This window comes from Physcomitrium patens, chromosome 16, assembly GCF_059467195.1.
Source record: "Physcomitrium patens ecotype Gransden chromosome 16, ASM5946719v1, whole genome shotgun sequence".
Lineage (NCBI taxonomy): Eukaryota > Viridiplantae > Streptophyta > Bryopsida > Funariales > Funariaceae > Physcomitrium > Physcomitrium patens.
This window is the reverse complement of record NC_143425.1, coordinates 3,736,342-3,808,267: the sequence shown is the minus strand read 5'-3', so window position 1 is coordinate 3,808,267 and position 71,926 is coordinate 3,736,342. Positions and strand designations below refer to the sequence as shown.

The window sequence follows — 71,926 nt, the reverse complement described above, 5'->3', positions numbered from 1 at the left end:
AATAATATTTTTCTCAAAAAATATTACTTCTAAATTATTTACAAAATCATAGATAATTGACAAGACTTGTATTTCTTCCATGGAAGATGTTTCAGATTTATGAAGACATTCTTTCAAATTGGTGAGTAAAATCAATGTTTTTAATGCTGATAATATATCCTTATAGACACAAAGACAACCTATGAATTTCAAAATGATATCTTTTGTATTTGGTCTAGTAGGCAAATCTAAAACTAGTTGCTCATCCATGAGTAAAGGTTTCATATATATTTTTCTAGATATGTTGTTCATGAAGATAAAATAAATAAATAAATCATGTTCAAGGTCATGGAAATGTTGTTGCAAATACACACATCAAGTGAGACATTATATAAAATAAAGTCCTTAAGATAGAGGGTTTACTAGCATAAAAACTAATTGGGAAGGATGTATATAAAAGTAAATAAATTTCATATATATATATATATATATATATATATATGTGGGAATGATAAAGTAATCCAAATTTTTACTAAAAAGACCCACTCTTTTTCAAGAATCATTGCATCCTTGGAGCCCCCATTCCTATTCAAAGTCATTGGAGAATGGCTGGGACTAGGGAACAGTTGGGAATAGGGCATGTGGGTTGATTTAGTAAAACTTTGGGTTGCTTTATCATTTTCCTATATATATATATATATATATCTATACATATATTTTCACATAAAATTTAAATGGAGAAAAATAAAAGAGTGGAGGATTGTAAATAATATCCCTACAGTCTTGCATTGGAAAAACAATCCTCAAACTTGTTCCTTTTGATGAATGTAGCTTTATGGATGATCATTCAAGAATGAAATTTAGAAAACAAGCATGGAAAAAATTCCTCTATGAATATAATTTTTAATTTTTTAGAAGGAAGGGATTCATAGAGTCTTAGAGAAATATTTTAAAGACTCTATGAATCTCTATAATATTCTTATTATTATAAATTTTGTAAGCTTTTATGATTAAATTCAAAACAAAACAAAACAAAACAAAACTCCTTCTAAAAATTTAGATCTTAATTATAATAAATTATTATTATTATTATTATTAATGGAAAAAATAAAATAAAAAAATTCTAGTCTAAATTGGAGTAAAGAAAATAAAAGTTATATAAAGATATTTTAGTAATAATTAAATAAAGATTGTAATAAAGCTAGATTTATGAGCAAATATTTGTATATAATGTGATTTTTATTTTTATTTTTTTCCATTCAAAAAAAATGTGGAATATTAATTGAAAGCTTTATAACATGCTTGTGAAATTTTGTTACTTCATACATTATAATCAACTATAGTTAATTATGTAAAACTTATGATATAAACCAGTTTTTTTTCTACTTTGACTTTGTAAATTTTTTTAGAATGCTAATTGGTCAATTTACACAAAATATAGCTTAATATAATATAATGATATATAATTTTGAAAAACAACACTTGTTTTATAATCCAAATTAGTAATCTACTTTTAGCTCTAAAATGCAACTCTATATCTACCGAAAATGATATTTTCCAAATTACTATACATTAAGTTAAATAAATTATTTGCCAAATGAAGTCTTGTATTTTTTTAATCTTACTTATTATTTTAAAAGCATTAACTTTACTAGTGGTTCTAAAAATTGAGATTGATAAAAATCCCATATTTATTCTCAAAGTGAATAATATCAATAAAGCCCTAATCTATTGACAAAGAGATTAGTTTCAATCAAAATATTGCATATAGATTTACAAGGTAGCTTAGAAGGTTTTAAATATTGCATATAGATTTACTTGGAGGTAGCTTAGAAGGTTTTAAAAGGCCTCAATAATATTTGTTTTAATAGTTTTCTCTAAATCCATCACTTGAGTGTAGATTGCACAGGTTGATGATTTGATTAATTTATTTCAAGTAAAAATCATTGATTCTAGTTCTATAAAGGAGACTGGACTTAATAATGCTACATGTGTCTTTTAAGTTTTAGTTGTTTTGTATTTTTAAAGAAATATATATTTATATATATATATATATATATATATATGTATTTATATATACATATATTAAGATTTTAATATTTAATTTTAGATTATTTATTACATATTTATTTCTAATATTATATATATTATTAAAAAATTAATAGTTAATTACTATTGGGTATTTAAATTTGATTTAGTTAAGATTTTTGTAATATAAAAATATTTTACTGCAATTTAATTAGTCTATAAGAAATGATACCAAAGATATAGCATTATAGTAACATATTTAAAAAATATTAACTTAAAAACTTTTGCATAATTTTATTTGTAAAATTTTTAATCAAAAACATTTAAACGTAATTTTCATTGTAAAAGTTATAGTATCATGTTTTAATCTAGACATTGATTTTATTAGCACGTAGATTAAATCATTGTTCGATTTAATGTGGCCGAAGTTTACAGCCCAGATTATGTTTTGTACTAGTTGATATTGAGAAACTACAACAGTTTCTTGAATAAGCAGTACAATAATAATATACAATTCATTTATCTTGCATTGCAAAAGCTATTTTGCTCTGACAAATTTAACAATTAAAACTATTGTAACATCGAAAGAAGTTGTGGAATGTATCTTCTTAGGCATGTGCCATTTGGTTACTAGTGTTACACAAGCCTTTCATTTCTTGAAAAAAATCAAAAACATTATAAAAAGTAGAATATTTCCAAAGTGGCATTAGTGATTTGTGGTGCCTTGGTTGAATCGTTCGCAAAAGAGGGGCAGTTTGTGCTTGAACTGCTCCAAAACATTAGAAGTAGGAAGTGGAAATAACATTACATACATCACCAAAGAAGGTGGTGAACGAGAACAAATCAAGAGAGCCTGAATTGTTCCAGGAGGATTTTTTTAAAAAATAAAATAAAAAAAATCATTCCTATAATAAACATCACCACCCGACGTGCTCCACTTGATTGGCTAGAATTAAACCGAAGCTTGAATTGCTGTTAAGAAAAACAAGAACATCAAAGAGACTAAGTGCAATCGCACATGCACCACATGCACAAAATGACCCAATTCAAGTGGATCGTCGTGTGGTAGAGGATACCAGATTAGAAAATACAGCATCGTGATAGATTACGAATCACTGCTCTGCACAAGCAGCAACCGCTCAACAGCTGGTTAGCATGCCAGAAATCTAGTGTACAACTTCAATTACAAATGTTTCACTATCATCTGCTGGAAGGGACAGTAAAGGACAACAGGTGAGATCCACGACTACTGGGGAAGAGTTGAGCGAAGGAAAACTCGAAGCACATCGATCAGTGAGCTTTGACGTAATGTCAAACGAAGAGCACAATTGCATAAAAAACCTACACTACCTCAAAATTGGGCCTGAATTAGGAATATATCTTTACAGAACAGGATATATGACCGAAAGCTAATATATATACCGATATATAGTTGTACATTTTTAGTTCGCATGAGGTAAAGGTGCAGCAACTCAAAGGAAGTAAGCCTGGATGGCAGTGAAAATGCAGTGCCAGTATGCACTGGAGGATTAGAAGCTTCCACCACTAGGTAATCCTTCCGCAATGTCCCCAACGAAAAGAAAAGTAATGAGAAAAAGCTATTTTGAAGAAGGCCCTGAAGGTAGTGAAGGTGCCAAAGGCAAAGCCTTCGCACTGAGGTTTTTCAATGGCTTCCGTAACTTAAGGGATGAAGGTCTCTGTATAAAGCACCATTTTCAGTTGCAAATCTTCTGCGTCTAGAAGTACATACTTCTGTTCAATGACGTAGTCCGGCATGTCGGGTGCGAGAATTGTTCAGCCTCTCGAAACAACTGGCTCCACCTATCAACAAACGTTCTAATATTTGCCATGCCTTGCAAAACGCCACCATCAATATAACCGTAATGTACCCAGTTTCAGTTCCAACAAGCCTAGTTGCAGACGTTCATGTATTTCCTTCCGGCTGTTAATGAACTGGATTAACATGGGTCTCTAAGTAGGAGACTCATGTCCTAGGTGTCCAGAATTCCCGGTTGCACAGGAATGCCCCCAACTTCCAAAACTTGTCAGTAGTGATTCAACAATCTTAGACCTTTCTGAACTAGAATGGGTTCTTGCTAACATCTGGTATATCTGCTCACATCTGGGGCAATAGGGAGCTAGATGAGGCTGTAGAAAGGGGTGCTCGAGAAGTTCTGGAATTCGTAGCCGCTTTCTACGATCCCAAGTTAGGCACCTTTTCATGATATCCAGTAACCAGGGATTCGGTACATCAGGATAATGAATTTTGTGATGCGGATTTGTAATAGCTTGAATTTTGGAGTAAAATCCAAGCTCAGCAAACGGAGTGTGCCCGTAAACCATCTGATAGAGGATGCAACCCAAAGACCAGATATCTGACGCTCGGCCTTGCTTGATTTCCAGACCTTCCTCATCTGTTTGATTCTGTAGACAGGCTTCTGGAGCCATGTAATTCAATGTGCCTCCCTGGAAAAGAAAGAAAATGAGAAGTGAAAACAAAGTAAAAAAATTTAAAAAAAATGAAAACCAAGGTTTAGAGGACAAATAATTAAGGTCATAAGACACATCTTGAGTTCAAGTTGATGGATGTAGGAGTATAATCTAAGTACAAGGTGCATGAGTGGGAATATTAAAAATACTAACTTATAGACGTCAATGATGAACGTGAACTGTAGCATACCAGAGAATCTCGCACAATGTTAGTGGTATCATTTTGAATAGCTTTTGCTATTCCAAAATCGATGAGCTTTAGTTCTCCCCTGACTAGCATAAAGTTTGCTGGTTTCAAATCAGAGTGCACAATACGCTCATCATGGATAGTCCTAACAGCTTCCAGTATTTGCTGCCATCCAAGTGAAGAAATGAATATCAGAATCGTGTTTGACTAATGATAGATCAAGGATATTGGAACAGAATCTTATGATGCACGCATGGTAAGTAAGAGATACGATTGAATAATCATTTCTGCTCTAGTAGACCCGTTTTTTCAGAAGTATGTATAAATAACTAAGGAAGATCGATTGGAATTTATAAAGCACAAAAAAGGTGGTACTGAAATGCACGGCGACATTCTGACCCTTTTCAGAAGTGCGGGCAACTGACGTTATAAAGCGACGGGAGAGAGGAATACCTGCCAGTAGAATCGAAGCCAATTCTCGTCAATTTTCGTTTCGTGACTACTTTGCATTTCCTTACGCTTTGCAACAAGCATGCCAGCCAAATCAATCTCTCCATACTCCAGCACCATGTAAATAAAAGCCTCTTCCGAAATTTCTTGACCTTCCCATCTTTTCTCCAAAACTTTCTGGTTGGTGACCTGGATCAGGCAACTCCCTTCTAAGTCAGCTGAACATCGTATACTAGTAACGGCGGACGAGATTCCTGGTGATAAATCTACACTAACATGGTAAAAAGTAGGGCTTTATGAGATGATCAAAACAATCATCAAATAACTTCAACTGAGATCACAAAGTTACCTCAGAATCAACAAGCTGGATAATATGACGTTTGCCACGCAACGCCTTAAGGTACTTAATTTCTTGATAAAACTCTTGTGCAGTTGACCAATCCCGACCTTTCAAATTGATACGTTTTAGAGCGTAAATAGAGCAGTTAGACGCAATAACCTTAAAGACCTCACTGCTGCCTCCTTTTCCAATCTGTCCTAACTTCTGATACCGTATTCCATTGACGTAAACAAAGTGATCATTCTCAATTTCCGTGCGTGATTTTCGAGGTGGCGGTTGAGTGGTAGAGGGATCCTTGTGATTCTTTTCTCCCCTTTCCTTAGGTGGGTCACTAGCTTTCGCAGGATTACCTTCATGACCTCCATGAACCGGATATTCTGAAACGGCTACTGCCGATCTAGCTGTAGGCTTCAACGATCCATTACCGTCAGCCATCTCAATTCCACAATCTCCCTCTTTTGCAGTTTGCTGACTGTGAGGCCTTTGTTGCGCCTCGACACCATGCGAAGAAGTCGTAGCAGTCTTATAAGGAATCCCAACACTTTGAGATGTCAAACCAGTTAACCCAGTCGCTCCTGTTACTCCACTAGAAGACCTACATTCTGTGGCAACGAAATTCATGTGGTGCCCAGAAATTTGCGTTACAGTTCTTGCCTCCATTGAAGACTTCGTAACCAAATTAGACCGCGGACTTCTGTCTTCTATGCTGACGGAGCTGAAAGTGCTAGAGAGATGATTAGCATCACTGTTATCTGTAATGGCAGGTTTCACATTAAGATTTGAGTGAAAAGAGAACCCATTGTTCGGTTCCCTTTTCTCTGCTTCATTCATCTGCTTGAGAACATCACAATGATGCTTGAGACCTTCCGATGAAGGTGAATCATTCGCTTCAGCTTTGCGCTCTCGAGATTCAAAATTCTGTTCGACACAACCATGACCGACCAGTAAGAAAAGACACACCGAAAAAAACAGCCACGGAGTTTTCAAAAATAACCGCAACAAATAAGGACGTTACCATAATTCTGAAGCCCTTACAGAACTGCAACTTTCACACCGGCTTACACAGATTTGAAGCATAAGAGGATAATAACAAGCAAAGAACGAGAAAGTAGCTGACTCTACGAAGTAATGCCTCGTGCTTGTTTAAGGAATCCACTCAAGATAAATCCTTCGACCTAAAAGTAAGTCAAGAGGCTCTTACTGGGGGAACATAGCGAGGTGGTATTCCTCCAGTCAATTTCGCAGACTTCGTACAATCCAGCACGGTCGGTGATGGAAGAACCAATGATCGTGTATCTCTGGATGTTTTCCACGCCCAAGGCTCCCTCTCATATCGCGGAGTACCTTTGGTGCAGGAGCCTGTGAGAGGATGACCGGCGACATCTTCAGCCCATCTTTCGCCACTTTGCTCCAAGGAAGTCAAGTCTGTCCTTATTTCTTTATTGATAATTTGCTGATGTCTTTCCCGCTCCCTTTGAGTTAGACTACCCCCTTTATGAACTCCCTCATTATCTTCTATGGAAACTGGTCTAACACTGCCTACTCCCGAAAGAAGAAGAGACGAATCTGTGATAGAAGGATCAGCTTCAGCTTTCCGCTTTCTTGCGTAGTCTTCATCCGCCGGCATTAGAGTATCTTGTTTCATTCTCTGATTGCTGCTGTTAAACGCCTCCAGTGCTGCAGGTGCGACTGGTGGGTCGTTTCCATGATTGTCATTCGTCTTTAATAAATGCAGTTTCTCCGCACTCTTCTGTTCATCGTCAGATGATTTCTCAGAACTAGGACTGTGATCAACCTTGGGTCCTTGAGTTCTTGGATACGCCCGAGGGTCATCTCTCCGAACTCTCAGTGCTGGACCTGCTCATTATGCACAAGACAATTGAGAATCGTCTGTTGAGGGCGAAACGAGTGATTCAGAAATTTATTCATGTTGCAGCAACCTAATTAGATGCAAACAACATCAATCAGCAATGTATTGCCTCGAGATTAAGGGATAAAGCCTGTGTACCAGATCTGGAGCATTTTGCACGCTTGATGATTTTATCAATCGTACTAGGTATTGGAAGACGCTCTACAGAATTCTCACGGCTGCCTCTAGCCACTTCCTCTTGAGGACTAGTATTCCGTGCAGTTTCGCCAGCAGTCAAGTTTTCCCCCCGCTGGTTTTGGTTCACAATGCTCTTCATATCATGTTCGAATGATGATTGTTTTTCGCTAGTGATTTGCCCTCCTCTGTCCGCCTTGTTCTGAAATAACTGACCTGTTAAAAGTTGAATAAGAGTTATGAGGCACCATACGGACAATCAGTTATCCGAAAATTCTTTCCTTTGAAAGGCATTCCTACAAAACCATCCTCATGGTGCAATGAAAAGGCAGCTTCGAAGTAAACACACCGAGACTCGATCTACAACTTTGCAGAAATGGAACAGACTTGTATCCTTTAAATTCGGAACCAAATTCTCTGAAAATGAGTTGATACAGAGTCAGCTAGGAGAAAACACAAAAAAATGAAGAAAAACATAAAACAAAAATCCCAGCACAAACTTGAAATGTCAATATGATCAAAAGCAGAAATTCTTGTTCCGCGAAGTTCCACTCCTGACGTGATATATAGCTCTGCAATGACGACCCGTTACCTTTTCCAGTGAAAGATATGGACGGCGTCGAAAAAGAGACTGGAGATTCACGATCATCGTAATTCTGCTCTATTGAATTTTTTTCGTACTCAAGAAAAGGTGGTGAAATGTTCCTGGAATACACCTCATCCTTCCGTGTGTGACTCTCTGGTTTCATCTTTTCTTTCAGGGTACCTCCTGAATTCAAAACCTTCTCATCCCTGTAGACATGAACAGACGATTCGAAAATACTCGGTGTATGACCTCGAGAATGTGATTCACCGACCGAATGATGATCAAGTGTCGACGCTGTTTTTGGAGATGACTGCTTTAGAGCACCACCATTTCTCAGCTGCCCTATTTTTTCCCTCAGGAGTTCGAGCGACTTCGCAGGTTGCTTCCCACTGAAATAATCAGCAGAGGAGTTCTTCAGCCAATCCTTATCAGAAGATGCGAGATTCGTCTTGCACAAGTTCACGGCAGCAGGACACTGAAAGGAAGCAAAATAACATTATTAATTGGAAGGCTAAGATGAGTAGCACTTAGTCAGGATTGACGATGTAGTTGAGATGCCTCATCACACTAAGTTCGAACACAAGCGTGGAGATAAACGCTCAATAGGCTAGTCATTCATTCTTCCAGTAACTTTCCTCTCTGCTATTCATTGTTGAGAAAAAGCTGAATGTTTTTTATTTTCTTTTTTTAAAAAAAAACACACATTTTAAAATGAAAATGGTCTTCATGGAAGGAGCATATTCCAAGGCAAAGCACGTCAATGATACCTGATTTTGTAACGACGACTCTTTCAAGACGGCGTGTGATCTGTGTTCGCTGGCTGCCAATCCCCGAGTTCGAACTGAGCTTAATCCACTTGATGCCATTTCAGACCTGTGCACTCGGGGAACCATATTTTCCTTCTCCGAGCTTGGGTCACGTCTCGCCATAGCGCTCTCCGGGTAAACCATCCTACATACTTCCGCACTGTCCAATCTCGCTGTGCGTCAGTGTCATCGCGGCGTCACTGGACATTCAAATACGTTTTCAAGGTTGTAAGACATCGGTTCCTACTGGACAATTTCACGATCTTAAGGCTTAGAGAAACAAACACGTGCACTCCACATTGCGAAAAAGTCGTGAAAGACATGACCGTTGGAACCATCTGAGCGTAATCGAGCGAAGTGCCAAGTATCGTACCATCTTCCGACAATTGGGGCAAGTCATCGCTGGAACCTTCAGCAACAGAGGCTCCCCACACACCTGCCATTGTCGACCTCACCTCGGAGGTAACAACGCCGACACTCAACCCCTTACAACCTTACACAACATCAAAGCTTCCAAAAAAATTACCCACTCTCCGCACCTACAATATATATAGTGTCACTAGTTACAAAGTCTAAGCCACCATCACAGCTCTAAGCAACAACCTCTCAAATTCTACAAAAACCCATCACGTCCCTCAACAAAAACCCGGCAAGTAATCGATTCACCGACACATCCTCGCATCCTCAAAGGCACCCACAACCTCCAAAACTGTACAGAAAGCTCAGAATGGTTTCCTACACCAACAAAAAGTTTCAGAGAACACCTGCAACACCAAATGCTAAACCCTAACCAGCTCAAACTACCGCCATTTCCCACCAAGTGAGCTAAGCATGAGCGTAGAATGAGGAAATGGGACTAGAGACGCGGGAGAGTCGATCGCCATGACAACGAGATGAATGCGGTGACCGAAGTGGTCCGAGAACTCTCTGCCGAGCTCAAGCATCATCATCATCGTCGCAAGCGAAAATCTGCGCAGCTTTGGATCAAACGGAACTTGGCAGAATTTCTGACCGTTACAATTTGTATGAGCTCCGCGGGGACCAGGAAAGGGGCTGGCTGGGTCGAGGAACCGCTGCGGTGTGAATAGGTCCCCCACGTTGACGAAGAGGAGGAAATTGCGTGTGGCTTTCGCTCGGGACGACGACGGACGGACAGACGGAACGGGGTCCCAAGCTGCCTGGCCAGTGGCTGGAGTTTGTGGAAAAGTGAACATCAAATCCTAAACCTTACAACACAATTGTGTTGTAAGGTAGCCAACCCATTATCAACCACCTTCCATTTCCAACATATAGGCCTACCTAATTCCATTAGTTCAACAATTAGATCTGATATTTTATTGATCAGAAATAGGTTGGGAAATAGTTAAAATGATGTTATGTGAACAATAAATAAAATTTGTTGTATTTGAAATAGGATTGAATAAACTATCAATAGTTGGCAATTTTTGATTGGATGGGGTAGAATAATAGTATAATTAGGTGCCACACTTCTCTTGATAGCATTAATAGATGCCACACATCATGGTTTTGTAAAGGTTGGATTCTTCATTTTGTAATCCACCACCGGTCAAAATTAGGTGGCCCAACATGTCCAAAATGGGTCAAAGAGAATCTTTAGCTAAAATATTTATATTAATTCTATTTTTAAGCCAAATCATGTAAAAATACTTAAAATCCTCCTTATTTCTATTTCCATACATGGAGGTAATTTTCTATTTTTAAATCTACTAGATATATAGAAATGCTTAAATTATCAAAAATGAGTTGTATACATAATATCCTAATTTTTGAACTCTAAGTTTTAAATCCTCAAACTTAATACTTTAAATCTTATAAGTTTATTACATTGGATTCTCAAAATTACCACATTGGATGTTGAAGTTGCTACATGATGCCAATAACCTTTCTTTTCTCTTCATAAGTTAATGAATCATTAATTGTTTCTTAATTTTCCTTGATTTCTAATATTCTACTATTTTTTAACATTGATTCAATCATTATTGTTAACATGTGTGTGTATGTGGTATTAAATTCAAACTACACTTATATTTTATGCAAGCACATTGGATTCCAATGTTAGTGCCAAAAACATGCTCTATTTAGCCACTTGGAACCAATACAATTGCAAAGAAAAGAAAATAAATAAATAAATAAAAATCAAAAATTAAGATATTAGGACATAAGAGCAAGAAAAATACAAAAATATCACCTTCAACTAAATTGGCAGAGAGGCTGAGTATTGTAGGAAGGTCGCAAAAGTCACTTAAAAGTGGAGTAGGAAGGAAGGTTGCAAAAAGTCACCTATGAATATAAGCTATCCAATTTGGCTAAGTGTTGGAGAGATAGACACTACATTATTTGAAGTCACTTGAGAGTTGGGAGTTGAAAGTAGAAAAGGAGATAATAAATTGTTGAGATAGTGATTTCTATAAACTCTAATGAGCACAAAAAAAATCTAGTTTTTCCTCATTGCTTGGCCCATGGCTAGAGTTTTTAGAGATTTAGAATATTAGTCAAGCTACATGTTTTGGTTTCATATGGAGTTGATTTTTTTTATTACCAAGCTTAGCGTTTGATTTTTCTATTTTTATAATATTAATAGGATTTTTTTATAGTTTTTTTTTAATATATTTTTATTTTTAGATTTTTGAAAAAAAAAAATGTATCAATACAAAGATACTCTAATCCTTTATTATGTGAAGATTAAATTTAATCTTCACAAAAAATATTTAACAAAAATCAAAAAAAAAATGAATACATGCTAATAACTTCAAAAAACCATATAGCTAGTTTTTTGAAAATGTATCTAATTTTAATTCTTTAAATAGTTCTATAAATAGGTATTATAATATTTTACATCACATAAATATTTTTATTCTTTAAAAAATACTTAATCAAAGGACTTTAATATATTTTATCTATTTTAATTTAAATAATGAGAATACAAATAAATATTTCATATTTATTTTTATTCTAAATTTTTATTTAAATATTAAAGAAAAAATTAGATAAATAAATAAATAAAAAGATATTTAGCTTGAATAACTATATTTAATATAAATATATATATATATAAAGATTTGAGTTTCTTTTTATATAGGTTATATAACCACTATACATTTGTAATATAGGAAAGTATTTGAATATTGTAAAAAACATCAAATGACTTTTAAAAGAATAGTTGTATTAAATTCTACTATTCTATGATTGTATAATTTCAAAATCCTCTTTATTGTAAAAAGAGATATTTGTTTGTATCCTTAGACAAAAGACACAACATTAGATTAAATTATAAAATAACTAAATAATTTTCTATTTTTATATTAAGATCATCACTAGTATCATAACCTCAAAAAAATATTTTTTTGATGAAGTAATTTTGGTTCATTTTGTGCCAATATTATTTGCATCCAATGTGTGTGTTTATCTACATCCACCAATTATATTGGTCTATAGCCAAAACTTGTATTTATCTCTATTTTTTGTCAATATATATATATATATATATATATATATATATATATATTATAAAATGTTCATTTTTTTCTTAATATGAGATGTTTTTTATAATTTTTGTTATTCTTTTTTTTTTTTTTTTTTTTTAAATCTTGTATCTTAAACACATCTATTAACCTTTAAAGTTTTAACAAGCAAATGTTTTTAAAAGACAATATATTTTCTTGATGGTAGTGTAACAATAGTAAGTTTGTCTAATAAAACTCTTAGATAAGTGGATTCCTAATGTAAAGTATCTTGCAATGATTCACATATCTTGAATGGCAATCTATTGTTATATTCTAGTTAGTGTACATATTAACAATATTTTTAATTCTAATTTAGTTTCTCAACAAAATTTGTGTTTTAACATTTGAGGATCTATTAGTATTGAAACATAATTCTTTAAAGTTGCACAAATTAAAGGACTATTGAACTAATGTTCTTCTCTATTTGTCTTCTATGCTAAAAACATATTGTATACTCTTGAAACTTTTTAATGAAGGTTTTAAAAACAATTGAAGTAATTGAAAGCATAACAAAAAATTTTACAAAGCTTTGTTTTGCCTCTCAATCTTGCAAATACAAAAAAACCATTTCCTAAGGATACATGTAGATATACTTCATATTTTATTTTATTTTTATTTTATGCCTATATATATATTTCTTCTTTTCAATTTTATACACAATGTTTTGTTTTTTTATTTTTATTTTTATTATTATTATCATTTATACATAGTGTTAAAGAAATATGCTTGTGTAATTTGTGGCTACATTGTATGCATTGTGATTCATTACTTTGTTATAAATTATTGTACATCAATAATTACTTTCAATACATTCCTACCATAACAAAACAAGTGACTTCAATACTAGTATTTTTTTAATAACAATTTTAATGTATTGAAACCAGATACAAATAAAAAAAAATTTAGTAGTTGTAAGAAGTTTTCAATAGAGTGAAATATCAATTGTTTACAAAATAACGATTCATTACTCTTTCTATCAAGATATTTTGACCAATTTATAAAAGTCAAAATGTAATCAAAATCAGATTTTCAAAGACTTTTTTTTTTTTTTTTTTTTTTTTTTTTTTGTCAAGCTTGAATTTTGATATAATATTAAGTTAAGTTTATTGTTAACCAACAAGTTCTTTTATACAATTAATGTATTGCAACAACGTTGAAAAGAAACATTTATTTTAAATATTTAGCTAATACTTTGATTTAAACGATAATCCTTTCAGAAAGTCTAAAAAATATGTTTTTCTAATCAATTTACAAATAGACTGCAATGTGAATTAAGCAACAAAAAAAAAAAATTTAAAAATTTAAAAAAAATGATAAAATTAAGTAAAAAAGTATTAATTACTTCATGATATAGTCGTCCTTGTTACAGAATAGGGCAAGCATTGGTTCGCCAAAGTAATTCGACACTGCTCAACCAGACAATAGTAACTCATTGCAAACTTAGCTAACGCTTAAAAATGTACTCAATGGATCTAGGGTCTACACTACACTATATTGAATAAATTGAAACATACCCAAGTGAACTTCATGGCCTCAAAGCCTCAGGTTCCAAGGAACGCCTCATAATTGTGTCGATATCCAACAATGTGTTGAGATGAACTGGAGCATGACGACGGTGGTGACGCTGCATATCAAGCCCTTGCTTGAAAAACTTCAAAGTGGCAGCTCAACCACACGAAGTGCAAGCTTAACACTCCAGATGATAGTCTCGGTTAAGTCTAGAAATGTTGATGTCATCTATCTGTGAGAAAAGAATGATGTCAAGAAGCAGGTTATTGTCCCCGAGATTGCCACATTTAAGCTTGGATACTAGGTTGGGAAGCATGGTAACATAATAGAGATTCTGATCGACGCCCTATCCATAAAAAATATAAACGCATCTGGATTAATGCGGGGTGTAGGGTGCGAGGGGGAAAATAATATAAGGGTTCGCTGATTTTCTTGTCTTAACTTGCGTCCAGAAGCAGCTTGTCGATGGGGTTCAAAGGGTCCAGAGTACTAAGTAGTGCCCCCATTGCTCCAGCATGCCCCTCATGACGCAAAAACACGGCCTGCAAAACATTGTGACAAGATTTGAAACCAGCAAGCGAGCCTAGAATGCAACAAGCACGCCTAGTAAACATGAATGTATTGACACGTTGAGAGCAAGGATAGCTCGTAAATGCCCTGTAATATTTTTGACAAAAAAAAAAAAAAAAAAAAAAAAAAGAACAATTTAGAGCCAACAGATCCTACTCATGCACTACCCTGAGAAAAGATGCGTAATAACAATACAGTTATACGTGCAACTTTCATATAAGTCAGTGGAAAACTGATCACCTTGATGTTGCCCTTCGACCAAAATTCCATGGCCACTGCCAGCAGCCGCATTGCAAGCTGAATCACACAATAAAATCAACTTAGCTTATTACTTAGCAATTCGAGGCAACAGCATCACGACACCTTATCTCATCAAATCTGACGATCGTTCCAATGGAAGATTCTGGTGTATAAGAGAACGACCTCATTCTCATGCAAAAAACTGCCAGTAAACATGATCTGGTGAACCCCAGCAGCTCGGGCATGTAGCATGGCAATGGAGCCAATATTATTGGTGACCATAAGTAAAACAGCTTTAGATAGGTGCTGCGGTGTTTGCATTGCTGCTTCCCGCCTTCCAGGCTGCACCAACTACAACCACCAAGCCCCCCTTCACCTGTCAAAGATATGGAAACCTATATATGTTGTGTGTGTGTGTGTGTACAAGTTGTGGAGATACTGAAATAAAGCCCACGTCAAATGAGTCAAGCTCACGCTGAAGTGCAGTAAAATAACAGAAAACCAGCTTCTGTGCAACATTTACTCAAGATAATAATGAAGTACCTTGCCAAAGGAGCTCGCAACCGTTGTTGCAGCTAGCCCCATTTCGGTATAATCACCACCTGGGAGGACCACCCGTATCATGCACTTAAGAGTGAAAAATACTGCTTGCAGTACTCACGATCTTCACAGATGATTATCTTGCTAAATTTTTGCCCTCATACAACTGGTTCAAGTTTCTCTCAAATAATGTCATAACCCTGGTTTTTTTCACATATCACAATTGAAGAGATAGAAAAATCTTTTCAATAAGAAGTTTCGCAAACAGATGGACGCTATTACAACACTTGAATTACCATAAATGTCTCCAACCAGCATATCAATCTGAGTGGAGTCTCCCTCCCTTGCTAAATTGATTGCCTCCTCAAAACTGCATTACTCACCTCAACATCAAGATACACTCAAAAAGCACCATGTAGCACTTTCGTTGATAGGAATATGAAACTTCAAAAGCATGTTCTATTCTTTACTTTGATGTGAATACAAATCTAGCCAAAAACCCCACATGATTTTTGCGTTTTTGATAAGGAAGCTAAAAGAAGACTTACGTTGTGCAATTAGTAAGGGCCGAGGTCAATCCAAGAAATGTGCTGTAGAATACATGCCCAACGAGTCATATTAGAACCATCACTAGAGAGGTAACTGAGTATCGAATGGAACTAACTGGAGACAAGTTACAATTTAGTACACAATGCACAAACATTCCACATGACTGATGACAATTAAGAAAAGCGTTTCAAAACAACAGTGTTTACAAACTCCAGTTTATCAACAAGAAACATAACAAAAGTTCCTAATTTAAACGTCGTTTCCTATCTATAAAGAGTGGTTAAAGGAGGGAGTATAACCTTCCCCCAAGACTGGTTCCTCCAACACGTTCGAATCTTTCAGCAGCGTCGACTCGTAATATGCTTACGCCTGAACCAATATTCACCTGAAATCGACCGAAAAAAGTTGTTGGCTAATGGTAAGCAAACCGTCAATAAATAAGAAAAACAAGTGAGTCTACATTGCAGAGCGAAGTACAAGGAGGAAGATGTAAGTGCGCTTTCCCCTAGAAGAAGAACCACTATACTGGCTTCACATAGGTCTGACAAGTACACTTCTATTAAAAACATGGACGATGATGGTGTGTTTCAGATTGGAGTCTTGAACTCCTGAGAAGAAAAGAATTTTCCACGAAACTTTGGCACAGCTGATAAAAACCTTAAGGAGAATTTCAAACTTAATTATCTGGAAAATTTAAGCTTAAAATTAAAGTGTGGAATAGTATGCTATAAAATACATTTATTATGCTTATTAAATCGTCAGATGATAGGTTAATATCTTTGAAAAATTTCTCTTGTGACCGTTGCGAGCTACAGACGCCTTCTAAGATCCAAGTTTAAATATAGATAAAAAGTTACGAATCAAATACCACGAGATATGGATACAAATCTTGAGGTCCACCCAATCGTTCAATATCCGAAGTTGCAAGGACTGGGCCTTTCACGACGCGCCTTAGTGCTTCCGTTCCATTCATATCTTCGTTTGATTTTGAACGGTCCTGAGAACTTGTTGAACTGGAGGCTCTTCTCTCTGCTTGTAGCTCATATTCATCATCACTGATCTCCTTCAGCGGTCTTTGTATAGCGCCTCCTCGGAATGAACCCGCGGGATATTCAAAACTCTCTTGATGCGCATGCCTTGCCAAAAAATCAATACCTCGCACCAGACTTTACAAGCCTACTGTTAATATTGATAGATGACATGAGAATCAAAAACAGATGCAGTGAAACCTATCAAGACGAAGTCCGAATTCCTAAATCATGCCTAGCACACAATGCTAAGTTTCTGGATGCAAATTAAAGAGAGCTGTGAACCGGACTGTTAGTTTACGTTGAAACTATCCAATCAGTTTAGTGAATACAGAATAAAGTATCCCGAATGCAATCAGCCATTCTAATTATTAGGCAGTTGACCTGGGGATGAAGTGTAACGTACGAGTAAAGTTCATCGGCACGCTCCAGCTGGAGCCCAGCTATCTGTTCAAAATGATCTTTAAATTTTCTTGCCCCACCTCTATCCATTCACAATCACAACAATCATTATAAATAGTAAATACAGACAAGTAAGGTTATGTATTTCGCGCGTCAAACTTCAGCAAAGCGGAAGATCTACATCATTATAAAAACGAAAACAATCAAACCCTATACGCGCTCGACGTCTACATGTTCGTATCCAAAGCCTCACTTGGGTTTACACTTAACTTGTCAGATCCATCCAAAAGATGCCCGAACTCATTGACAAGAGAATGAGACGAAAAACCGGGGAAAAAAAATTAAAAATTAAAACACACACACACACACAAATAAATTAGTTACATTCTACGTAAATTGATAGTGAATTACTAGCACACACCCAGTGGCACCAAGAGCACGCCCTTTTTTAACCAAGGAATGTTCCTTAGTGAGCGCCAGAAATTCCTCCATTTTCCAGGTTTCTGAAACAGCCACAAAAGTCTTACTAAACGAAACATGCTACGTTGATGATGAGATACAATAACCATGTGTATCCACAGCATTCTATCATATCCTTCGTCTTGCGTTCGTACACGAGAGATATGTTCAGGGCCCATGTGCACTACAAGAATTAGACTAAAGAATCCGTTGAAATGATCAACTCGTTATTTACGTGCATATACCGAGCAGCCCTATAGATGGTGGTATTAAATTGGGATTGGAAGCCATTCTGTACGACGAAAACAAAGACGGCACAAGCAAGCAAACAGGTTGAAATCTGAGACACACCGAAACACTTGAAATACAGTGTGCCTCGTCCTGGAATGTGAACAGGATCGTGGCTGGAGTTCCACATCTTGCGATCTAGCTGTCTGCTGTGCTCCCTCTTGCTTCTTTCTCCACCCTTGTTGACGCCCTTGGGCGTTGGCTTGCTACTTTTAAACATGGAAAAATCCTTCTTCCCGTCAGACCATATTTCATTTTCATGCGAACCGTTAGAATTAGACGCGTCGTCAGGCTCGACAGACGGTGCCACCACATTGTCATCCTCAAAACTTTCTCGAGAAAACCTACTCTTGGGCGTCTCTGAAGGAGCTGGTGCTTGAATTTCGGCAGTAATAATTGGCTCAAAAAACACCACTTTGCATAGAGTGCCCCCAATGTCGAGACCAAACCTGGCCAGAGATGATGCCCCTTCTAGAAAGCTAGAGTCCACAGGAGAAACCAGACTGTCCGGTGGTGGGGTCATGTGAAGGGGTAAGGAGTCCCCGAGGCTGTTTGGTACAACCAATGCTGCTGGCACTCGAGCTTTCCACGATGTCATCTTGAATGATCCTGTAACAGTCCAGAGAACTAAGATGCCAGGACATACGTTACATGAAAAACCTAACGATGAAGTCTCATTACTCCTAGTCTTCTCCAATTGTCTACAAAAAGAGCAATAGACACCCGATAATAACGAAATTAATTAAGTCCTCAATACTAGACATCTTCACATCGCTGGGTGATTGAACTAGATAAGTTCAACAGCCACATGTGTTAACATCTTGAACAATGTGCCCAATGGGAAAAAATTGTACTGCAACCGCACACAGAACACATGTACTGTGCGCATGAATTCCGTTGCGGGCTTTTTGCGACTCGTAATTTCCTCGTCGCCTGGACACTCCCTTTGAAGAAGACAGATTATGATAACGCGAAGAATTAAGAGCAGATCAACCGAACCTGCAAGTGAAAGGACCTGAAGGAATTCTTCGTTCCAGTCAGAAAACGAGGCTCACATTCCCGAACTCGTTGTTCATGTACTTGCTACGGCTGAAAATGCTGCATTCAGAAGGTGTCAGCCCGTTAGCAAGGAGAGAAGGCACTTGTACCCTCGATTAAATTGCATTCATGCTCACCATCCCAATTTCAACCAAATCATAACACCACCCCCCTCCCCCCTCCTCCTCCGCCCACTAACATTATTGAAGAGGGAATGAGTGTATCGAGAATACGAGTATAGCAGAGACACTAACCCACACTAAAAAACCTAATTCTAAAGCACCAACTCCCACCAAACAACCGTCACACAACAAGAGAAATATACATCTTAAGCGAAACCCCGAGCTCATTCAATCCCGCAGACCTCGAATCCGTTCAAAACCCAATTCTCTCCGTCTCTTTCGACTGCTAGCCTCTCCCACGACACTCCCACGAATCAACAACAGTCCGATTAGACAAAAGACGACGATCCACAGCGCACCCAAAATCCTCACACCTGGGGGGGCACCCGAACCTGCACACAACAACTTGCTTGCTTGCTTGCTTCTGAGCATCCCCCCCATAAAAAGCGAACGAGGAGTTGCAAACACGGGCAAGGCAGAAAAACAAAACTGGATCCACAAGCAGAGTGTGAGAAAGCTGACCAGAGACGAGCGAGACGAGAGAGAGAGAGAGACGAGAATCTCCCCTTCGCCATGGCCACAACGACGACGACGAAGAAGTCAGAAGAAGAAGAAGCTCCTCCTTCCTTCCTGCTTCCGCAGCTAGCGCGCTTTCCCACGCCCCTCCCGCCTTTCTTTGACTTTCCCGCCCTCGTTGACTTCCTCCTCCCAATCCCCGCGCTCTGACGTGGCCCTGAGCTCACGGCACGTCATCGACGCGGGGTCGAACCCCGACCAGGGGGGCCACTCCGTGTAGTATTACTGTAGTTGTTGGTTTTGTAGGGGAATCAGTTTTCTGTGGATTCTCTGGATACATTAAGTTGGTGTACAATATGTGCATCTACTCTTTCTTCCAAAGAATAGAATGAGATTGAAGCGAGACGAGACGAGATTGAAGGGAATGTTGTTATAAATAGAGATTGAGATCAAAACTAAAGTCAAGTGTATGGTCAAGCTCAATGAGGAGACATGAGTAAAAAATGGCGGCAACGTGACAAGTCTTTAGGTTTTAGAGAAGACGATAAGAGATTACAACTTTTTAAAGTTGTGATTGGTTGACATCAAAAAGCTTTCCTTAGTTGACTTTGTACCTTGGAAAATGAGCCAAGGGCCATGAGAAGGAAAAATAAATACGTGGTTTTCTAATATAACATTGTAATGAGGTGGTTTTTACAACACCAAAAATAAATAAATAAATAAATAAATAAGTGTTAAAATTAAAAAGAATATCTTACAAAGTTTAAAATAATCAATTAAAAATATGTTTTTTTACAAATAGCTATCAATAAATATCAATAAAAATTATAGTTATAGTTGTTTATATCTAATTATATCTCTCTTTTTTTTACGTTTTTTAATTATGATTTCATTTTTTTGCATAAAAAATATATAATTAATAATTAAATTATTTATATTAAATTATTTATATTTTTTTGCTTTTTGTATCTTAGAATTTACACTACTTTATTTCTTTCTACAACTTATATAAAATTAATTAACACAAAATTGTTAGCTGGTATGCCAATGTTAAATTCAAATTACAATGTAAACAATAGTATCACAAGTTAATATACGAAAAAAAAATATATATATATATATATATATATATATATACTTACAAGAATAGTGTTATAAAGAAATTATTTCGGTTAGTAAGGTGATTAAAAATTATATTACATTATGTTATATTTACATAAAAAGAAAAATAAAAATTTAATTCTTTTCCCAAATAAAAGCAAAATCAAGGCAACTGGTCAATAGAAAATTAGAAAATTGCATCATATTTTTATAGAAGAGCCTTTGGAACCAACTTTATGAGACAATTGGTGGATGGTAAAGGCACAAAGCTTTTTAAAAAGTCTCCTGCTTGTACAAAATGAATAATATTCTTATTATTTATACATGTTATATTTTAAAACATTACAAATGATATAATATTTTTAAATATTTAATGAGAGTTTTACAATATTTCTTAAATGATTGTCAAAAAGTGCAATGTATGAATATTGTGGAACATACCACAATATAATAAATGGAGGTCAAACATTCGAGTATAATTATTTCTTGTAATGATTTATATGTTTATTAAAAAAAATACTATTATAAGCTCAATATAATTTAAAATCATATATAAATACATTTACTACAAACTTAAAATAAAAGAGTGTATACTTAATTATAAATTATATATATATATATATATATATATATATAGACATAGGGTGTTGCTAATTCCACCATAGTTTTGGCTACTACCACCACAATTTATTCTTATTAATATTTAAACTATTAATAGAAATATTAAAATACTTTTTTATTGGAATAATAAAATAAAAAACTATTGAAAATTGTGATGAGGGTAGCAATAGTAGTGAAAATTGTGGTGACATTAGCAATAACAAATATATATATATATATATATATATATATATATATATATATATGTATACATGGATGTAATCAATATATTATTTATTATATTTTTTAATAAAAAATTATAGGTTATACTAATAAAATATTTGTAAAATATTTAATAGTATAAATATATTTATTATTAAAATTATATATTTATAATATGGTATTATTATCAATACTACTATTAAGTTATAATTTATTATTTAAACTAATAAAAATATTATAAGTAACATAATTTTGATTAGTTGTTTTATCATTCAAATATAAAGTTGCAATTTATGTAGCCAATAGTTGTTCTTGTGAGTAAAAGTCGGCAAGCAAGAAGCTCATTGATCCAATTGGTCTTGATAAAAGGATTATGGTTATTTATCTTAGCATGAAGAGAATGTAAGAAATGTTCTGCTTCCTCAATGAAAATTTCATTTTTGGCCTCACACAAATTAAAGATTTTTATCACAACTTTATAAAAATAAGAAATAATATGAATATATATAAATTAAATATGTATTTATATATAAATACCAAAATTAAATATATATTTATATTTATTTATATATATATATATATATATATATATATATATATATTTACATACATAGTTATTTTAAGTATACATTTAGATTTACTACAAACACCAAAAACAAGTATAATAAAACCCTCAAAAGGTTTTAAAAGCTATATAAATATTAAATTAAAAAATATAACATCTTACATATATATATATATATATATATATATATATATATATATATATAATTACATTATATTCATGACAAGAAAAACATATTTATGAGTTTGAATACGTAAAACTCAGTGCTTAAGATGGTATTGAAATACGTGTTTATATAATTTCATGCCTAAGATTCTCTTGTTACATTGTAAAGTGAATGGATACGTACAAAATATATAAATAAAACCATATATTGTAGATATATTATTACAATTTTAAATGCCAAATACTCTATTGTTTCTCAATTTTATTTTGTTTTTATTACCATCCTTGGCTTTAAACTAGAGCTTTTCACGCGTAATAAATTGTGCTTATTGTTTTCTTTTTTTCAGTTCAGTCTTAACATTACAATTATGCAGAAAGAATTCTAGCAAAAATGAACTTATACACAGTCTACCCAAAAAATTCGACAGAATGTAAGATCAAGTTTAGACTAAATATGAATAATAAAATTAAAAGAAAGAAAGAAAGAAAAATTAACAATATATATAAGCAAAATTAGAGGTATAGATATAAAATCCTCTGTCATTTCATGAATTCTGTGCCACTTCTTATACTGTTTAAAAAGAAGCGAAAGCAAATATTCCTGTGTAATAAAGACAATCTCAGTAGCTCATGCAGATACTATAAGGAAACAACAACAGTGGGATTTAATAATTTTTGAGATAGATTCTTGTACTCAAATCCAAATCCCTCAAACACTTACACTCATTTATATATATATATATATATATGTATTCTAAAAGAAACCACCAAAAAGTTGGTTGTTTATGTGAGAATAATAGCAATAATACGTGTCATTCCATTAAACATTAAAAATAATATTAATAATAATACGTGTCATTCCATTAAACATTGAACATTTTTTACATGAAACATTAAGGCATTGTTGCATGGTAATTATTTCTTAAAACTCAGTAATAAACACTACATACATCAATAACAATGTCAAATTATTACATTTTTCTTTTTTGAATTGAAATAAAAATAAAAAAATGTTATACATGTAAATTTTCTCAATTTTTTTAAACAAAGATACTAAATAATCCATAAAAACTATTTGAATTACAAGCAATCTTGTAAAATATTTCACTAAATAAAGTTAATGATTTGTATTCAAACGAGTATTGTATATACACCAAATTAACCTCAGAATTGACATTGCATTAAATATTTGAGAAACTTTATTAACAAAAAGACACATCTTCTCTTAAAACTAAACAACTTACCTACCCATTTAATTTATCTGTCACGGACACAGAAATACAAACTCGAGATCTAATAAGAAGTTCAGGAAGAACTGGCAAGAACTAGATTAATCAGATGAGAACAACACCAGAGAGGTGAGCTAGAGCTCCAAGAGATGTGTTGTCGAGACTGAAGAACTCTTCAGCCTCGATTCCAATATATACTTCTATTTAGGAAGCTTCTCAAGCAACTTCTACCAACTATGAAGCTTCTAAAAGGTTCCAGAGACTTACTTCTAGAAGGTTCTAGAAACTTATTTCTAGAAAGTTCTAAGGACTATGTCTCTAATATCTTCTACCAACTAAGAAGCTTCTAGAAGGTTTCAGAGACTTGCTTCTAGAAGGTTCTAGAAACTTGTCTCTAGGAGGTTCTAAGGATTATGTCCCTAACATAACCCCCTCCTTTAGCTTTGAGGTCTCTTAGAAGCAATGTTGTTGATCAGTACCAACGCAAGAAAATGAAGATCTGTCGCATAACGTCTGCTATGAACTCCAACTGTTGTTCACGAGGCAAGTGGTTCATTGGTCCTTGAAGCCAATGGTAGTGACCCACTCCTTCAACTTCTGACCAAGCATGAACTTCCGTGTCCTCATTGTGAAATTGTCCTGCAAACACGCCTTCAGGCTGACCATCGTAAATACTCGGACTCAAATACAATCACCAGTGATTGGTTACTCGGTATCCTCAGTCGTCATCGTGGTGTAGGCGGTTCTTCATCTCGGGGTCACCTTCGTGACTTAGTGGGTTGAGATAATCTGACTCGCATAGTATCTATCTCTTGGCTATCCATATCAGAAGACCAAACTATGGCTACTCAAAAACTTCTATTTTATCTTGGAGAAAATAACTACATCAACTACGAATTTTGGTGGTGCTCTCCCCCTTTCTTATATTCTTGGGTGAGCAAGCTTCAGAAAGAAGCTATCGTCAAACCGGCTTAGGTTTATGAGGATGTTGTTGATGAAACTCCTGTACCTTTTGTGGCGCATTTGCGAGATTTTCAGCTGGCTCCCACGTTCGCTCATTAATGTCGTAGCCGCACCAATGAACAAGATACTCCAACTTGCCCCACCTTTGCTTTGAATCCAGTACCTTTTCAACCTCATATTCCTCATGGTTCTCGATCTCAATAGTAGGTGGCAGACATTGTACTTTTCTAGGAAAAGACGACTCTCGATAAGGCTCTAACAAAGAAACATGAAAGACTGGATGTACCTTCATAGAAGCCGGTAATTCCAGACGATATGCCACTAGATTGATTTGCTTTTGAATGATAAATGGTCCCAATCTTTGATAGTCCAACTTATCACATGATCGCTTGGTCTTGATATTCTGTCAAAGAAGCCATGCTTTATCTCCAATTTTGAAAGAAGGTGCTTGATTTCGAAATCTATCTGCAGACGCCTTGTAGAATTCTTGAGCAGATTGCAATGGAAGCTTCAACGTATTTTGAAGCTCTGATAGTGGTTTCGTAAATCCTTTAGCTCCAGGATTGTTATTTGTTGATGGACTCAATAAATCAACCTTCGGATGATACCCATAGTTGGAAAAGAATGGTGTGTATTGAGTCGACGTATGGAGGGTGTTGTTATATGCAAACATGGCTAGTGGCAGTTACGTGGTCCAATCGTCTTGTTGATAGTTGATGCTGCATCGTAAGTATTGTTCCAAGACTTGGTTCACCCATTTCGTTTGGCCATCAGTTTGAGGATGAAAAGCCAAAGAAAACTTGATATCCACCTTCAGTATCTCAAAGGGAGATCTCCAAAACTTTGATACGAACTAGGTTCTTTGATCTGATACGATATCATCTGATAGTCCATGATATCGATACACATTATCGAGAAAGAGCCTTGTTGTGACTTCACTGGATGATGTCTTCTTGCAAGGAACAAAGTGCACCATCTTTGTAAGCCAATCTACCACGACAAAGATACTGTCAAATGAGTTCGATGATGGAAGATCCGTGATGAAGTCCATGGAAACTGAAGACCATGGTCGACATGGAATCGGTAATGGCTGTAGGAGTCCATAAGGGTGATGCCGAGAATTCTTGGATCTTGATCAGATGTCGCAAGAGAGAAAAAAATCTTTCACATCCTTCCACATTTGGGGCCACCAAAAATCTCGAGAAATAAGCTCCAAGGTCTTGTTGAATCCAAAATATCCCGTAGCTAGAAAATCGTGGCGAGATTGAAGAACTCGGAGTCGTGCTGATCCTTTTGGGATATACAATCGCTCCTCAAAGTATAAAAGATCTCCCTCCACCTTGAATTTTTTGTCATTGGCACGCTGCTTGATATCAATGGCTACTGAATCTTTAATGGTCGCGGCACGTACCTGATTCAAGAAGTCAGCATCAATTAGCACAATAGTAGCGCAAAGTCGAAATTGCTCTGGCTTCAACAACGTCATACATTGTTGATCAAACGCTGCTTCTCCAACCTTTGGTACAAGATACGATCTCCTCGATAAGGCATCAGATAGTCCTTGCTGCTTTCCAGGTCGATAAGTGATAACAAAATCGAACCTAGATAGCAACATACTCCACCGAGCTTGACGTCGATTTAGAACTCGAGCCGACATGAAATACTCCAAATTCTTGTGATCTATGTATACGGTCACTGGGTGTGCAGCTTCTTCAAGAAAATGACACCACTATAGCAAGAAGTTCCTTATCGTGGATCTCATAATTGATTTCAGCAACAAAAAACTTTCGAGAATAGAATGCAATCGGATGGAGCTTCTTGTCTTCTCCCATTTGTGAAAGTACAGCTCCCAAAGCAAAATCCAAAGCATCAGTTTCTAAATAAAAGGCCTTTGTAAAGTCTGGATGTATCAAGATTGGAGCCGTAGTAAATGCGATTTTTAGGTCTTGAAACGCCTTCTCTACTAGAGGTCCCCATTCCAGCTTCTCCTTGTATGTCAACCGAGTGAGAGGAGCAACAACTTGAGAGTAATTCTTGATGAAGATCCGATAGAAGTTGGTAAAGCCAAGAAAGCATTGTACGTCTCTCTTCGTCTTTGGAACCTCCCAGGACACGATTGCTTCCACCTTCTTGGGGTCCATCTTCAAGCCTTCCGTAGTCGCAACGAACCCCAAAAACTCCATCTCTATTTGGTGAAATAAACACTTCTCCAATTTGGCATATAGTCCTTGCTCGCGTAGTTTCTCCAAGACCAAACAAACGTGCTTTTCATGCTCTTCCTCATTTTTGGAGAATATTAAAATATCATCCAAATAGATGACAACAAAATCGTCAAGGTACTCTCGGAAAATATCATTCATCATATATTGAAAGACTGCTAGAGCATTGGTAAGACCAAAGGGCATGACATTATACTCAAAATGGCCATACCTTGTACGGAACGTTGTCTTCCACTCATCTCCTTCCTTGATTCGTACGAGGTTGTAAGCTCTCCTTAGATCAATTTTTGTAAAAATCCTTGCACGTCCAAGTTGTTCTAAGAGACCAAAAATCAAGGGTAACGGATAACAATTCTTCTTTGTTATCTTGTTGAGGCCTCGATAGTCCACGCACATCCACAATGAGCCATCTTTCTTCTTCACAAATAAGATGGGTTCTCCAGCTAACAATTTTGAATGACGGATGAAGTTCTTGGCTACATTCTCGTCGATTTACTTCTGCAACTCCGCCAATTCCGTCTGCGATAGATTGTAGATTGGGCCAAAAGGCGGTTGTGCTCCTTCCTGTAAGTCTATGGCGCAATCATATGGTCTATGTTCTGGTAGCATGTTGGCATTTTTCTTTTGAAACACGTCTTTAAAATCCTTATATTGCTCTGATATACTTGTTGTCGAGATCTTCTCCCCGGTAGTTGGAGCTGCATAAATGACAAACGGTGTGCCTTCCTTGGACGATCTTATAAATGCTCTTGCTTCAATAAATAAAGATTTCTCTATTCGGATTTTCTACTAGCTTTGCTCTTGGGTGGTTTTGTGGGAAAGGTCATCTTCCGCAACTTCCAATCTATGGATGGATTATGCTTTTCCAACCAGGAAAGACCAAGAATAATAGGATTTGATGGGGTTCTAATAATATTGAAAATAAAATGACTACTATGGCCCTTAAACGTCACTTCTATAGGTTCTGATTCATGGGTGACACTACCAGACAATAAAGGTTGTCCATCTATGACCCCAACGTGAACAGGTTTGGAGTTTTGTACTAAAAGGATCTTATGATGCTTCGCAAATTCTTCGTCTAAGAAACAAGCAGATGCTCCTGAATCTAATAATGCTAAGATTTTCAGTTTTTGAGGGCCAATAAGCAAAGGGATTGTAAAACAAAGGGCAGGTTGAGCGAAAAGAAAGGAACCTGGTTGTTGTTGCGATATTTCATTGTCCAGCCGCACGGTTCCTATTATGGCTGGGCATCCTTGTTTTCCTGAATAAACGTGCTCTTAGTCTTGACAATACTTCGATTTTACTTCTTGGGGCAGTTTCCAAGTTTGTGGCCTTCTTCACCGCAATACAAGCATAGACCTTCCTCCATACGCCGCTTTTTTTCTTCTAAAATAAGGGATTTGACACGTACCGCATCAATTTACATGTCTTCTACCTCTGAATGTGAATTCACGTTGCTTGCCGACATAGTTGGGGCGTGGCGAATCGTATGTTGTCTTGAACGTTGGTCTTGGCGGCGTTGGAATAGGCGGTTATCGTACTTCACAGCTTGGCTAATAGCTTTGTTGAGCGTTTGTGGATCAAGAAGGATTAATAGCAAATCCTTCACATCGTCCCTTAAACCCCAATAGAATTGACTCATCAACGCTTCTTTGTCCCAATTGATGTCGCATGCTAATTGCATGAAGTCCGATGCATAGACTGATGTAGAGCGCATTCCTTGTCGTAGTGACCGGATCTTTGTTGTAGCCCATCGAACCTTGTCAAGTTCACCAAATGCTTCCGCAAACGCCTCCAAAAAGGTTTCAAAGTTGTTTAGTATGGACGATCGTTTCTCAAACAAAGGAGAAAATCATGATAGAGCTTGTCTTGTAAGTAAGGTTCCAATAAGCCCAACACGTGACTCCTCCGTTGGATAGCGTTCGGGCTGTAAAATTGTTATCAACCTGATTTGGTTGACGAATCCTTGAAACTTGGAACGTGTACCATCGAACTTGTCCGAAATGCTAACTCGGGGCTCCTTATGTTGTAGAACCAACGGTGCTTGTCGAACTTGAGGCAAAGTTGCTTCTCGAAGTGCAGAAGTTTGAGGCTGGTGCAACCTAGATTGTGCCATCCCAGATGCTCCATCATTATGAAGCCTTGCCACGACTCTTTCAATCTCTGCAGTTCTTTTCGATAACGTAGCCAGGGCATTCATGATAACATCCAACTTGGACTCCGAACTTTTCATCATACTAATGTCTTGGCCCCCGGCCATTCTAAGAGAAGGACAGAAATGACTCTACAAGAAGACAATATTGGTTTAGAGGAGGATACTTCGCAACCTCTAAAATGCCTTAAGAGCTTCAAGAAAAGGGGTAATCCACTCTCTCCAAGAAGAATAAGACTCCAATATTATAAGAAAAGAAGTATCAGTTTAGAGGAGGGTAATCTGCAACCTCTAAAATGCTAGTACACTTCCAAGTAGAGGGGTAATCCACACTCTAACAAAGAAGAAACTAGCTCTGATATCTGAGGTGAGTGCAGTTTCAACAAATTATCACGGACACAGAAATACAAACTCGAGATCTAACAAGAAGTTCAGGAAGAATTGGCAAGAACTAGATTAATCAGATGAGAACAACACCAGAGAGGTGAGCTAGAGCTCCAAGAGATGTGTTGTCGAGACTGAAGAACTCTTCAACCTCGATTCCAATATATACTTCTATTTAGGAAGCTTCTCAAGCAACTTCTATCAACTAGGAAGCTTCTAGAAGGTTCGAGAGACTTGCTTCTAGAAGGTTCTAGAAACTTATTTCTAGAAAGTTCTAAGGACTATGTCTCTAATATCTTTTACCAACTAAGAAGCTTCTAGAAGGTTCCAGAGACTTGCTTCTAGAAGGTTCTAGAAACTTGTCTCTAGAAGGTTCTAAGGATTATGTCCCTAACATTATCTGTCTATTCAATTATATGCTACATTAATGATTTCAAACCCTAAAATGGCAACATAACAATTAAAAAACTCCATAGATGCATTCATTTTTACACAATCCTACAAAAAAACAAATCACCAAATATTCATTATTCTGATAAAAGAAGAAAAAAAACAAAATAAAACTTTCTCTTGTGTCAAAACTTTACACACGTGTCACATAGTGACTTGGCCACGCGTAAGCTCACGAGTGGCGACAGGTGGGAGCACGGGGGGAATGGAACCCTGTCGAAGCGGATGAATAAACTATCGACAGAGCGATCACGGCTACAAAATCCTCATCCAAACTTGGAATGGTAACCTCTTTCCGTGCCTTGTGTATCTTCCGCAACCCTGAAACCGCGGACCTTTCTTTCTGAGCTCCGGCCAATTCTGTATCGGCGTCGATCGATTGAAGCTGAATTTGCGATGCGGCGGAAAGTTGCGGAGCTGGTGTCAAGCTTACATACTTCTCTGGGTTTCTCTAAATTTTTTCTCAAGCTTTGAAGGTTTTTCTGTGGAGTGTGTGGGATGCTCCCCTGTGTTGTTTTTTTTTTCACATTACAAAGGGGAGATTACGCAGTTAGAGGAGCTTCTTTATCTTTTGGCTCCTGGTAGTTTGCGAATTCCGACGTTTGTTTTGCTTTGGGTTATCACCAGTTAGTTTTTGGAGTTAATTGTGCACAGCCGTAGGTGGGTTTTTAGTTTTGCCCTGTTTTGAGGGTGGTTTGGGTAGTGTTTTGAGGAGCTCCATCATGAATGAGTTCGTGAGATTGCTCTTTTACCAATGGCTCCCACAAATTGCTATTGTGGGGTATACGGCCTTGGCTGTCCTGATTATCACCTTACTTGTCAAATTTTTCAACAATTCGTAGGCTCAACAAAGTTGAGTTTAGGGTTCCTCTGTTTCCAATTGTTTGTTCCGTCTTCTCGGTGGTGAAGGCAGTGCTAGCCCAAATTCATATCCCAATTTTCTCTTCCTTGTCTCAATAAGATTGATGAAAACCGTGACTCTTTAGTCAGAATTATGTTGGAATCCTTCGGGCTGCATTTTGCTAGGTTCATAAGTACTTGGTCCCATCTTGCTGGATCCGCCATAGCTGGCTCTGTGTTTCCTAGGATTCAAGGACAGCGGTTTTTAGATAGGAAAAATCTTAGGTTCGAGTAACTCGATGTCACACTTGCTTGCTGATGAAGATGGCAGTTGTTTTGGCAGTTGTTTTTTTCAGGTTAACTCATGCATGTTCTCAGGAGAGTAGTTTGTCTTAACTTTGATTAAGATGGTGGTATCGGTTGTGAATCTGAGGTTCATACTTTGCTAAAGTTGGTTACTCTTCTAGACAGGTCTGCAATCTCACGATCCCAGCAATACTTGGATCTTCAGTAATTGGACACTAAGTGGTTTGTGTAAATTTAGACCTATTTTGTTTGGAAAGCTGTCTTCAGAAATGAAAACGCTCAGCTTTTCGTTTGAATCCTCTGCATTCCACATGTGACAATGTTGTACAGTAACTGCACATCGTTGCGATGTAGAACAACCATGTAGAATGAAAGTGTAATCTACCGTTGGATCTTGTTGAAAGCATACAGAGGTTGGTCTTTGCTCAACTTGCAGCCAAATCTTGAAGGAAGTTCGACGATTTAGAAGCAGAAAAGTGTGAGTTTGGAGCTTGTAGTGATGAAGTTCACGAGTCCAAAACATTCCAAAAGTGTCAAAGCGCAATCTTATAGATTTGCTGAAACGTCAATGCTTCTTAGACTTACAAATTGTGATTAATTTGTTTACTGATTTTGATGAATTTTCATTCATTGGTTTGCTTGTTTTTTGAAAAATTTAATTATGTGTGTTAAAGAATTTAAACCAGGGGAATATAAGTTTTTATTGAATACATAATTTTATTCCCTGGAAAGAATACCAAAATTCCGTTTGTTTTTTATTGTATTTTTTTAAACTCTAGAGTCATCATTTCATGAGTTTGATTTTGGATTGATTGAAACAGACAAACCTTCAATCATGTTACAGTTTACCTTCACCTGAAACCACATATTTTGTTGGTTCGGTCAGTCAATGAATTGATTGTTCAATTTCCAACAAAGAGCACCAAAATCCAATTTTATGTTTTATTACTTACAGTTCCTTTGACTTATTTTAAAAACAAATTATGGATAAAGAATTTAGTTTCTTTTAATATTTAGTTGGTATAAAATGATTTAACTTTACAATTGATGTCTATATCAAGTAATACTTATTTCAGTTTTCAATTTTTAAATTAAGTTTAAAAAAAGAAGATAAATGATTCTGGTTGATTCTTGTGAAGAATTGGTATTAAAAATATTAAGTGTACATTACTTGTAATTCAAGATTTTGTTAACAACACAAATCAATGTTAATAGTCAAATAATAATATAATAGTCAAAGAAGTAGAAATAGAAATAGTAATAGTAAAAGAAGTAGAATTAGTAGTCAAATAATTAATAGTCAAAGAAGTAGAAGTAGAAATATTGTATTAGAATAACATAAAACCTTATGATAATTATGAGAAGTGATAAATAGAAAAATTGCATGGTACAAGAAACTTGCAAACCAAAATAAAAAAAAAAGTCTTCTTCTTTTTCTTTGTAGATGTTTTGAAGGATTCTCTCTCTCTCTCTCTCTCTCTATATATATATATATATATATATCTATATATATTCCTACAAAGAAAATTTCTTACAATGCCAATTATTTTTCTTTTAATTAAATATAATATGATATATTTATTTATTAAGCCACAAGATTATTTAATGTTGAAATTTAGAACCATTTACAACTTTGGTTCATATGAATTATTTTTGAGATTGCCTACAATCTTTATTAAAACATTTAAGACTTTTCTTATCAAATTTTATTTTTATTTGATTTATACATAATAAATACTATTCTAATATCATATATTGAATGATTAATAATACTGAAAAGAATATATTAATTGTTGGGTTTCTGTATAACAATACAATTGCAACCGAAACATCAAAAGTATAACACAAGATTTAAATAGAGTTTTAATTGTTGTACATTTAAAAAAAAAAAAAAACTAAATTATTTTATTTATTCTATACTTTTGTTTAATTGATTTTATTTATTTATTTATTTACTTTTCCTATTTTTGGTGGGCATATTATTCTTTTACACATTATTATAAATTTCTTGCATCTTTTAAGGTGCAATAATATAATTTGGTATTAGTTTTCATATTCGATTTTTTGTATTGGAAGAATTCACAAATTCCAAAATCAGTTCTAAAAACATTATTTATTACAATACAGTACATTATATAGCTTGTAAAAAATCCCTCTGTTCTTTAACATCTTCCCTCTGTTCTTTTGTAACTGAAAAGGAGAATTCGACTTTTCAAAAAAATCAATCAAATTTAGTCTAATAAACATAAGAATTTATGTGATTTATTTTTTAAAGTATAATTCATTTATCATATTTCTAATATTTTCTTCAACTTTCGAATTAAATAATGAAAATTAAATTATATATATATATATATATATATGTATATATTACATATATCTAATTATTAGCTATTTTCAGATTTTTTTGTAGATTTAGTTTTCAAACTATTTAAAGATAATTAGTATTATTAATAAAAAAATAAATATTTTCAAATTATGGTTTTTGAACTATTGTAATAAACTTTTTATTAAGCTATTGTTGAAATGTTTTTAAAATTTCAAAATATTATTATTATTGGATCGTTACGCTCGTAAACTCCTGAAATCTGCTTAATCGCATTAACTAGCATGTTTTACAATATCAATGATCAAAGATTTCCTTTGTGATTAATTCTATAAACATCTTAGAAGCCCTTCAAACCATTCCACTCGGCAGAAACTTACTGTATCTAAACATTTTTCACAACAGAAAAAGAATCAAAGTCAAAGGCACATTCCATCAAAACATACGTCCAAATATATCACTGAAAGCGAATGTGCATCAACCTTTTTTGTTAAAAAAAAAAAAAAAAAAAAAAAAAAAAAATCATCTACAAATCACGATTGTGTGAACTCAAACAGGGATTAGAATTGAATGAACAGCATCGACAATGCATCGGGCATACGGTGTTTCTTTATAGCAATCTGTGCATCGAAACTGAAGGGACTTTGCACCTGAAAAAGCTCATCGATCCAAGAGCTCCGCTCCAGATATGAATCACCGACACCATAGCTTAGCCAGAGCAGTTTGGTTTGTGACCACCCTCGGAATGAAAAGCGTCGGATTCAGGAACTAGAGCACAGTAGGTGGATCTAGGCTCTGCAGGGCAGGTTTATTCGGAAGAGGAGAAGATGAGCAGCAGCTGTGGTGATGGATCAGGAATGTGCAGAGCTTGTGTATGGATCACTGTGAGATGGGTCCATAGTGTGGCAGTCCACCAGCGCAGTGTAGGCGGTGTCATGGACGTGGACCAGCGGAAGGCTGGAGTTGCAAGCGATGGCGCAGAAACCATGTGGTTGAAGCTCAGAAGGCATTTCGCGAGATGGACTCGTTCAGTCCGTGGCCAAACTGCCAAATCGGGTGGGAAAGCGTGTCTAGGGAGGCATCTTTCTGTGCATGCTGCTGTTGCTGCAACACACTCCAGCCGAGCTTAGGAGATTCTTCGTAACCATGCCTGAGAATCGATGCCTGCTCCAGTCACCGCTCTTGTCTCATTTCTCCTCTCATCTACGGTTGCCATGGTCTCATCTTCTCCAGAAAAGGCTAGGGGATGATTGCCTGATGCAAAATGAAGGGTGCAGCTGCATTCTGCACTCTCTGAAACCATGACGGATTTTGATGTACGATCCGACCTGGTGTGTGTGTGTGTATATATATATATATATATATATATATATTCTTTTGGGCAGGGTTGATATTCCGATTTCACCGAGTAATTCCTTTCGCTTGATTGCTGGTTGCCTTCGCCGACTACACACAATACAGTTCTTACAAGTTTTGAGGTTGCAAAACGTGGGGTTTCTTCAACTTCTTCTACACGAATCAGATGGAAAACAGCGACCAGCGTATGCCAACTTGAAGCATCCGTTGTGGACTACGGTGGTGTGTTCCCTGTGAGACCTGACACTCTCCGTGCAAAGAGCTGTGGGTCCACCATATATTTGGGTGGGCTACCACTTGACCCTGTCTATTGTTCCTTCTCCTTCTCTAAACCAGAGCTGGAGTTTGATGGAGAAGCTGTGGTGGAGCATGTGTAATTGAAAGCCTGACACCCTCACGTTGTTTCCCTGGGTATTCTAAGCTGGCGCACAGCTCATTGAGCGCAGCTCACCGAGTAGTGGGCCAGAATTGGTACCTGTCGTTTCATCCCTGCAGGCGTCGCCAGGCTAATGTAACCGTCGCCGTACAGATGGCCGGGGAGACAGCAGACCATGCTATACGACTTCCTTGTTGGACAACTCCGACGATCGGTTGCTGCGACATTCAGCACCACTCCCACGGATTCTTCCACTATTGTTCCTGCATTGCACGAGCTGGGAGATGTTGAATGAATTACTCGACGGGAATAAAAGAAAATGGACTTGTTCCCTTGCTGCTAGAGCAATTACAATCACCCACAAACACTTAAGAAATAAAACAGCCAGGAGATGGAATTATTTTGTTTGATGGATAGGTTTTCATTTATATTCTTTTCTTTTCTTCTTCACTTGCTTACATAATTACATGTAAGTAAAAGAAATGAGCTGTGTTGTTGCATGGCCGAATGACATGATTGTTTTATTTGATGACAAAATCCTCTACTGTGGTTTCAAAAAAGAAATGAATTATGTAAGTACTAATTTTAGTTTAAGTTATATATATATATATATATATATAGATAGATAGATAGATAGACATGTATGTATAGATAGATAGATAGATATGTATGTATGTATGTATGCTCACACTAACACGTATACAGCATCAGCTACAATATACAGGAGTCCATTCAACTACATTAATATTGCAAATTGCGTACTTAAAAGTGACGGTGTTAAAAAAAAATTAGGGAAATGAAACTCTTACAACCAAGGTCTTGTCATTTCGACTATCCTCCAAAACCACCTCATCCCTTGTTCCTTCTTTTAGGGGCTCCATCCAAATAGAGTTTTTGTATATGTTGCAGTTTCGATACTCTCGATGCTGAACATCGACAAAGAGCACTGTATTCTGCAAAACTATCGGACATTATACCATGAATGATGAAACACCGTATTAATAATCTCGTGCTTTTGCAGTAACTAGTGATCATCTCTTAGTGCGCCTTATTCCAAGGATGTGCAGCGATAGCTGTATGATTCGTTGTACAGGATTGAACAGAACGGCGGGATTGAGAGACCAGAATTCGCAACCGTCTCTCGACACAAACAACTTGATCGTCGATGTTGTTATGAGTGAAAACATCGATTCATCAATCAGGTTAGATAGCTAAACAGTTATGCTGTGGGCAATTCGAACATCCCTCCGTTAGTAGTGCTGGTCCCTTAATACTGAAACAGAGGGTCGAATTAACCCTCATGACTTCATTTAAAACATTGGAAACCACGCCTCCATCTTTACGGATCGAATCACTTCTTCGCTATGGCTAAAGGCGTTTTCGCAAGACCCTTGTGAGGCGACAGGATCTCGAGTCAGTCGGGAATTAAGCACCTCGTCTGAGCCATTGCTTCAGGCGACACAACCGAGGAGCGAAACCATACATGTCTTGTGCATGTAACAAAGCTCAGCTTCTCAGCTCTGCTCAGGGAGCACCAAGAAACTGAGTTCTGGATCCTTTACTCCGAACCGTGCGTATTAGCATTGAATGTCTTCTTTTGCCTTCGTTCTACGATATAGTCTAACCACAGAAAGTGGAATAAGTGCAGCATTGACATAGTAGTAAAAAGTGTGAAGGCAATAAATCCTCTAATTCGAGAATCCAACGTTAAAGATGACTCCACCATTTCTCGATTTCTGTCCCTCCAGGTGAATGACCCACCTCATTTTTTTACCTTTCATTGGCACCAATGAATATAAATGCTTACCTTGCTTCATTCCCACGTGTTGATGTCTCCAACTGATTGGAAGGTCACCTGATTACCTTCATCCGCGTTGACGGAAGCTACCATGAAGTGTCTATCTCCATTCCGAGTCGGATTTTCGAGTTGCGGAGCGGGTTTGAATCTTCTGTAACCTGCGTTACCAAGCGTTGGCCCATGTCAGAAGAGGGAAATGCTGCGATGCGCCACCGAGGAGCCGATGGGATCCAGGGCATAAAGACTACAAAAAGCAACTGTCAATCGTTCTTGTGCAGCTGGCTTTTGGCTGTACTACTTACAGTTGCATTTACGTCCGCGACTCAAAGGCTGTAGGTATTGCCAGGCTCCTCCAGTTGTGGTCATCATCACTCCGACGTTTTGTGAAGTCCTTTTCCCTCTGGAGCTGAATAATCTGAACGCTGCGTTGCGTTGCTGTATGCAAGTAGCATGCGTCATGAAAACTCCCTCGTGTCATTGCTGCCTACGCATCTTCCATCTCACAGCTGATATCCTCCCATCATAAGCCCCTCTCTGATTCGGATTCCAGCTTAGTTTCCAGATGCGTTCCTTCTCCACATTGGAGTTCCGGCAATTTTAGTGTCACGAAGAAGACTCTTTTCAATAGCTGTGCGGATGTCTCCTCTTGGTCCACAAGTTTCCCGACTCTGAGTGTTGGTCCTGAGGTGGGTGTATCAAGCTTCCGCTGGAATCTCGTCTTCGAAGCTCAAGATTTGGTCATTACTGGGTGCCTTGGATTCAGGAAAATACACACAGCTGAACTTCTTTAGTCTGAAACTGAAGAGATCAGACATTTTTCCTGGGAAGTGAGCCGTTGTTAGCTCTACATTGTCATCTCTACATCGACCTGCAGAGTGAACAATATCGCACTGCATTGTGGATTCGTGAGCTTCGGTGGACTGAGAATCTCCGAGGAAGGCGCAGAATGGAACCCCTTCAGCTGCGGAATGGGGCGGTCGCCACCTTTGCGGCCTTGTGTTGGGCTATGGTGAGCTGTGTCCACGGGGTCACATTCCTTGAGCAGTTTACTCCCTTCTCCAAAGATGGGTATCACGTTCAAGTAGCGCCCGATGGCCAGGAGGCCAAGATTGTGCTGGATCAGTATGCCGGTATTGATCATCACGTGTTTGATCTATGTCAGCTTTACGATTACAATCGTTTTGAGTTCTGTTTCAATCTGAACCACGCACCCCCCCCCTTTTTTTTTTTTTTTTTTTTTTTTTGCTTTGTTAACCTATTCCTCGCATTGACTTGGCATCGGTGTGGGGTGTGGTCAGCATCTGGGTTTGGATCAAATTACCAGTATTTGTTTGGGAACATCACGATGATGATCAAGCTTGTGCCGGGTGATTCAGCTGGCACAGTCACTGCTTATTATGTAAGTCAGTTATGACTTGAAGAAGTCCTGGGTTGAGTTCTCTGCCACCAAGTGAGATTGTTTGGAGTTTCTGATGAATTTGATTGAATGTGCAGCTGTCGTCTGCCCAACCCAACCACGATGAGCTGGATTTTGAGTTCTTGGGCAACGTCTCTGGCCAGCCATACAGTCTGCAGACCAATGTCTATGCTAACGGCATTGGTCGCAGGGAGCAGCGGATCAGCCTTTGGTTTGATCCTACCACGGATTACCACAGTTATGGCGTTCTTTGGAACAGGAAGCAGATTATGTAAGTACTGTAGATTGGATTCTAAACAACGCTAGTGAAGGGTCTCATCAGGCAATGCTGTAAAAGTGGTTTCAACAATTTCAGTAACAGATACTACTGGATGTTGTCAGAGAGCACTCTGTTCCCTCCAATGCTACTAGCAGAATACGTCATTGATTGCTGGTCTGTCTAAACATCAACTCAATAGTTTTTCAAGAGGTCATTAAGTTCTGCGACCAAATCTGAAGTTCTTGTACCGTATTGGAATGTGACCTGCGTTCAAAAATGTCCTGTATCTGTCTCTAGGTTTTGGTCTACTTGGTTACTAGATCGTGTTGCAGTTTGGTTTATATGGCTCAAGTAGTTCGCTCTCTCTCTCTCTCTCTCTCTCTCTCACTTTTTCCTCGCTCGATCCCATTTAGAATGACTAAATTCGTGATTTACGCATAACCTTCGCTTCCTTGAGACGTTGAAGCAGAAGAAGAAGCAATTATTCTAACCAGTTCATCGTTATCTGATGCAGTTTCACAGTTGACAACAAGCCTATCCGCCTCTTCAAAAACAATGAAGATGTTGGTATCGCATATCCCAATAGCAAGCCCATGGGTTTATACGCCAGCCTTTGGAACGGAGATAGTTGGGCTACACAAAATGGCTGGGTCAAGACCAACTGGACTCATGCGCCCTTCATCGTGTCGTTCAGAGATTTCAGCACCTTGGATGGCTGCGTGGTGACTAATGACATCAACCCATGCACCCAGGTTACCCCCACCCACTGGTGGGAAGCTTCAGCCTACCAAACCATAGACCACAATCAAGCAGAGCAGCTCCTGTGGGTGAAGAATAATTACATGATTTATGACTACTGCACAGATACCTCAAGATTTCCTTCTCCTCCTGTGGAATGTAGCCGAAATGTACCCGTCTTGTGATCCTTAAATGGTTCTCACCGCACAACGGCTGAAAAATTGTACTTCCAGCAGTTTGCGGAGAACTCCTTCACAGCAGGCTCACTCACATTAAGGGAGAAACCTCACATAAAGTCTTGGAATCCTTCTTCTACTATGTCGGTTCCTGATATACTAGGCGCTCAAGTTCCAATGGGACGTGAAGGCAATGGTCAAGAATTTCGGACAAGAGAATAAGCATGTTAGGTTAGTAGTGGCGAACCTTCACTGTCGGTGATAGGCTCATTGAGTCTTTTTTTCTTCTTTTCTGTTTTTTGTTGATCATTTTTTCACTGATGAGGGTGGACCTAATCGCTCCCGTGTACATTATTATTGCAAAACTATGATATGACAAAACTAGGACCACTTTGCAATTAATAAATATAAACTACTATTGAATCCTTCTGTGGAAAATTGTTCTTCTATTTGATTTCACTCTGTAACAACTCACATTGTTTCTTGAAAAAAGTCAAGAAATGAAAAGAGAAGATTGCAAATAATTTTATTGATCACAGCTTGGAAAATCAAGTGCGATGGAATAGAACATTGTCTGTTTACACAAATTGTATACAAGTTCGGAAATAACCCAAAACAGAGTTTGAAAAAAGTTTCATAGATCAATTACGTCTCACCGACTCTTCACCCTAACAGTACCTACACTTTGCCAAAAATCTAAAAAATCGAGAACAAAAGAACAAAAACCCCTGAAATTGAGCTCCCGTAAGACTTAGATTTCGATGTAGCGTTCGCTCATTGAACAATGAATTGCAGTGACCATGCTTGTACACACATTTTACAATGCAGAACTTCACAAACTAAATCGTGCTACCAACCCGCCAATTCTGTACAATTTCTCTCCATAGAATTCCTACCAGAAACGCTAACTCAATTGGCTTGAACCACCCGCTACGGCGGCAATGCTGGCTGGCCAGGAAGCCGAAGAAGCCGAAACTTGTACACCTTGGAACCAGAGTTGGTAGTAGCATAAGTATGTGACGCAACACTGTACAATCCATCATAGGTATACCTGCTAATCCGATTCGAGCGACCCTCATGACCCCGAATTACACGCACTGCCAAGTCGAGCCTTGAGCTATTCAAGAGCGCAAGATTCCCTCTCACAGGTTCCTGATCCTGCACTGGGCGCTTGTCCTTTGAGCAGAAATTCCCGCCCTGTCCACTGTAAGTAATAGTGTTCCCTCTGTCGTCATTTGCGTATCCCCCAGAGAGTACCACACTGGTCGCTACTTGGTCGTCTCCCTGCCAAATATAATCAATTCCCGCTTGAGGCTGGCGGTGCAATCCCACCACATACACTTCACTCCTGTACCTGAAGTGGTCACCCACCTCGACGCCTGGAACAGGCCCAACTTGCCCCCAGTGCAAAGAAATCCCATCCTCGTTCATCCTCTTCATGACTGCCAAATCCGGTCGTAAACCGGCATGACCGCCCCTGCGATTCCTCCGATACTGCCGTATCAATGCCCTGAATATCCTGCGTCTCTGGTGGAATTGAGTTCTCGCATCGGCCGTGTGATCGAAGCGAGGAATGACGGGATTGTTCCTGACGTTTGGCGCATGTGCTGGTCCTGCTTGAGCTGCTTGGACTTGTGCTCCTTGTGCTTGTGCTGGTCCTGCTTGAGCTGCTTGAACTTGTGCTCCTTGTGCTTGTGCTGGTCCTGCTTGAGCTGCTTGGGCTTGTGCTCCTTGTGCTAGTGCTGGTCCTGCTTGAGCTGCTTGGGCTTGTGCTCCCTGTGCTTGTGCTGGCCCTGCTTGTGCTTCTTCCTCTTCTCCTACCATCTCTCCGTCTTCTACTTCTGCGGCGTTACTAGGTCCAGCGACGTTGCTAGGTCCCGCCTCATGGTCAAATCTACCGTTGCGACGAGGGCGAAGGCGCCCCGCGGCAGGATCCACAGCAGCAACTCGAGCATCGGCCTCCTCCATCGTCAATCTCGGCGCCTCGTTGCGACTCTTATGCTGCAGCTCCTCCTCCTCCTGCTACAGCCAACGCTCATGATGCTTCAAGCCTTGAAAGAAAAATAGCAACCTACAGAGCAGAAGCGCGAGAGAAAATTGAATGATAGCGGATTGATAGCGTAAACTGAATAGCAACCTACAGAGCAGAAGCGCGAGAGAAAATTGAATGATAGCGGATTGATAGCGTCAACTGAATAGCAACCTACAGATCATAAGCGCGAGAGAAAAGTGAATGATAGCGTCAATTGGAACGAATAGCGTTGTGAACAGCGTTATTGATCCTGTTGTGGAGTCTACATAAAACCCTCCCCCCTCCCCCTCGGAAGAGAAGTACAGAGATCCCGGCACCCTTTGGGGCCTCGGATGTTGCTTCCGAATTGTACCTTGGAGGGGACGCCTTCCCTGCCCAGTTGGCTTTTTCAAATCCCTCGCTCCTTGCCGACACGCGGCTGTGCGCCGTCAATCCAGTCACCGTAACCCCTTTCACATTGACCATTTCAGCACCTCGTGAGGGGGGGGGGGGAAATGGATTGTACGTGTATGTGACAGTTTCAAAATATATATATATATATATATATATAATTATTGATCGCAGGATTTTCATAATTTTTTAAAAAATAAAAGGTTCAATAAAAGATGGGGTGTTTCTTATTTATTAAATCTAGGAATTAAAAAAAATCATGTAAAGAAAGTTGAGAAGTATTACCAAGAGGTAGTCACATAAGAGTATAATTTGATGACCAAATAGTCTTGTGTCAAGGACAAGAACTCAATGAAAAAGCAATTCAGACAAGTGAGCCTTCACTCAAAGAAAGGTAACAAAATATAAATAAACAAGTATGTATATTGAAAGAGAAACTAGAATGGCTATTACCAAAAGACAAGAAAACTAGAAACCCTTGAAACTAGACTGGAAGCAAGAAAGGAGTTGATAAGAGTGAAGAAGGCTTCACTCTTGTCTCTATATATACTATCTAACTAAGGACTACATGACGATGTTCTATAGGACCTCCAATATGTGTTGACTTTGTAAGACACATGCCTTGACTTACAAGGCAAGTTTTTCTACGTGTGGGCCACATAATTAGCTTGGTCTTCAAGCTAACAACATGTTGTCAAGGACAAAGACTCGATGAGGAAAAATATACACCAAAGGCTATCTCGATATAATAAGTCAAAATATAAACAAGTAGGTATATTAAAAGGAAACTGGAATGGCTATTGCCACAAGACAAGAAACTAAAGACTCTTGAACCTGGACTAGAAGCAAGAAAGGAGTTGACAAGAGTGAAGAAGCCTTCATTCTTGTCTCTATATATACTATCTAACTAGGGGCTACGTGGCGACGTTCTATAGGACCTCCAATATGTGTTGACTTTGTAGGACACATGCCTTGACTTACAAGGCAAGTTTTCCTACGTGTGGGCCACATAGTTAGCTTGATCTTCAAGCTAACAACATGTGTGGCACATGGCCAACTTGTTGACCACGTTTCTAATCCAAAAAGTCAACTAAAGACACCTATGAAGTCAAAGCAGCGTCTAGGAAGTTTCTAGGAAGCTTCTATATTAAATATTATACAATTAACTTACTTTTATCTACTTTTACTTACTTCTACCTATTTCTATATGTAATTATTAGCTTACATGATTATGGCCGTGACATTACCCCCCCTTCTAGAAACGAGTTCCACGAGGAGCGGTCATCATATGTTGAGGAAATCTATGATGCGACGAATTGTATTCGCCACATACTCTGATCTCTGTTCTCTTCGAAGATGATTGATAGGGCCTCTCAACCATCGGTAGTGTCCCATACCAGGGCGGGAAGACCGCCCAGTTATTTGATCATTATTGAGGCCTTCATAACTTCCTTCAAATAATACATTTGAAACACCATCAGGAGTCGTTCCTATCTCCAATAATATCACCAAACATCGAGAATCTCTTCCAAGGTCGTGATACCAAATGCGTTGTATCTCACCATCTATTCGAGGAAGAACATGTCGTTCTTGAGGGTCTTCATCTCGGTTGCGTCGTCTTGAAGGTTGTGACAATCGCAATGTCTCATCTGGTAAGTCAGCAAACGAAGGTTCTTGAGTTGAATCCGCTGGTTGTTGGCTCTCCATCTAATTAGCGTCACAAATGCAAAGAAGTTACAAACAAGGATAGGAAATTGAATGTTATCTTGCCTCAATCTCGTCTCTTTTATAAGAGAGGTTTTCATCTTGGTTTTGATGGATGTCGTTGATGAAAAACTTTGACTTTAGCTGATGCATTTGCTAGATTCCTGGATGGCTCCCATGTGCGCTCACTAATATCATATCCGCGCCAATGAACAAGATATTCCAGCTTATTTCGGCGCCGCCTTGAGTCTAATATCTCTTCCACCTCAAATTCTTCATTATTATCTACTTCTATAGGAGGCGGTGGCATTTGTCTTCTTCCTTGTATATCCACTGTCTTATATGGTTCAAGAAGAGACACGTGGAATACAGGATGGATCTTCATTGACTCCGGTAGATGTAACCGATATGCAACTGGGTTGATCTGTTCAGAAACAGAAAAGGGGCCAAGCCTACGATAGTCCAATTTATCACAAGGTCGAGTGGTCTTGATATTGCGACGAAGTAGCCATACCTTATCACCCACGTTGATCTGTGGTTGCTCCTTACGATATAGATCTGCGTTTATCTTTTGTCGTTCTTGAGCTTCCTTCAATTGTGTCTTCATTATTGCATGTAACTCTGACAACCGATTTGCCATATCTTCTGCTGCAGGATTATCAACTTTTGAAAAATCAAAAGTATCAAGTTGTGGATGATAGCCATAATTGGCAAAGAAAGGTGTTTGTTGCGTGGAAGAATGTACCGTATTATTATAAGCAAACTCTGCCAATGGCAGAAGGGTTGTCCAATCATCTTGTTGGTAGTTGATAGTACACCTTAAATATTGCTCCAAGACTTGGTTTACGCGCTCTGTTTGTCCATCAGTTTGAGGATGAAAAGCCGAAGATAGTTTTATGTCCACTTTTAAAATCTTGAAAAGGGTCCTCCAAAATCTTGACACAAATTGAATTCCCCTATCCGATATGATATCTTTAGGTAATCCATGATAGCGATAGATATTATCAATGAAAAGCTTAGCTGTTTCTTCACCTGTGATAGATTTTGTACATGGCACAAAATGTGCCATCTTCGTGAAACGATCTACTATCACAAATATAGAATCATAAGATCTTGAACTTGGAAGATCTGTGATGAAATCCATAGAAACAGAAGACCATGGTTGTTCTGGTATAGGTAATGGCTGAAGAAGTCCGTAAGGTCGATGACGAGGAATTTTTGATCTTGAACAAATATCACATGATTGTACAAAGTCTTTGATTGACTTCCACATTTGTGGCCACCAAAAGTCTCTTGATATGAGTTCCAAAGTCTTATTATATCCAAAGTGCCCTGCTGCTGGAAAGTCATGACGTGCTTGAAGAACACGTAAACGTGCTTCTCCTTCTGGAACATATAAGCGTCCTTCAAAATATAATAGATTATTCTTGAACTCAAACTTAGAAGGATCATGAGACTTGGAAGAATTATTCTCGATATCATAAACAAGAGGGTCTGAGGACATACTGGACTGGATTTGCTTGAGAAAAGTTGAATCAACAGTCAATGTTGATTTCATTGCTCGGAGATGAAATTGCTCCGGTTTCAAGAGGACCGTTCTTTGTTGCTCAAAAGCTGCATCTCCTTCTTTTGGTGCAAAATAAGAACGTCTAGATAGGGCATCAGACAAACCTTGTTGTTTTCCTGGCCGATAAGTGATAATGAACTCGAATCTTGACAAAGACATACTCCAACGAGCTTGACGACGATTCAACACGCGTGCTGACATGAAATACTCGAGGTTCTTGTGATCTGTATACACAGTGACTGGACTAGAAGCGCCTTCTAGATAATGACGCCATTCTTGAAAGGAATCCACAATCGCAAGAAGTTCTTTATCGTGGATCTCATAATTGATCTCGGCTGCTGAGAATTTTCTTGAATGAAAAGCTATCGGATGGAGTTTGTCATCTGTTCCCATTTGTGATAAAACTGCACCCAAGGCAAAATCTGATGCATCTGTTTCCATAAAAAATGCCTTGGAAAAGTCAACACGATATAAGACTGGTGCAGAGACAAACGATGTCTTCAAGGCTTCAAATGCTGCTTCCGCTTCTTGATTCCATTGAAATTTATCTTTACTAGTCAAGCGTGTAAGTGGAGCTGCAACTCGTGAGAAATCTTTGATGAAGATCCGATAGTAATTGGCGAATTCCAAGAAACATTGAACATCTCTTACTGTCCTTGGAATCTTCCAATCCACGATTGTTTGGACTTTCTTAGAATCCATCATGAGACCATCATTTGAAATGATGTATCCTAAAAAGTCAACTTGAGTAGTGTGAAATACACACTTTTCCATCTTGGCGTACAATCCTGCATCTCTAAGTTTTTGTAATACTTGACGAACATGTATTTCATGTTCTTTGACGTTCTTGGAATAGATCAGGATATCGTCTAGATAGCAGACGACAAAATTGTCTAAGAATTCACGAAATACATCATTCATGAGATGTTGAAAAGCAGCTGGTGCATTCGTGAGTCCAAAGGGCATGACATTATATTCGAAATGTCCATACCTGGTTCGAAACGCAGTCTTCCATTCATCTCCTTCTTTGATCCGTACTAGATTATATGCTCCTCTTAGATCTATTTTTGTATAGATCTTAGCTTGATTCAACTGGTCAAGGAGTCCTGATATCAAAGGTAATGGATACCTGTTCTTGATTGTGATCTTGTTGAGTCCTCGATAATCAACACACATTCGTAAAGATCCATCTTTTTTCTTTACGAATAGAATTGGAGCTCCTGCTGGAGATTTTGAATGGCGTATGAAATTCTTCGCTAAATTCTCGTCAATATATGTCTTGAGTTCAGCCATCTCATCTTGCGATAAACTGTAAATTGGTCCAAATGGTGGCTGAGTTCCTTCCTTGAGGTCGATTGAACAATCATATGGGCGATGCTCAGGAAGAATATCTGCATTTTTTTTCTCAAAAACGTCTTGATACTCCTGATATTGACTTGGAATGCCACTTGAAGTCTTTACGTTTTCAGAAATAGGTGCAGCATAAATAGCAAAAGTTGATCCTTCTTTTGCTGCGTGTATAAATGCTTTTGCACCTATCAGTATGGGTTTTACTGTACTAGACTTATAATTTTTTACTTGGTTCGTAGAACTATTAATAACGCTTTTGGAAAAGTCAAGTTTACGCGAATTCCAATCTATTCGAGGGTTATATTTTTCTAGCCAGGATAAACCTAAAATAACTGGATTGGACGGGGATTTAATTATGTTAAAAACTATGTAGCTATCATGACAGTCTATTGTTACTTTTATAGGATGAGTTTCATGAGTGACATCTCCAGAAGACAAGGGACGACCATCTATGACTTCTACATGTACTGGTTTAGGTTTCTGTACATAAGGTATTTTACGACTTTTAACAAATTGTTCATCTAAAAAACATGCTGAGGCTCCCGAATCTAATAAAGCAGAGGCTTTGTAATTCTTAGGTCCTAAATATAAGTCTATTATAAAACAAGGAGAGGGTTCTGAGGAGAGGATAGGACCTTCATTAGGAATTGTACAGGGTTCCAGCTGCACGGTCCCTATTGTAGCTGGACGAATCCGTTTTCCGACATGTTGTCTTCTTTGACCGTCGTACCCCTCATTTTATAGTTGCGTCGTTTCTTTGAACAATGTTGAGCAGTGTGCTTAGGTTCTCCGCAATATAAACATAATCCTTCTTGACGACGACGAATCTTTTCTTGCTCAGTTAGAGGTTTAAAACGTACCGCGTCAATTTGCATGTCTTCTACTTCCGAATGTACGTTTGGCAAAGATATTGATGTTGCCATTGAGTAATAACGTTGAGGTTCCCGTGAATGATTCTCAGATCGAAATTCAAAAAGTCGATTATCACATTTTACCGCAAAATCGATTGCTTGACTCAAAGTTTGAGGATCAGGTAAGTTGAGCATCAATTTCTTTACTTCGTATTGCAATCCATAAAGAAATTGACTGATGAGTGCAGCATCATCCCACTTGATGTCAATTGCAAGTTGTCGAAATTGTGAAGCATATACTGTTACTGAGCAATTTCCTTGTCGTAGAATTCGGATCTTATTTGTTGCAACACGAGTTGCATCGTGTTCACCATACATAGATCGAAACTCCACCAAAAAAGCTTCCAAATTGTCCAATATTGGATTTCGTTGTTCAAGAAAAGACGAAAACCACGATAATGCAGAACCAGAAAGTAGAGTGCCAATAAACCTGACTTGTGATCCTGGAGTTGGATAGCTTTGCGGTTGAAGTTCAATTGCCAATTGTACTTGATTGATGAACCCTCGAAACTTTGATCTCGTACCATCAAATTTCTCAGGTAAGGCAATTCTTGGTTCTCTAGTGCTTATAGGGTGTTGTACAATTGAAGAAGGAACGTGATTTGTTGTAGATGTTGAAGCAGCTCCGATCATCTCTATATCTCCACTTTCTGCTATTCTTGTTCTTTCCTGTGTTGGTGAATTGAGTTGATGCATCGCAAGCATTAACTCCCTCATTTGCTCTTGCATTTGTGCCATTGCACTCTTCATTTCAACAAGCTCTGCCATAATGACACTAAGAAGAAAAATTTGTTTGATATTGCTCAAGACAAAAGAAAAGAAAGACTTGATAACAAAGAAGATACTAAGAACAATATCAGTTTAGAAGTGGGTAATCTGCAAACTTCTAATACGCTTATGTCTTGTCAAGAGAAAGGGGTAATCCACTCTTACTCAAGAAAAAAACAAAGCTCTGATATTGTAAGTGTACTCTTGTCAATCTGTCAAGGACAAAGACTCGATGAGGAAAAATATACACCAAAGGCTATCTCGATATAATAAGTCAAAATATAAACAAGTAGGTATATTAAAAGGAAACTGGAATGGCTATTGCCACAAGACAAGAAACTAAAGACTCTTGAACCTGGACTAGAAGCAAGAAAGGAGTTGACAAGAGTGAAGAAGCCTTCACTCTTTTCTCTATATATACTATCTAACTAGGGGCTACGTGGCGACGTTCTATAGGACCTCCAATATGTGTTGAGTTTGTAGGACACATGCCTTGACTTACAAGGCAAGTTTTCCTACGTGTGGGCCACATAGTTAGCTTGATCTTCAAGCTAACAACATGTGTGGCACATGGCCAACTTGTTGACCACGTTTCTAATCCAAAAAGTCAATTAAAGACACCTCTGAAGTCAAAGCAGCGTCTATGAAGCTTCTAGGAAGCTTTCATATTAAATATTATAGAATTAAGTTACTTTTACCTACTTTTACTTACTTCTACCTATTTGTATATGTAATTATTGACTTACATGAGTATGTTCGTGACATTACCCCCTCTTCTAGAGATGAGTTCCATGAGGAGCAGTCATCATATATTGAAAAAATCTATGATGCGATGAATTGTATTCGCCACATACTCTGATATTTGTTTTCTTTGAAGATGATTGATAGGGCCTCTCAACCATCGATAGTGTCCCATATCAGAGCGAGAAAACCACCTAATTATTTGATCATTGTTGAGGCCTTCATAACTTCTTTTGAATAGAACATTTGGAACACCATCAAGAGTTGTTCCTTCTTTTAGCAAAATCACCAAATATTGAGAGTCCCTTTCCAAGTCGTGATATCAAACGTGTTGTATCTCACCATCTATTCGAGGAAGAATATGTTGTTCTTGAAGATCTTCATGTCGATGTCACGGACACAAAATACAGACTTGAAATCTAACAAGAAGTTCAAGAAGAAGTGGCAAAACTAGATTAAACAGATGAGTACAAGAACAACACCAAAAAGGTGAGCTAGAACTCCAAGAGATGTGTTGTAGAGACTGAAGAACTCTTCAACCTCGATCCCTATATATACTCCTACTTAGGAAGCTTCTCGAGCTACTTCTATTAACTAGGAAGCTTCTAGAAGGTTCCAGAGGCTTCCTTTCTAGAAGGTTCTAGAAACTTCTCGAGCTACTTCTATTAACTAAGAAGCTTCTAGAAAGTTCCAAGAGATTCCTTTCTAGAAGCTTCTAGAAACTTCTCTCTAAAAGGTTCCAGAGGCTTCTCTTCTAGAAGGTTCTAGAGGCTTGTTTTCTGGAAGGTTCTAGAAACTTCTCTCTAGAAAGTTCTAAGGAATATGTCCCTAACATCATCCCCTCCTTTAGCTTCGAGGTCTCTGAGAAGCAATGTTATTGATCAGTACCAACGCAAAAAAATGAAGATCTGTCGCATAACTTCTGCTATGAACTCCAACTGTTGTTCACGAGGTAAGTGGTTCATCGACCCTTGAAGCCAACGGTAGTGGCCCACGTCTTCGACTTCTGACCAAGCATGAACTTCCGTGTCCTCATTGTGAAATTGTCCTGCAAACACGCCTTCTCGTTGACCATCGTAAGCAGGCTCGATCTCAAATACGATCACCAGTGATCGGTTACTCGGTATCCTCCGTCGTCGTCATGGTATATGTAGTTCTTCATCTTGGGATCGCCTTCGTGAGCTACTCGGTTGCGATACTCTAATTGGCATAGTATCTATCTCTTGGCTATCCATATCAAAAGACCAAACTACGATCTATCTTGGAGAAAATAACTACATCAACTATGAATTTTGCTGGTGCTCTCTCCTTTTCTTATATTGTTGGGAGAACAAGCTTCAGAAAGAAGCTATCATCGAATTGATTTAGGTTTATCGGGATGTCGTTGATGAAACTCCTGTACCTTTTGTGGCGCATTCGCAAGATTTTCAGCTGGCTCCCACGTTTGCTCATTAATATCATAGTTGCACCAATGAACAAGATATTCTAACTTTCTCCACCTTCGCCGTGAATCTAATATCTTTTCAACCTCGTATTCTTCGTGGTTCTCGATTTCAATACTAGGTGGCAGACATTGCACTCTTCCAGGAAAAGATGACTCTCGATAAGGTTCCAACAGAAAAACATGAAAGACTGGATGTACCTTCATAGAAGCCGGTAACTCCAGCCGGTATGCCACTGGATTAATTTGCTTCTGGATGATAAATGGTCCCAATCTTCGATAGTCCAACTTATCACATGGTCGCTTGGTCTTGATATTTCGTCAAAGAAGCCAGGCTTTGTCTCCAACTTTGAAAGTAGGTGCTGGATTCCGAAATCTATCTACAGACGTCTTATAGGATTCTTGAGCGGATTGTAATTGAAGCTTCAACATAGTTTGAAGCTCTGATAGTTGCTTCGCAAATCCTTCAGCTGCTGGATTGTTATTTGTTGACGGACTCAATAAATCAAGCTTCGGATGATACCCATAGTTGGAAAAGAATGGTGTTTGTTGAGTCGACGCATGGAGGGTGTTGTTATATGCAAACTCGGCTAGTGGTAGATATGCAGTCCAATCGTCTTGCTGATAGTTGATGCTACATCGTAAGTACTGCTCCAAGACTTGGTTCACCCGTTCCGTTTGGCCATCAGTTTGAGGATGAAAAGCTGAAGAAAGCTTGATATCTACCTTCAATATTCCAAAGAGAGATCTCCAAAACTTTGACATGAACTGGGTACCTCGATCTGATATGATATCATATGGTAGTCCATGATATCGATACACATTATCGAGAAAGAGTCTTGCTATGACTTCATTGGACGATGTCTTCTTACAAGGAACAAAGTGTGCCATCTTTGTAAGCCGATCTACCACAACAAAGATGCTGTCAAATGAGTTTGATGATGGCAAGTCCGTGATGAAGTCCATAGAAATTGAAGACCATGGTCGACGTGGAATTGGCAATGGCTGTAGAAGTCCATAAGGGCGATGCCGAGGATTCTTAGATCTTGAACAGATGTCACAAGAGAGGACAAAATCTTTCACATCCTTCCACATTTGGGGCCACCAAAAATCTCGGGAAATAAGCTCCAAGGTCTTGTTGAATCCAAAATATCCCGCAGCTGGAAAATCATGGCGAGATTGAAGAACTCGGAGTCGTGCTAGTCCTTTTGGAATGTACAATCGCTCTTCAAAGTATAAAAGATCTCCCTCCACCTTGAACTTGTCGTCATTGGTACGTTGCTTGATATCAATGGCTACTGAATCTTTAATGGTCATAGCACGTATTTGATTTAGGAAGTCAGCATTAAATGATACAATAGTAGCACAAAGTTGAAATCTCTCTGGCTTCAATAACGTTGTACATTGTTGATCAAATGCTGCTTCTCCAGCCTTTGGTGCAAGATACGATCTCCTTGATAAAGCATCGGATAGTCCTTGCTGCCTTCTAAGTCGATAAGTGATAACAAAATCGAATCTAGATAGCGACATATTCCACCGAGCTTGACGTCGATTTAAAACTCGAGCCGTCATGAAATACTCCAAATTCTTGTGATCCGTATATACGGTTACTGGATGTGCAGCTCCTTCAAGAAAGTGACGCCATTCTTCGAAAGAATCCACTATAGCAAGAAGTTCCTTATCATGGATCTCATAATTGATTTCAGCAGCAGAGAACTTCCGAGAATAGAATGCAACTGGATGTAGCTTCTTATCTTCACTCATTTGTGAAAGCACAGCTCCCAAAATAAAATCTGAAGCATCAGTTTCTAAATAGAAGGCCTTTGTAAAGTCTGGATGTACCAAAATTGGAGCTGTAGTAAATGCTGTCTTCAAATCTTGAAACGCCTTCTTCGCCAAAGGTCCCCATTCCAACTTATCCTTGCATGTTAATCGAGTGAGAGGAGCAGCAACTTGAGAATAATTCTTGATGAAGATCCGATAGAAGTTAGCAAAACCAAGAAAGCATTGTTGTCACGGACCAAAAATACAAACAAGAAATCTAAACAAGAAGTTCAAGAAGAAATGACAAGAACTAGATTATCTGATGAGTACAAGAGCAACGCCAAGAGAATTGAGCTAGAGCTTCAAGAGATGTGTTGTCGAGACTGAAGAACTCTTCAGCCTCGACTCCTATATATACTACTGGCTTATGGTTCTAAGGAAGCGCATCAAGAAGCTTCCCAAGAACTATGAAGCTTCTCGAGCAACTACCCAAGAGCTAGGAAGCTTCTCAAGTAACTTCCTAGAATCTACTAGAATATTCTAAGAATCTTCTAGAGTCTTCTAAGGGAATCTTGAGGGAATCTTCAAAGAATCTTTAGGAAATCTTTGGAGAATATTCTAAGAAAATATTCAAGGAATCTTCTGGAAGTTTCTAGAGACTTCTTTCTAGAAGGTTCTAAAAACTTGTCTCTAGAAAGGTCTAAGGACTATATCCCTAACATCACCTCCTCCTTTAGCTTCGAGGTCTCCGAGAAGCAATGTTATCGTCAGTCAATACCAACGCAAGAAAATGAAGATCTGTCGCATAACCTCTGCTATGAACTCCAATTGTTGTTCACGAGGCAAGTGATTCAATGGTCCTTGAAGCCAACGGTAGTGGCCCACGCCTTCAACTTCTGACCAAGCATGAACCTCCGTGTCTTCATTGTGAAATTGTCCTGCAAACACTCCTTCTGGCTGACCATTGTAGGCAGGCTCGACCTCAAATACAATCACCAGCGATCTGTTGCTCGGAATCCTTCGACGTCGTCGTGGTGCAAGCGGTTCTTCATCTCGCGGTCGTCTTCGTGAGCTAGTTGCTTGAGATGACATGACAAGTGTAGTATCTTGGCTATCCATATTCAAAGGCTAAAACAATAAGAACAAACTTGGGCTACTAAGAAAGTTCTACGCTATCTTGGAGAGAATGACTACATCAACTATGGATTTTGGTGGTGCTCTCTCCTCTTTTCTGTTTTCTGGATGAACAAGCTTCAGTAAGAAGCTATCGTCGAACCGGCTTGGGTTTCTCAGGATATCGTCGATGAAACTCCTGTACCTTTTGCGGCGCATTCGCGAGATTTTCGACCGGCTCCCATGTTCGTTCATTAATATCGTAACCGCTCCAATGCACAAAGTATTCTAATTTACCCCGTCTTTGCCGTGAATCCAGGACCTTTTCCACCTCGTATTCTTCGTGGTTCTCTATTTCTATGCTAGGTGGTAGACATTGTACTCTTCCAGGAAAAGACGATTCTCGATAAGGCTCCAACAAAGAAACATGAAAGATAGGATGTACCTTCATAGTAGCTGGTAACTCCAAACGATACGCTACAGGATTGATCTGCTTCTGGATAACAAATGGTCCCAATCTCCGATAGTCCAATTTGTCACATGGCCGCTTGGTCTTAATATTTCGTTGAAGCAGCCAAACTTTGTCTCCAATCGTGAATTTAGGTGCCTGATTCCGAAATTTGTCTGCGGACGCCTTGTAAGATTCTTGGATAGTTTGCAATTGAAGCTTCAATGTAGTTTGAAGCTGCGAAAGCTCCTTCACCAATCCTTCAGCTGCCGGATTGTTAATCGTTGACGAACTCCATAAGTCAAGCTTCGGATGGTATCCATAATTGGAAAAGAATGGCGTTTGTTGAGTTGATGCATGAAGGGTGTTGTTATATGCGAACTCGGCTAGCGGTAGATATGCGACCCAATCATCTTATTGATAGTTGATGGTGCAACGTAAATATTGCTCTAAAACTTGATTCACCCGTTCTGTTTGGCCGTTCGTTTGAGGATGAAATGCCGAAGAAAGCTTGATATCCACCTTCAATATTTCAAAAAGAGATTTCCAAAACTTTGACACAAACTGGGTTCCTCGATCCGATACGATATCATCTTGTAGACCATGATATCGATACACATTATCAAGAAAGAGTCTTGCTGTGTCTTCGCTTGACGATGTCTTCTTGCAAGGGACAAAATGCGCCATCTTTGTAAGCCGGTCTATGACAACAAAAATACTGTCAAATGAATTCGATGGTGGTAGATCCGTAATAAAGTCCATGGAAACCGAAGACCATGGTCGGCGCGGAATAGGCAATGGCTGTAGAAGTCCATAAGGCCGATGTCGAGGGTTTTTGGATCTTGAACAAATGTCACAAGATACAACAAAATCTTTCACATCCTTCCACATTTGAGGCCACCAAAAATCGCGAGAAATAAGTTCCAAGGTCTTATTGAATCCAAAATGTCCCGCAGATGGAAAGTCATGACGAGATTGAAGAACTCGGAGTCGTGTTGGCCCTTTTGGGATATACAACCGCTCTTCGAAATATACTAGATCTCCTTCCATCTTGAATTTATCATCACTAGTATGTTGCTTGATATCAAGGGCTAGAGAATCTTCAATGGTTGCGGCCCGTACCTGGTCGAGGAAGTCAGCATCAATTAGTACAATAGCTGCGTTGAGCCGAAATTTCTCTGGCTTCAACAATGTCGTGCATTGTTGATCAAATGCTGCATCTCCAGCCTTTAGCGCGAGATATGATCTCCTTGATAATGCATCGGACAACCCTTGTTGCTTCCCAGGTCGATAAGTAATAACAAAGTCGAACCTGGATAGCGACATACTCCACCGAGCTTGACGTCGATTCAAAACCCGAGCCAACATAAAATACTCCAAATTCTTGTGATCCGTATATACGGTCACTGGATGTGCAGTTCCTTCGAGAAAGTGGCGCCACTCTTGGAAAGAATCTATTATAGCAAAGAGTTCCTTATCGTGGATCTCATAGTTGATCTCAGCAGTAGAGAATTTTCGAGAATAGAACGCAACTGGATGGAGCTTCTCATCTACGCCCATCTGTGAAAGTACAACTCCCAAAGCAAAATCCGAAGCATCTGTCTCCAAATAAAAGGCCTTTGTAAAGTCCGGATGTACCAAGATTGGAGCTGTAGTAAATACCATCTTCAAATCTTGAAATGCTTTTTCTGCGATAGGTCCCTATTCGAGCTTGTCCTTACACGTTAACCGAGTGAGGGGGGCAGCAACTTGAGAATAATTCTTGATGAAGATCCGATAGTAGTTAGCAAATCCAAGAAAACATTGTACGTCCCTAACCGTCTTCGAAACTTCCCAAGACATGATTGCTTCCACCTTCTTTGGATCCATCTTCAAGCCTTCCGTAGTCGCGATGAATCCCAAAAACTCCATCTCAGTTTGGTGAAATAAGCACTTCTCCAATTTGACATAGAGTCCTCGCTCCCGTAGTTTTTTGAGTACCAGACGAACGTGCTTCTCATGTTCTTCCTCGTTCTTAGAAAATATCAAAATATCATCTAGATAGATGACAACAAAATCGTCTAGATGCTCTCGAAAGATGTCATTCATCATGTGTTGAAAGACCGCTGGAGCATTAATAAGACAAAATGGCATGACATTGTATTCAAAATGGCCATATCTTGTCCGAAAAGCTGTCTTCCATTCATCTCCTTCATTGATTCGCACAAGGTTGTAAGCTCTCCTTAGGTCAATCTTTGTAAAGATCCTTGCACGCCCAAGTTGTTCTAGAAGACCAGAGATCAAAGGCAGTGGATAGCGATTCTTTTTTGTCACCTTGTTGAGACCTCGATAGTCCACGCACATCCATAGTGAGCCATCCTTCTTCTTCACAAATAAGATTGGTGTCCCAGCTGGCGACTTCGAATGACGGATGAAGTTCTTGGCTAGATTCTCATCAATGTACTTCCGCAACTCAGTCAATTCCGTCTGCGACAAATTGTAGATTGGTCCAAAAGGTGGTTGTGCTCCTTCTTGCAATTCAATGGCACAGTCATAGGGTCGATGCTCTGGCAGCATATCAGCATTCTTCTTTTCAAAGACATCTTTGAATTCTTCATACTGCTTTGGAATAACCAAAGTCGGAGTTGCATCTTCTCGAGTCGGAGTTGCGAAGATGACAAGAGGTGTATTTTGCTTGGCTTCCTTCATGAAAGCCCTTGCACCTATAAACAAGGATTTGTTTCTAGACATTGTCTTGGCAGATTCCACCTTCAAGGAGTTTGTTGGAAATGTCACTTTCCGCAACTTCCAATCTATCAATGGATTATATCTATTAAGCCAAGATAGTCCCAAAATGATAGGACATGAAGGGGTCTTGATAACATTCAACACAATATTGCTCTCATGGTTTTCAAGACGTACCTTCAATGGTTTAGTTTCATGGATAACATTGCCCGAAGACAATGGTCGTCCATCTATGACTTCTACATGGACAGGCTTAAGTTTCTTTACAAGAGAAATATTGTGAAGCTTGGCAAACTCTTCATCTCTAAAGCAAGCGGATGCACCCGAGTCTAATAAAGCATCGACTTGTAGTTCTTGAATATCCAGATGTAAAGGTACCATAAAATAATCTAAAGGTTGAGCTGAGAGAAAGGGACCTTGATTAATTTTGGATGTTGAGATGTCCAGCCGCACGGTCCCTATTGTGGCTGGGCGTCCTTGTTTTCCTGCATGCTTGTATTCCTGAGTCTTGTTGTTTGAAGCTTCTGTTTCTTCCGACAATCTACAGCTTTATGGCCCACTTCTCCCCAATATAAATACAAGTTTTGTTCAAACCGTCGCTTCCTTTCCTCAGCTGTGAGGGGTTTGAAACGTACCGCATCAATTTGCATGGGTTTAGGATCTGTGGAGTGATTCTCTGGACCTTTTGAAAATGTAGCAAATTCTCCATCATTTCTCCAGCCTGATCGTCTTTCTTGTCGTAATTCAAAGAGGCGGTTGTCACAAATAATTGCCTGAGATATAAGTTCTTCTAAAGTATCCGCCTTAGGCATGGTGATCAATAAGTTCTTGACATCATCTCTCAGTCCATATCGAAATCGTATCATGAACGCCTTATCATTCCAATCAAGATCACATATAAGCTGTTGAAATTCTGCAGCATAGATTACAGCAGAACGTGATCTTTGTCGCAGATTTTGTATCATTCTTTCAGCCACTCTTTTTTGATCGCTATCTCCAAACGCAGCAGTAAGTCTCTCTATGAAAGCCTCTAGGTCGTACAATATTCGAGAATCCTTCTCCAATAGTGGAGCAAGCCAAAAGCGAGCATTTCGTGATAGAAGAGTACCTATGAAAGCAACCTGGGTAAATCCATTCGGATAACGAGAAGGGTATAGGCGTAGATAAAGTCGTACTTGTTGCACAAAACCTCGGAAGTTGGCTCTTGTTCCGTCAAACTTGTCTGGCATACTCGCTTTTGGTTCTTTCGTACTAATCCTTGAAGTATCTATAGGGGTCGTATGTGACACATGTCTTGCTTCTCTCAGTCGAATAATCTCTTGTTGTAGGCTATGAATTTCGCGTCTAGCTTCTTCGGTCACTAGATCAATTTGAGGTTCTTTACTTGGATTGCGAAGAAATGCAATCTCCTTTCGTACACTATTCATAAGAGTTTGAAGATCTGCAAGAGTTGCCACTCTATTGTCTACTTGTGGAGATGCACTGTCTATGACCTGGTCTACTTCCATATTTAGAGAATAGATGGATTAAAATTTTGAGAGAAGAAGAAATTGCTAAGTCTCTTGGAGAAAATTGTAGCACTACCTGTCACTAAAACCTACTCAGAGAAAAGAAAAAAAACACTAAACGATTTCAGTTTTAGAGGAGGGTAATTCGCAACCTCTTAAAATGCCTCAATGCTTTCGAGAAGAGGGGTAATCCGCACTCTATCAAGAAGGCAAAGCTCTGAAATCGATGTTAACAGTCTTTTTTACTAGCTATGCTAAACAAAAAGAAGGAATTAATATCAGTCCAAGAGAGGGTAATCCGCAACCCTTAGAACGCTCAAGTATCTCCAAGGAAAGGGGTAGTCCACTCTCTGCCTCAAAGAACTAAGCTCTGATATTGTGATTGAGAAAATATTAGTTTAGAGGAAGGTAATCCGCAACCCCTAAAGCGCTAGAATACCTTCAAGAAGAGGGGTAATCCGCTCTCAAACAAGAAGGATTCAGCTCTGATATTAAGATAAAGGTAGTCTCGACAAACTGTCACGGACCAAAAATACAAACAAGAAATCTAAACAAGAAGTTCAAGAAGAAATGACAAGAACTAGATTATCAGATGAGTACAAGAGTAACGCCAGGAGAATTGAGCTAGAGCTTCAAGAGATGCGTTGTCGAGACTGAAGAACTCTTCAGCCTCGACTCCTATATATACTACTGGCCTATGGTTCTAAGGAAGCGCATCAAGAAGCTTCCCAAGAACTATGAAGCTTCTCGAGCAACTACCCAAGAGCTAGGAAGCTTCTCAAGTAACTTCCTAGAATCTACTAGAATATTCTAAGAATCTTCTAGAGTATTCTAAGGGAATCTTTAGGGAATCTTCAAAGAATCTTTAGGGAATCTTTGGAGAATATTCTAAGAGAATATTCAAGGAATCTTCTGGAAGTTTCTAGAGACTTCTTTCTAGAAGGTTCTAGAAACTTGTCTCTAGAAAGATCTAAGGACTATGTCCCTAACAATTGTACGTCTCTAACTGTCTTCGGAACCTCCCAAGACATGATTGTATCTACTTTCTTGGGGTCCATCTTCAAACCTTCTGTAGTCGTAATGAACCCCAAAAGTTCCATCTCCGTCTGGTGAAATAAACACTTTTCTAATTTGGCATATAGTCCTCGCTTGCGTAGTTTCTCCAAGACCAAACGAACATGCTCCTCATGCTCTTCCTCGTTTTTAGAAAATATTAGAACATCGTCCAAGTAGATGACAACAAAATCGTCGAGGTGTTCTCGAAAGATGTCATTCATCATATGTTGGAAAACCGCTGGAGCATTGGTAAGACCAAAAGGCATTACATTATATTCGAAATGACCATACCTTGTACGGAATGCTGTCTTCCACTCATCTCCTTCCTTGATTCGTACGAGATTATAAGCTCCCCTTAGATCAATTTTTGTAAAGATCTTTGCACGTCCAAGTTGTTCTAAGAAACTAGAAATCAATGGTAATGGGTAACGATTTTTTTTTGTTACCTTGTTGAGGCCTCTATAGTCCACACACATCCGTAATGATCCATCTTTTTTCTTCACAAATAAGATGGGTGCTCCAGTTGATGATTTTGAATGACGAATGAAGTTCTTGGCTAGATTCTCGTCGATGTACTTTTGTAACTCTGCCAACTCTGTTTGCGATAGATTGTAGATTGGGCCAAAAGGTGGTTGTGCTCCTTCTTGCAAGTCTATGGCACAATCATATGGTTGGTGTTCCGGTAGTATGTCGGCGTTCTTCTTTTGAAACACGTCTTCAAAATCTTTATATTGCTCCGGTATACTTGCTGTTGAGATCTTCTCCTCGGTAGTTGGAGCCGCATAAATGACAAATGGAGTGCCTTCCTTAGATGATCTTATAAACGCTCTTGCTCCAATGAATAAGGATTTCTTTTTTCGAGGTTTTTTACTAGGTTTTTTCTTGGGTGGTTTTGTGGGAAAAGTCATCTTCCGCAACCTCCAATCTATCAATGGATTATGTTTTTTCAACCAAGAAAGACCAAGAATAATAGGATTTGATGGGGTTCTAATAATATTAAAAATAATATGACTACTATGGTCTTTAAACGTTACTTCAATAGGTTTTGATTCATGGGTGATGCTACTAGACAATAAAGGTCGCTTATCTATGACCTCAACATGAACAGGTTTTGATTTTTGTACTAAAGGGATCTTATGACACTTTGTAAATTCTTCGTCTAAAAAACAAGCAGATGCTCCTGAGTCTAGTAGTGCTAAGGTTCTCAGTTTTTGAAGGCCGATAAACAGAGGGATTGTAAAACAAAGTGCAGGTTGGGCAGAAAGAAAGGAACCTGATTGTTCTTGGGATATTTCATTGTCCAGCCGCACGGTTCCTACTGTGGCTGGGCATCCTCGTTTTCCTGAACAAATACTCCCCTAGTCTTGACTATGCCTCGATTTTACTTTTTGGGGCAGTTTCCGACTTTGTGGCCTTCTCCACCGCAATACAAGTATAAATTTTCCTCGATACGTCGCTTTTTTTCTTCTATAGTAAGAGATTTGATACGTACTGCATCAATTTGCATGTCTTCCACCTCTGAATGCGAATTCACACCGCTTGCCGACATAGTTGGAGCATGGCGAATTATATGTTGTCTTGAGCGTTGGTCTTGGCGACGTTGGAATAGGCAATTATCGCACTTCACAGCTTGGCTAATGGCTTCATTGAGCGTTCGTGGATCATGAAGAGTTAACAGCAAATCCTTCACATCATCTCTTAAACCCCAATAGAATTGACTCATCAACGCTTCTTCATCCCAATTGATGTCGCATACTAATTGCCTGAAATCCGAAGCATAGACTAATGTAGAACGCATCCCTTGTCGTAGCGACCGGATCTTTGTTGTAGCCCATCGAACCTTATCGTGTTCACCAAATGCTTCCGCAAATGCTTCCAAAAAGGTTTCGAAGTTGTTTAATATGGATGATCGTTTCTCAAACAAAGGAGCAAACTATGATAGAGCTTGTCCCGTAAGTAAGGTTCCAACAAGCCCAACACGTGACTCCTCCGTTGGATATCGTTCGGGTTGTAAAACTGTTATCAACCTGATTTGATTGACGAATCCTCGAAACTTGGAACGTGTTCCATCAAATTTATCTGGAAGGCTAACTCGAGGCTCCTTATGTTGTAGAACTAGTGGTTCTTGTCGAACCTGAGGTAAAGTTGTTTCTCCAAGTGCTAAAATTTGAAGCTGGTGTAGTTTAGATTGTGCTATCCTAGATACTCCAACATTATGAAGGCTTGCCACCACTCCTTTAATCTCTGCAGTTCTTTGTGATAACGTAGCGAGGGCATTCATAATAGCTCTAGCTTAGACTCCGAACTTTCTGTCATACTAATGTCTTGACCTCCGGCCATTCTAAAAGAAGGACAAAAATGACCCTATATGAGGCAATATTGGTTTATAGGAGGGTAATCCACAACCTATAAAATGCCTTAAGAATTTCAAGAAGAGGGGTAATCCACTCTCTCCAAGAAGAATAAGACTCCAATATTGTAACAGAAGAAGTATCAGTTTAGAGGAGGGTAATGCGCAACCTCTAAAAAATGCTAGTATACCTTCAAGTAGAGGGATAATCTACACTCTACTAAGAAAGAACTAGCTCTGATATCTCAAGTTAGTGCAGTCTCGACAAACTGTCACGAACACAAAATACAGACTTGAAATCTAACAAGAAGTTGAAGAAGAAGTGACAGAACTAGATTAAACAGATGAGTACAAGAACAACACCAGAAAGGTGAACTAGAACTCCAAGAGATGTGTTGTCGAGACTGAAGAACTCTTCAGCCTTGATTCCTATATATACTCCTACTTAGGAAGCTTCTCGAGCTACTTCTATTAACTAGGAAGCTTCTAGAAGGTTCCAGAGGCTTCCTTTCTAGAAGGTTCTAGAAACTTCTCGAGCTACTTCTATTAACTAAGAAGCTTCTAGAAAGTTCCAGAAGATTCTTTTCTAGAAGCTTCTAGAAACTTCTCTTCTAGAAGGTTCCAGAGACTTCCTTTCTAGAAGCTTCTAGAAACTTCTCTCTAAAAGGTTCCAGAGGCTTCTCTTCTAGAAGGTTCTAGAGGCTTATTTTCTAGAAGGTTCTAGAAACTTCTCTCTAGAAAGTTCTAAGGAATATGTCCCTAACAATCGATTGCATCATCTTGAAGGTTGAGACAATCGTAATGTCTTGTCCGGCAGGTCAGCAAATGAAGGCTCTTGAATCGAATCTGCTAGTTGTTGGTTCTCTATCTCTTGAGTGTCACAACTACAAAGAAGCTACAAACAAAGATTGAAAGTAGAATGTTATCTTGCCTAGATATTGTTTCTTTTATAAAGAAGATTTTCATCTTGATTTTGATGGATGTTGTCGATGAAAAGCCTCCACCACCTTTGTTATATTTACAAGATTCTTTACTGGCTCCCATGTACATTTACTAATATCATATCCACGTGAATGGACAAGATATTCCAATTTATTTCGGTGCTGCCTTGAATCTAAGTCTTCTTCTACTTCAAACTCTTTATTATTGTCCACTTCTATAAGAAGAGGTGGATCTTGTCGTCTTCTTGGTATGTCCACTATCTTGTATGGTTCAAGAAGAGACACGTGGAATACTGGATGGATTTCTATTGACTCCGATAGATGTAAACGATATGCAACTAGATTGATTTGTGCAGAAATAGAAAATGGTCCAAGCCTTCGATAGTCCAACTTGTTACAAAGACGAGTGATCTTGATATTGCAACGAAGTAGCCATACCTTATCACCCAAGTAGAATGGTGGTTGTTCCTTTCGATAGACATCTACATTGATCTTTTGTTATTCTTGAGCTTCTTTTAACTACGCCTTCATCGTTGTATGTAGCTCTGACAAATGAATCGCCAAATCTTTTGGAGCAGGATTATGAACTTTTAAAAAGTCAAAAGTATCAAGTCATGGATGATAACCATAATTAGCAAAGAAAGGTATTTGTTTTGTAGAAGAATGTACTGTGTTTATGTAAGCAAACTCTGTCAATGGCAAAAGAGTTGTCCAATCATCTTGTTGGTAGTTAATGATACATCTTAAATATTGCTCCAAAACTTGATTAATACGCTCCGTTTGTCCATCAGTTTGAGGATGGAATGTTGAAGATAGTTTTATATCCACTTTAAGAATCTTAAAAAGAGTCCGCCAAAATCTTGATATAAATTGAGTTCCACTTTTTGATATTATATCCTTGGATAATCCATGATAGCAATAGATATTGTCAAGAAAGAGCTTAGCTATTTCTTCACCTGTGATAGATTTTGTACATGGTACAAAATGTGCCATCTTGGTAAAACAATCTACTATCACGAATATAGAGTCATAAAAATCTGAGATTGGAAGATCCATGATAAAGCCTATAGAAATAGAAGACCATGGTTGTTCTGGAATGGGTAATGGCTGAAGAAGTCCAAAACGTCGATGACGAAGAGTTTTTGATCTTGAGCAAACATCACATGATTGTACAAAATCTTTGATTGCCTTCCACATTTGAGGCCACCAAAAATCTCTAGATATCAGCTCCAAAGTCTTATTGTATCCAAAATGTCCTGCTGTTGGAAAGTCGTCACGAACTTGAAGAATACATAAACGTGCTTCTCCTTCTAGAACATATAGGCGTCCTTCGAAATAAAGTAAGTTGTTCTTGAATTCGAATTTAGAGGGATCATGAGATTTAGAAGAATTATTCTTGATATTATGAAGAAGAAGGTCTGAAGACATACTTAACCGGACTTACTTGAAAAAAGTTAAATCAACTGTCAATGTTGATTTTATTGCTCGAAGATGAAATTGCTTCGGCTTCAAGAAAATTATTCTTTGTTGCTCAAAAGCTGCATCTCCTTCTTTTGGTGTAAGATAAGAATGTCTAGACAAGGTATCGGATAAACCTTGTTGTTTTTCTAGTCAATAAGTGATGATGAACTCAAATCTTGATAAAGACATGCTCCAATGAACTTGACGACGATTTAATATGCATGTTGACATGAATTATTGGAGGTTGTGATCCGTATACACGATGACTGGACTGGAAGCGCCTTCTAGATAATGATGCTATTCTTGAAAAGAATCCACAATTGCAAGAAGTTCTTTGTCATGGATCTCATAATTGATTTTTGTTGCTGAGAATTTTCTTAAATGAAAGGCTATTCGATGAAGTTTGTCATCTGTTCCCATTTGTGACAAAATCGCACCCAAAGCAAAGTTTGATGGATCTGTTTCCATAAAGAATGCTTTGAAAAAATCAACACGATAGAAGATTGGTGCAGAGAAAAATGCTATCTTCAAAGATTCAAAAGCAACTTTTGCTTCTTGATTTCATTCGAGTTTGTTTTTACAAGTCAAACGTGTAAGTGGAGCTGTAACTTGGGAGAAGTCTTTGATGAAGATCTGATAGTAGTTGGCAAATTTCAAAAAGCATTAGACATCTTTTACCATTTTTGGGATCTTCTAATCTATAATTGTTTGAACTTTCTTAGGATCCATCATAAGTCCATCATTTGAAATAATGTAACCTAAGAAATCGACTTGAATAGTGTGGAATACACATTTTTTTTTATCTTGGCATAGAGTCTTGCATCTCTTAATTTTTCTAACACATGACAAACATGAAGTTCATGTTCTTCTGGATGCTTAGAATAGATCAAAATATCATCTAGATAATAGACGACAAAATCATCCAAAAATTCTCGAAAAACATCATTCATTAGATGTTGCAAAGGTGTTGGTTCATTTGTAAGTCCAAAAATTATGACGTTGTATTCAAAGTGTCCATACTTAGTTCGAAACGCAGTCTTCCATTCATCTCTTTCTTTGATGCGTACTAGATTGTATGCTCTATGGAGATCTCCTTTTGTATAGATCTTAGCTTAATTCAGCTGATCAAGAAGTCTAGATATTAAAGGTAGTAGATACATGTTCTTGATAGTAATCTTATTGAGTCCTTGATAATCAATACACATCCGCAATGATCCATCTTTTTTCTTCACAAATAGAATTGGAGCTCTTGCCGTAGATTTAGAATGGCGTATGAAATTCTTGGCCAGATTTTCTTCAATATACTTCTTGGGTTCAGTCAACTCATTTTGTGATAAACTGTAGATTGGTCCGAATGGCGATTGTGCTCCTTCTTGAAGGTCAATTGAGCAATCATAGGGATAATGTTTTGGGAGTGTATCCACATTCTTTTTTTCAAATACATCTCGAAACTCTTGATATTGGCTTGGAATGCCACTTGAAGTCTTTCCACCAGTAGAAAGAGGTGTGACATAATTAATATATGGTGATTCTTTCATAGCAGCATGCAAGAAAGCTTTTGCACCTATAAATACGGGTTTAATTGAACTAGACTTATGATTCTCTACTTAATTAACTACACTGTTAGTTATACTTATAGAGAAAGTAAAAGTTCAGAAAATCCAATCTATTTGAAGGTTGTATTTTTTTAACCATGATAAACCTAAAATGATTGGATTAGAGAGAGATCTAATGATATAAAATACTACAAAGTTATTATGACCATTGATTATTACTTCTATAGGAAGGATTTTATGAGTAATATCTCCAGAAGTCAATGGACGACCATCTATGACTTCTACATGAACATGTTTAGTTTTCTTTACTAAAGATATGCTATGTCTTTTAGTAAATTCTTCATCTAAGAAACATGCTGAGGCTCCTGAATCTAACAAGGCAAAGGCTTTGTAATGTTTAGGTCCTAAAATAACATTTAATGTAAAACAAGGAGAGGGCTCTCAGGAGAAAATAGGACCTTTACTAGATATTGTGCAAGGTTCCAGCCGCACAGTCCCTAATGTAGTTGGATAAACTCGTTTTCCGACATATTGTCTTCTTTGACAGCCATACTCCTCATTTTGTAGTTGCGTCATTTCTTTGGACAATATTGAGCAGTGTGTTTTTGTTCTCCATAATATAAACATAATCCTTCTTGACGACGACGAGTCTTTTCTTGTTCAGTAAGAGGTTTGAAACGTACTGCATCAATTTGCATATCCTCTACTTTCGAATGTATATGTTGAAGAGGTGTTGGTGTTGCCATTAAATTATAGTAATGTTGAGGTCCACTTGTATGGTTCTCAGATCGAAATTCAAAAAGGTGATTGTCGCACTTTACACTAAAGTCAATTGCTTGACTCAATGTTTGAGGATCAAGTAAGTTAAGCATTAATTTTTTTACCTCATATTGTAATCCATAGAGAAATTGGTTAATAAGTGCAGCATCATCTCACTTGATATCAGTTGCAAGTTGACAAAATTGTGAAGCATACGACTTTACTGATCAATTGCCTTGTCATAAAATATGGATCTTATTGATTGCAACACGAATTGCATCATGTTCTCCATACATGGATCAAAACTCTGCCAGAAAAGCCTCTAGATTATCCAATATTGGATCTTGTCGTTCAAGAAAAGATAAAAATTACAATAGTGCTAAACCTGAAAGAAACATACTAATGAATCTAACTTGCATTCCTGGAGTTGGATAGCTTTGAGGTTGGAGTTCAATCAGAAGTTACACTTGATTGATAAATCCTCAAAATTTGGATTTGGTGCCATCAAACTTCTTAGGTAGGGCAATTCTTGGTTCTCTAACATTAGAAGGGCATTCCACTATAAAAGAAAGGACATGATTTGGTGCAAATGTTGAAGCATATCCAACCATTTCTATATCTTCACTTCCTACCAATCTTATTGCTCCTTGTGGTGGTAAATTGAGTTGATGCATCGCAAGCATTTATTCCCTCCATTGCTCTTACATTTATACCATTGCATTCTTCATTTTAGGAAGTTTTACCATGTTAGCACTTAGAAAAAAATATATCTAATATTGCTTAAGATAAATAAAAGAGAGGACTTGAGAATAAAGAAATTACTAAAGACAATATCAGTTTAGAAGAGGATAATCCGCAACTTCTAATATGCTTATATCTTATCAAGAAAAAGGGGTAATCTACTCTTAATCAAGATTAGACAAAGCTCTGATATTGTAAGTGCACTCTTATCAATCTGTCAAGGATAAGAACTCAATAAAAAAGTAATTCAGATAAGTGAGCCTTCACTCAAAGAAAGGTTATAAAATATAAATAAACAAGTATGTATATTGAAAGAGAAACTGGAATGGCTATTGCCAAAAGACAAGAAAACTAGAGATCCTTGAAACTAGACTAGAAGCAAGAAAGGATTTGATAAGAGTGAAGAAGGCTTCACTCTTGTCTCTATATATACTATCTAACTAGGAGCTACATGGCGACATTCTATAAGACCTCTAATAAGTGTTGACTTTGTAGGACACATGCCTTAACTTACAAGGTAAGTTTTTCTACGTTTGAGCCACATTATTAGCTTGGTCTTCAAGCTAACAACATGTGTGGCACATGGCCAACTTGTTGACCACGTTTCTAATCCAAAAAGTCAATTAAAGACACCTATGAAGTTAAAGCAACATCTATGAAGCTTCTAGGAAGCTTCCATATTAAATATTATAGAATTAACTTATTTTTATCTACTTTTACTTACTTCCACCTATTTGTATATGTAATTACTAGCTTACATGAATATATTCGTGACATCTTGTTAGAGTGCAACTATTAAAGATATGAATTTAAAAGAATTAAAAGATTAATAAATTTTTATGTCACTCAAATAGACTAAAAAATCACTCAAAGATGGTATAATATTAAACTAGAATAGTTTTTGCCATGGACAAGAAGACTAGAAAGTCTTAAAACAAGACAAAGGATTTAAAAGACATTGATAGAAGTGAAGAAGACTTCACTCTTGCTTCCATATATACTATCAAACTAGGAGTTATGTAGCAATATTCTATAGGACCTTCAATACATGTCCAATTTGTAAATTATGTATTTTAACTTGTAAGATAAGTTTCTTATATGCATGCCATATCATAAGCTTGTATTACAAGCTATCCACAAGTATGATACATGGCTAACTTGTTGGCTAAGTTTCTAATCTATCAATTAACTATGAACATGTATAAAGTCAAATTTGTGTCCATGAAGCTTCTAAGAAACTTTTCCAGAAGATAATAATAAATCTACATATATTTGTTACGGACATACACATGTAAATCAATAATTACTTATATGATTAGATAAAAGTAGATAAAAATAGGTCAATTTCATGATATCTTCTATAGAAGCTTTCTAGAAGCTTCATAGATGCTGCTTTGACTTCATATGAGTCTATAATTAATTTTTTAGATTAGAAACGTGGTCAACAAGTTGACCATGTATCATACATATTGGTAGCTTAAAGAACAAGATAACTATGTGGCCCACAAGTAGAAAACTTGCCTTATAAGCTAAGGTATGTATCTTGCAAAGTCAATACATATTAGAAGTCCTATAGAAAATTGTCATATACTTCCTAGTTAGATAGTATATATAGAGGTAAAAGTGAAACTGTCTTTACTCTTGTCAATTCTTTTTTTGCTTTTAGTCTAGATTCAAGAGTCTCTAGTTTCTTTATCTTTTAAAAATAGCCATTCTAATTTTTTTTTAATATATATATATATATATACTTCTTTATTTCTATTTTTTCACTTTTTTTTGACATAGATTTCACAAGTATATGCAACTTCTTCTAATTCATGTCCTTGACAGATTGACAAGAATCTACTTATAATATTAGAGCTTTGTCTTCTCTTGATTAAGAGTGGATTAACTCTTTTTTTTGATAAGACATAAGCGTATTAGAAGTTGGGGATTATTGTCTTCAAAACTAATATTATTTTTAATATCTTTTTTTGTTCTCAAGTCCCCTCTTCTGCTTGTCTTCAATAATATTAGACATTTATTTTTTAAATATTATCATGGCAGAGCTTGTTGAAATAAAAAGTGCAATGGCACAAATACAAGAGCAATTGAGGGAGTTAATGCTTGCGATGCATCAACTCAATTTACCACCATAAAGAGCAACAAGAATGGCATGAAGTGAAGATATAGATATGATTGGAACTGCTTCAATTTTTGAACCCAATCATATCCCTTTTCCTATGATAGAACATCCTTTTGGTACTAGAGAACTAAGAGTTATCCTATTTGAGAAGTTTGATGGTACAAGATCATAATTTTGAAGATTTATCAATCAAGTACAACTTTTGATTGAACTTCAACTCCAAAGTTATCTAACTCTAGCATCATAAGTTAGATTCATTGGTATACTTCTTTCAAGTTAGCACTATCGTAGTTTTTATCTTTTCTAGAATGACGAGATCCAATATTGGATATTTGGTGATTTTTTTAGTAGAGTTTTGATCCATGTATGAAGAACAAGATGCAACTCATGTTACAACCAACAAGATCCATATTTTATGAGAAAACAATCGATCCATAATATTATATGATTCACAATTTTGACAACTTATAACTGATATCAAGTGGAATGATGTTACACTAATTAACCAATTTCTCTATGGATTACAATATGAGGTAAAGAAATTAATGCTCAACTTACCTGATCTTCAAACATTGAATCAAATAATTGACTTTGTGTCAAGGACATGAATTGGAAGATGATGCATAAACCAATATATTCCATATGAAAGAAAAAATAACAAAATAGAAATAAAAAAGTATATATATTAAAAAGAAACTCGAATGACTTATTGCCAAAAGACAAGAAAACTTGAGACTCTTGAAACTAGACTAGAAGCAAGAAAAGAGTTGACAAGAGAGAAGAAGGCTTTAGTCTTGTCTCTATATACACTATCTAACTAGGGACTACGTGGCGATGTTCTATAGGACTTCCAATATGTGTTGACTTTGTAGGACACATGCTTTGACTTATAAGGCAAGTTTTTTTTTATATGTTTGCCACATAGTTAGCTTATTCTTCAAGCTACCAAGCTGTATGGCACATGATTAACTTATTGACCAAGTTTCTAAGCTAAAAGTCAATAATGGACACCTATAAAGTCAAAGTAGTGTCTATGAAACTTCTAGGAAGCTTTATTAGAAGATATTAGAGAATTAACTTACTTTTAATTACTTTTATCTACTTCTACTTATTTATATAAGTAATTATTGATTTACATGTGTATGTTTGTGACACTTTGCTATGAAGTGTAATAATCAGCTTTTTGAATTTTGATCTGAGAGTTAGATAAGTGGGCCTCAATGTTACTATAATTCAATAGCAATATCAATGCCTCCTCAATACATACATTCAAAAGTAGATGATATGCAGATTGATGCGGTATGTTTTAAATGTCTTATTAAGCAAGAAAAGACTCATTGCCATTAGGAAGGATTGTGCTTATATTGTATAGAACCTAAATACACTGCTCAACATTGTCGAAAGAAGTGATGCAATTATAAAATAAAGAGTACGAATGTCAAAGAAGAGAATATATTAGAAAATGAATTTGTTCAGTTATAATAGGGACCATATAACTAGAACCTTATACAATACCTAATGAAGGTCCTATTCTCTCATCAAAACCTTCTTCTTGTTTTATATTAAATATTATTTTAGAACCTATACATTACAAAGCCTTTGCCTTATTAAATTCAAGAACCTTAGTATATTTCTTAGATGAAGAATTTGCTAAAAGACTTAACATATCTTTAGTAAAAAAAACTAAACCTATTCACGTGGAAGTCATAGATAGTTATTTGTTGTCTTTTGGAGATGTTACTCACAAAATCCTTCCTATAGAAGTAATAACCAATAGTCATAATAGCTTTGTTATATTTAATATTATTAAATATCTATCTAATCCAATCATTTTAAGTTTATTGTAGTTAAAAAAATAAAACCCTCGAATATATTGGATTTCTTGTATTCTTGATTTTTCTAAAAATATAAGTAAGAATGTACTCAATCAAGTAGAAAATTACAAGTTTAATACAATCAAACCTCTATTTTTGGGTGCAAGAGCTTTTTTATATGCTACAAAAGAAAGATCATCTTGTGTCATTTATATGACACTTGTTTTTAATGGTGCAAAGACTTCAAGTGGCATTCTAAGCCAATGTGAAGATTTTTAAGATATATTTGAGAAAAAAAATGCAAAAACTCTCCCAGAACATCATCTCTATGATTGTTCAGTTCACCTTCAAGAAGGAGCATAATATCTATTTGGATCAATCTATAATTTATTACAAAATAAATTAGCCAAATTTAAGGAGTATATTGAAGAGAATCTAATCAAAAACTTCATTTTCCATTCCAAATTTCTAGCAAGAGCTCCAATTCTATTTGTGAAGAAAAAAGATGGATCATAGCAGATATGTGTTGATTATCAAAGATTCAATAAGATCACCATTAACAATAGGTATCCACTACTTTTAATATTTGGACTTCTTGATTAGTTGAATCAAGCTAAGATCTATACAAAAATAGATCTACAAAGAACATACAATTTGATATGCATTAAAGAAAGAGATGAATAGTAGATTATATTACGAATCAGGTACGGACATTTTGAATATAATGTTATTTCTTTTGGACTTATAAATGTAGTAGCAGCCTTTCAACATCTTATAAATAATATTTTTTGAGAGTTTTTGGATGATTTTATTATTTTTTATCTAGATAATATCTTGATTTATTCTAAGAACATAGAAGAACATAAACTTCATACTTGTCATGTATTACAAAAATTAAGAAATGCGAGACTTTATGCCAAGATGACATTTTAAAAATATCACAGACATATAATTGAAGAAGATTCGAGAAGGTTTTCAGAGGTTTTAGAAGATTCTTGTAGATCCTAAAAAGTTTTAGAAGGTTTTAATAGATTCTAAGAAATTTCTAAAAGATCATAGAAGATCTTGGAAGATTTTAGGAGGCTTTCAATGATTTAGGAAGTTTTTGAAGAAGGATCTTAGGCCTGTTTTGTTCCCAAGCCTCATAGAAACTTCTCAAGAAGCTTCATAAGACATAATATATATAAGAATAGAGGTTGAGGAGATCCTCAGTCTCGACAACTCACTTCTTTTGGTCTAACCAGGACCTTCTTGCCTTGTATCTAGTTATTGTTTTAATGTCGGACTAATTCTATTTCTTGATCTTGAATTCTTATCTTGTATAT

At 37.4% G+C, this 71,926-nt stretch overlaps 4 protein-coding genes across 12 annotated transcripts; 1 reads left to right on the top strand and 3 right to left on the bottom strand.

Annotated features, from left to right (window-relative positions):
• Positions 1-3,087: 3,087 nt before the first annotated feature.
• LOC112293737 (uncharacterized) lies at positions 3,088-9,869 on the bottom strand. The gene is made up of 9 exons (XM_024543524.3): positions 9,284-9,869; positions 8,872-9,110; positions 8,111-8,579; positions 7,483-7,734; positions 6,676-7,331; positions 5,484-6,392; positions 5,138-5,323; positions 4,688-4,849; positions 3,088-4,473 (listed from the first exon to the last, which is right to left on the bottom strand). Exons 2-9 carry the CDS (start codon positions 9,052-9,054, stop codon positions 3,979-3,981), a joined length of 3,312 nt encoding a protein of 1,103 aa, XP_024399292.1. The 5' UTR covers positions 9,055-9,110; positions 9,284-9,869; the 3' UTR covers positions 3,088-3,978.
• Positions 9,870-13,748: 3,879 nt separating this feature from the next.
• LOC112293781 (uncharacterized) lies at positions 13,749-19,806 on the bottom strand. Of its 5 annotated transcripts, none has more exons than XM_024543609.3 (13): positions 19,702-19,806; positions 19,019-19,117; positions 18,083-18,628; positions 17,694-17,775; positions 17,277-17,354; positions 16,711-17,008; positions 16,142-16,227; positions 15,842-15,883; positions 15,590-15,663; positions 15,297-15,355; positions 14,937-15,104; positions 14,754-14,810; positions 13,749-14,485 (listed from the first exon to the last, which is right to left on the bottom strand). In XM_024543609.3, exons 3-13 carry the CDS (start codon positions 18,615-18,617, stop codon positions 14,381-14,383), a joined length of 1,584 nt encoding a protein of 527 aa, XP_024399377.1. In that variant the 5' UTR covers positions 18,618-18,628; positions 19,019-19,117; positions 19,702-19,806; the 3' UTR covers positions 13,749-14,380. The 5 variants fall into 5 exon arrangements, with proteins under 5 accessions (XP_024399377.1, XP_024399379.1, XP_024399381.1 ...); XM_024543611.3 differs by having other exon boundaries at positions 19,572-19,714; XM_024543613.3 differs by lacking the exon at positions 19,702-19,806 and adding an exon at positions 19,554-19,694.
• A 17,505-nt stretch (positions 19,807-37,311) lies between these two features.
• LOC112293802 (putative xyloglucan endotransglucosylase/hydrolase protein 5) lies at positions 37,312-39,775 on the top strand. The gene is made up of 4 exons (XM_024543654.2): positions 37,312-37,877; positions 38,046-38,146; positions 38,242-38,435; positions 38,938-39,775. The coding sequence occupies exons 1-4, from the start codon at positions 37,694-37,696 to the stop codon at positions 39,344-39,346; spliced, it is 888 nt and encodes a 295-aa protein (XP_024399422.1). The 5' UTR covers positions 37,312-37,693; the 3' UTR covers positions 39,347-39,775.
• A 63-nt stretch (positions 39,776-39,838) lies between these two features.
• On the bottom strand, positions 39,839-41,697 carry LOC112293801 (YDG domain-containing protein At5g47150). 5 transcript variants are annotated; one of them, XM_024543650.3, is made up of 2 exons: positions 41,545-41,697; positions 39,839-41,356 (listed from the first exon to the last, which is right to left on the bottom strand). In XM_024543650.3, exon 2 carries the CDS (start codon positions 41,303-41,305, stop codon positions 40,268-40,270), a length of 1,038 nt encoding a protein of 345 aa, XP_024399418.1. In that variant the 5' UTR covers positions 41,306-41,356; positions 41,545-41,697; the 3' UTR covers positions 39,839-40,267. The 5 variants fall into 5 exon arrangements, with proteins under 5 accessions (XP_024399418.1, XP_024399419.1, XP_024399421.1 ...); XM_024543651.3 differs by having other exon boundaries at positions 41,541-41,689; XM_024543653.3 differs by having other exon boundaries at positions 39,839-41,359; positions 41,541-41,681.
• Positions 41,698-71,926: the final 30,229 nt, after the last annotated feature.

What these genes read in the sequence shown, in the direction of transcription:
- LOC112293737 (XM_024543524.3), bottom strand. Translation starts at nt 9,054, where the DNA reads ATGGTTTACCCGGAGAGCGCTATGGCGAGACGTGACCCAAGCTCGGAG. An exon ending in TGCAAAATGCTCCAGATCTG is followed by an intron (nt 7,332 to 7,482) that starts GTACACAGGCTT and finishes CATAATGAGCAG; the next exon opens with GTCCAGCACTGAGAGTTCGG. An exon ending in CACCTCGCTATGTTCCCCCA is followed by an intron (nt 6,393 to 6,675) that starts GTAAGAGCCTCT and finishes TGTGTCGAACAG; the next exon opens with AATTTTGAATCTCGAGAGCG.
- LOC112293781 (XM_024543609.3), bottom strand. Translation starts at nt 18,617, where the DNA reads ATGACATCGTGGAAAGCTCGAGTGCCAGCAGCATTGGTTGTACCAAAC. An exon ending in CGTGCCGATGAACTTTACTC is followed by an intron (nt 17,009 to 17,276) that starts GTACGTTACACT and finishes AGGCTTGTAAAG; the next exon opens with TCTGGTGCGAGGTATTGATT. An exon ending in TTGCGAGCTCCTTTGGCAAG is followed by an intron (nt 15,105 to 15,296) that starts GTACTTCATTAT and finishes TGGTGGTTGTAG; the next exon opens with TTGGTGCAGCCTGGAAGGCG.
- LOC112293802 (XM_024543654.2), top strand. Translation starts at nt 37,694, where the DNA reads ATGGAACCCCTTCAGCTGCGGAATGGGGCGGTCGCCACCTTTGCGGCC. An exon ending in TGTGCTGGATCAGTATGCCG is followed by an intron (nt 37,878 to 38,045) that starts GTATTGATCATC and finishes GGGTGTGGTCAG; the next exon opens with CATCTGGGTTTGGATCAAAT. An exon ending in GCACAGTCACTGCTTATTAT is followed by an intron (nt 38,147 to 38,241) that starts GTAAGTCAGTTA and finishes TTGAATGTGCAG; the next exon opens with CTGTCGTCTGCCCAACCCAA.
- LOC112293801 (XM_024543650.3), bottom strand. Translation starts at nt 41,305, where the DNA reads ATGGAGGAGGCCGATGCTCGAGTTGCTGCTGTGGATCCTGCCGCGGGG.